The 72089-nt window shown below is 42.1% G+C and overlaps 1 protein-coding gene and 5 pseudogenes across 1 annotated transcript; all 6 read right to left on the bottom strand.

The window, feature by feature from the left end:
• Positions 1–22379: 22379 nt before the first annotated feature.
• LOC147439323 (cystinosin homolog) lies at positions 22380–26527 on the bottom strand. The gene is made up of 8 exons (XM_086485185.1): positions 26226–26527; positions 25866–25998; positions 25681–25770; positions 23919–24043; positions 23798–23840; positions 23585–23702; positions 22922–22971; positions 22380–22843 (listed from the first exon to the last, which is right to left on the bottom strand). The coding sequence occupies exons 1-8, from the start codon at positions 26369–26371 to the stop codon at positions 22709–22711; spliced, it is 840 nt and encodes a 279-aa protein (XP_086341311.1). The 5' UTR covers positions 26372–26527; the 3' UTR covers positions 22380–22708.
• A 16640-nt stretch (positions 26528–43167) lies between these two features.
• Positions 43168–43856, bottom strand: LOC147439322 (L-gulonolactone oxidase 3-like; annotated as a pseudogene).
• A 395-nt stretch (positions 43857–44251) lies between these two features.
• On the bottom strand, positions 44252–44940 carry LOC147439321 (L-gulonolactone oxidase 3-like; annotated as a pseudogene).
• A 401-nt stretch (positions 44941–45341) lies between these two features.
• Positions 45342–46030, bottom strand: LOC147439320 (L-gulonolactone oxidase 3-like; annotated as a pseudogene).
• A 397-nt stretch (positions 46031–46427) lies between these two features.
• On the bottom strand, positions 46428–47116 carry LOC147439319 (L-gulonolactone oxidase 3-like; annotated as a pseudogene).
• Positions 47117–47515: 399 nt separating this feature from the next.
• LOC147439318 (L-gulonolactone oxidase 3-like) lies at positions 47516–48204 on the bottom strand (annotated as a pseudogene).
• Between the last annotated feature and the right edge of the window lie 23885 nt (positions 48205–72089).

Genomic DNA, 72089 nt, shown 5'->3' with positions numbered 1-72089 from the left:
GCCAAGTCCTGGTATAATGCATTGCCTCAGGCTACCAAGAATGCATGGGATGTGTTAAGGGATGCTTTTGTAAAGAGGTTTGGTGGAGGCACAACCTCGGAGAAGCTATGGCAGCTACTTACAGAATTAAAGCAAGGAGATCTGTTGGAGTATGCCACCTACGAGTCCAAATTTGTGGACTTATGGAGAGATGGGTTGCCTCACTGGAGGAAGGCGAAGGAGCGCCTAATTTCCTAAAGAAGGACCGTTTCATTGTTGGTCTATGGTCGCTGCTTAGAGAGAAGGTGAAGGGAAGGTTTCCTGCAACATATGAGTTGGCAGTCGAAGTAGTCCGCCTTAAAGACAAGAATCTGCGTATGCAAGCAAGAGTAAACGAGTCAGAGGAAACAACCTCGGCCCGACCAACCCTAGTGACTGCAACAGCCAACCATAGAGTCCAACCGCAGCAGGCATCAGAAGAGCAACAAGGCCTGTTGAGTCGCATCACCATCCAACTAGAGAGTTTATCTGTGCATCAGGTGCAGCAAGGGCATGCACCTGGCAGGAATCGAGAACAAGGAAGAGGACAATGAAGGCAGAACCAAGAGTACCATTGTTACAACTGCGGGGAAGATGGCCATGGAATGTACTACTGCCCACATCCAAGGAGGCATAATTTCACTCTAGGAGGGAGACAGAATCAAATCTCTCCACCAAGGGCAAGACCACCGCCACCTAGGCAACCAATCCCACCTATTCAAATCCCACCACCAGTGGTGCAACCACAGCTATCCACACCAATACAACGCCAGTCACCAATGCAACCACAGCCACAATCACCACTTACAATCATCCTACGCCCACCACCAATTGGTACCTGCACACCAAGTATCATTGGTCTTGCAGAAAAGGTCAAGATGAGTGTAACAGAAGAAGGATCAAGTAAGAAGACTATTCAAAGAACTGAAGCAGTGGAACAAGAGGTTAAAGAATCAAAAGATGCTACCCAGGTGGGGGAGGTAAGTCAAGAAAATTGTGTTACAAATGTGAGTACATCTTTGACCTTGGATGAAATAGGCACCAAAGCAATCAATCGACAGCGTTGGGCAGTAAGGGTAAGAAGGTGTAAAGTGTTGATTAGGCCTCGTCAGAGTAAGAGGAATGCAAAGGGCATGAAAGATACAAGAGAAGACGAAGACTAGCCTGCTAGCAAGGCTTTGCAGAAGATGGACAACATATCAAGCAAAGGGGAGGGCTTTGAAAATAAAAGCCTATGCACCAGCATGGACCCAGGACAGTGTAGCAAGCTAAAGGAATCTTGCATCAAGGCAGTTTCACTAGAGGACCATGACAAAGGGGTAAGTATGACTGAAGGTTTGGAGTTGGATATTGCTCCAGAGGCTTGGCAGTCGAGCAAGACTTTATTGTGTAGTGTTATAGACTTAGAGATGGGTAATGCCTGTAGTCTACTGAAGGGTGTTATAAACTTGGAGATGGGTAATGCCTCCAATTTATGTGAGGGTGTTCAGAGTAAGTTTGATGATCAATATGTTGCCAACCTTTTAAGGATGTTCCAAACTCCTCCACAACACAGCATTGTGATTGCATGGGATGCATCAGACCTATGGCTATGGCTAGCCGCTATAACATATAGAGATAAGATCAGCATGGAGATAAAAGCTAAGGAGCCATGGATAGACAAAGGGCTGATAGAATGCAAGAATGAAGGCCTCATTCCCAATTTGGTACAGTATTTTACAAATAGTGCATCCTCTCTTTGGAGAAAGGTAAGTGGATTACGCTTGTATTTAAGCCGCAAGGTAGGTGTCTTGCTATTAGCATCAGAAAAGGAAGCTGACATGTTTGAGCACACCCAAAAGAAGCATGATATGCTTGCAATTTTTTCCAGTCATGGCAGTAAGCAGGATTCTGAAGACAACTTGATCTCACCACACCAACAAGGCGGCCATATATGGTGGATTCTTAGTACACTCTTGGGAATCATAATTTTCAGTTATGTCTTGCAGGAGCCAAGATGCTCATTTTCCCTCTCGCTACTGGTGGTTACAAATTTGGTCCAATTTGGCATGCAAATTTTATTGTTCGGACACTGCAGACAATGATCCTATTTTTCCCTTGGGATCCAGGAGGACACTGGCACAGAGTTCTGGAAGCCATGGGCTTCCCGTTTAATCAACCGACACTATTCCAAGGAACAGGCTATCATCTGGACCTGTTACAGATTCATGAATATCCTAGAAATCTCACCAATGGCCAAATGGAATGGCTAGTTCTGAAGGCAACTCGATATCGGCTCCTATGAACAGAGGAAGAAGCAAAGGAAGGGCTAGAAGCATGAATTCCTCTAGCCAAAGGGAGAGGGCTAATGATGGCCGATTTTTGAAAATCAAAGAAAACAAAAACTTATTTTTCCTCTGATGGGGCCTTGGCGACACTGTTGGAAGGCTCAGAAACGCGCCTGATCAATCCTCACGACACCTCTACAGGCATGGCACACCCCCCCCCCCCCTTCGATTGGTCAGCCTTATCACCCTCATGCCCCCGCTTGTCTATACCCCAGCCTAGCCGGCCGCCTCCGGTTTCAGATACCCCTTCTCTCTCTCCCTGTAGTTATTTCTCCGGCGGGCATTGAATGAAATATCCCCCCCCCCCCCCCCCCCCCCTTATTGGCCACCCTCGGCCAAGCGCAAGCCTCGAGCACTCATCCCGACCCCCTCTCTCGCTTTCCCTCTTCCGCTCCCTCCGTGTCAAGCCGCATGTGAACTCCCGCTCTCCCGTATTCTTAATCACACCCCCGCCACCCTCTCATTCCCCCTCCCTTGGCCCGCCTATATTCTCCCCCCCCCCTCTCTTCCCCACCCGCTCGCCTCACCCTCCCCTCGGCCTCATTACCCCTCCCCTCCCCCCCCCCCCCCCCCCATGGTGGGCACCTGCCATAGAGCCCCCCTCTCTCTCCTATCCATGCCACCTCATCCCCTTCTCTCTCTCTCGTTCTTCTCATCCCAAAGGCGCAGCGCAAGGAGCCGGAGCCCACTCTCCCTCCACACCACACACTCACTCACCCTCACCCTCTCACACCCTCATCCTCTCCCTCACTTACCACCCCCAATCCCCTCTCCCTCTCTCGCGCTCTGTTTCGGCTCCACCCTACCCGCAATCCCTCTCTCTCCCTCTCAGCCTCAAGAAGGCGCAGCGCAGAGCTCTTCTCTCTCTCTCTCAATACACACCACACACACACACACACACACACACACACACTACCTCCCTCCACCCCCCATCTTTGTGTAGCTGTCGCTGGCCGCCAACACAAAAAAAAATATATAAAAAATTATATAATATATACATTATATAGATAAACCCCCGTTCGCACCGCACCCTTGCGCACACATAAAAATACACACACACACTCACGCATACGCACCCACACCTATATATACACACACACCCATCCACATGCACATACATACACACACATGCATATACGCACATAAATACAAGGAAAAAAAACAAAGGATTCCACGACTACAACGACAACGAAAAAGAAGGAGGACCCAAAGCACATGCCGCCAACAACAAAAAAGAGAAATGCGCCGAAGGCATGCCTCGGCCGACTCCGAAAAGAAGTACGCTCGAAACCGACACACCGGCAACACACAACAACGACGCCAATTTTAGTAATTTACAAGTTATTTTCATCATTTCTTCAGTTTTCACCCAAGCCATTGTAAAATCCCACTTTGTAAATTTTCTCTTTCTAGGTGATGGTCACAAAGGCCCACCTAGAGATTCTCATCTTTTAATAACCTCCCAAAACAAAGCAAGGGTCAACCACACCGGGCCCACCACTTGCTTTGTCTCCCCGATTAAGCTTACCCTAATCACACTGGGATTACCATAATCCAAGTAGCCAACACCTAAAAATTGACACTGAGAGGTCACTATCGGGGGGGGGGCAGTTCATGAGAAGTCGGTACTTGGTAGAGTGTAGTGGGAAGAGTTGACACTATCACCATCTCGGGGAGGGGGCTTGTGTGTTGGGTTTGCCTTGGGAATTGCACCATGCGAAGGGAGCCACGCCCATCTCTCTACTCCAATGGTCGATGCACACACGTATACACGCTCTTGGCAGAAAGCTTCACAATCATTGAGTCGTCTTAGAGAGCGCACCAAGTAGGTTGCACCATCTTTTCTCCCTACCTCTCTACCACCATGGCGTGCCATTTGTAAATATTGCAGAAATAATTCTCCCTCACACCCCCAAGGATTTTCATCATTTGCAAATCTCTCTCTCTCTCTCTCTCTCTCTCTCTCTCTCTCTCTCTCTCTCTCTCTCTCTCTCTCTCTCTCTCTCTCTCTCTCCGTGTGTAAGTTTGCGGTGTTCATATCATCGTGGTTTTGTGTCCTAGCCACTCAAAGCTAGGTGGTGCCCCCTGTTTGCTTTACCGTGACAGGCTTGAGGCGCACCATTCGGCCCCCAACATTTTAGAGGCCGTCGGGGTTCGGGGTTCGCTTTGCTCCCGTTAGCATAACAACTCTAATAGCAGCTATCCTTGCAGCAAGATCTGCAACATCCTCTACATCGCTTGCATCCTCAAAACCAGGACGTACATCAATGCCCTGCACAATATTCCAGATGCCTTTTGACACAAGAACATGTTGCATCGTGTAAGCCCACATAAGGTAATTGTCCCCATTCAATCTGCCCTCAGCAGAAAAAACATCTTGAACACATCTGTGTTGTTGTCAGCCATGGTAAATGCTGCACCTGATGTGAAAACTGCCCAAAAAGAGGAGAAACAAAGTGGGAACAACACCTGCTATATAGCACAAGCCGTAGAAGATTGTAAGGTACCTGTTATGCATAAAACGACACTGATAGAAATTCTACACAAAATGACGAAATAGCCTGTACAGCACTGCCTATAGTGAAAACGGAGGCCGAAATGACCCGAATCAAAAATCTGAGCAGACTCAGCTTACCCAAAATATTTGTCGGCCTGCGAATGCTCGTCAAAGCTCACAAAAACTGAAGAAAGTGAGCAGGTGTGTATTAGAGATGCTGGCGACTGAGCCCGGGAGGACGAAACCTGCTCTGATACCAATTGTTGGAATTAGGGTTGCAGAAAAACACACGCAGCTTGGAGAAGATGAAGGAATCTTAAGGCACACAATACAGAGTGTGTTTAGTGTGTAATGGAAAGATAGATGGCCCTAGAGTGATGGGCGTATATACAATGCACAGGGGGGGAAAACCTCCTAAAGAGGGAAAAAATGCCCCGGCAGTCCTAGTGTGTTCACACACATCACTACCACATGTATATGGTAACAGCTATGTCATGTAGCTATGCACTTCCAAAAATCGGCTCGGTCAATGGTGGGCTAGCCTTCGTGGCAATATTGAAGCCGCAAAGACATGGAAAACTCTACGGGTTTCCATCATGAAGCAATTCCTTGCAACAAACGATGCAAAGGACAAAGTGCTTACCGAATGCTGGAGTTAGAAGCTTCCTCTCCCATGAGTCTATCCACAAATATGTGGACAAGTTTTGGGATTTATATCTCAAGTCTATTGTCTTTCAAAAAATAGACTTCACCGAGAAAAAGCGGCAATTTTGTGCGGGATTACCAAAGAGATGGCCGAGTATGTCCACTGTCAACAACCTGGTTCTATCACCGAAGTAATCCACCACCCCATGGTTGCTTCGCGCATCAATTTCCAAAAAGGCGCTAGACGGAATGTCAAGCCCATGGAAAATAAAGACAAAAGTGATGCCAAGAGGAAAACCAATGCCCAAAATTATTATCAAGGCTATTCCAACAATAACAACAATCAGTCCAAGGAGAAGGGAGTTTACAAAGGTAAATATAAACTCTCTCCTAAAGGGCTAAACGCTTTTCATGAGGACCACAAATGTCTTAATTGTGGGGAGCAAGGCCATGGTTATCGTTCTTGCCCCAAGAGAATTGCCCGCAATGAGACTCCTAGAGCCTCTATGTTTGAAACTCCAAAAGAGGACATTCATTGCAAAGGATTTCTCCTTTCCTATGCTTGGGGAAGATGGAAGATGATGATGCCTTTTTTTTGTTTGCCCTGGTTCAACTCACAACTTCATATCCACAGAGTTGACCACTAAGCTAGGCATACAAGGCCACAAGGTGGGAGATGCATTGAAAGCCAATGGAGCTATCAAGGGACAAGACGTCTCAATTATTGCTTAATTGGAAAATTAAGGCTTCATGTCCAAATCTATGTGGTTAAAAAGGATTTCTTAATCTCCCCTCTCAAACATAAGAATGTTATCGTTGGGGCACCATGGTTTACCCGCATGGCTTCCAACATGAAGTTCCTTGAAAGGAGAATCTACTTCACCTACAGGGAAAAGAGCATGTACATAGATGCTAAGGAGTCAGGGAACACCATATGCTTGTAATAAAGGGAATCAAGAGGAACTAGAGTTGTCTACTTTCCTAAATGGATCCCAAGATGTTTTCATTGATGACATCCCTAGTGAACTATCTCTAAAATGAGGAGATGATGACCATGCAATTGAGCTCCTATCAGGAATCTCACTGCCTAACAAGCCTTCTTATCGAGTTTCACAAGCTCAACAAGAGGAGATCATGAGGCACGTGTGTGAATTGGTGAAAAAAGGGATAGTGAGGTCTAGATCCTCTCCATTTTTCTTTTACTGCAAAACAAAGACGACACATATCACAAGTGTGTTGACTATAGAGTACTAAATAAGATTACTATCAAAAAAAGATTTCCCGTGCCGCGGATAGAAGATCTATTTGATAATTTACAAGTTTTGGCCTGACAAATGCTCCAGACGCATTCAAACTCATGATGGACAAAAGTCTTCAGGCCATTCAAATTCTCTTGAGGAGTACAAGCGACACCTCCAGGTAATCTTTCAAGTTGTGAAAAAGAATAAGCTTTTTATTAATCAAAAGAAAAGTGAATTTTTCCTACAAGAGATTCAATACTTAGGTCACATTATCTCTAAAGATGGCACCCGTGTGGATGCAACAAAGTTAGAGGTAATAAAAAGATGGCCTAATTCAAGGAATCTACAAGAGGTATGAAGCTTCATAGGTATGTGTGCATACTATGGATGCTTCATAAAAAATTTCTCGCTAATAGCAGGTCTATTACATGACTTAACAAAAAAGAACGTTAATTATTCATGGAGTGCAAAAGTGCAAGAAGCTTCTGATGAAGCTTAAGGAGAATCTTATCTCTCAATGTGGGCTCACACTACTAGATCTCGCAAAGCCATTTGAGGTCCAATGTGATGCTTGTGGTAATTGCCTTGGAGCTATTTTTCTTCAAGAAGGGCATGCCATAGCATATGAGAGTCAAAGACTCAACTCCGATAAGTGAGTATTGGGCAAATACAAAAAATAGATACTAGCTATTCTATATGCCCTAAAGACGTGGAAACTCTATCTCTTGGGGACTCCATTCATTCTACAAATGAATCACAAAGCCTCAAGAACTTCATGATGCAAACCAAGCTCTCCGACAAACAAATAAGGGCAAAGAGGGATTCCATAGTCTACTCTTCGAGGAGTAGAAATTTATTTATGTTGGTCTATCATGAAAAATAAACATACAAGAATATGTTTCAAAATGTGTGGTATACCAAAAGTTGAAATTTGATCGAGGAAAGCAACTTGGATTGTTTCAATAGAAAGGATTAACAAGAAAACACACTCTATGCCTGTCAAAAAGACTATTAAGACACATCAAATGGCAACCCTCTTCAGATCTCAAATTTTCAAGCATCATGGCCTTCCAACATCCATAGTGTCGGACAAAGATCCTAGAATGACCAGTAATTTCTAGAAGAGTCTCTTTGAGAATCTAGGAAGTAGATTATAATTCTCTTTTGGCCTATTATCCATGAACGGATGACCAAAGTGGAATAAGTAATCTAACGATTCTTGATCTACTAAAATCCTATGTCATGGAAGTGGATCAACGTTCTCAATGAGAGAAAAACCTATCTCTTATAGAGTATGCGTACAATTACTACTTAAAGTACATGGGAAGATCTTCGCTACCAATGAATATAGTCGAGACTCACAAGAATCTTTTCCATAGATTAAAGAGGTTATATCCATCTCAAAGCAAAGGCAAAAAGGGCTACTGCTAATAAGCACAGAAGAGCCTATTGAATCATGCTAAAGTTTCTCAAGGCTCATCTAAGGCATACTACGGGCAAGCATCCTTCGGGCCACCAAGAGTATTATGCTAAACTAGCAAAAAGATACTTTGGTCCTTTTTAAAATTCTTAAGCCAGTCGATGAGATGGCTTATCAATTGAATTTGCCCAACCATTGGCTCATGCACCATGTTTTCCATGAGAGCCTATGTAAGCGCCATCAAAAGAAGCAATAGTTGCAAACCCTCCAAAAATCGGAGATCAACTACTTCAATCTGAATCCATTCTATGACATGAAGACAAGGTATTAAGAAACGGTAAGATTATCTGCTGACGATATCTTATTAAATTTAAGAATTATTCTTTTAAAGATGCTAGATGGATGCAAAGAACCTAGCTTAAGGATAATATGAACCTTGTCAATGCTTACAATGATGCCTTAAAATAAGCATGAAAATTCGTTTTTGTCTTATAAGACTAGTTCTCTTTTCATTGTGCACAAATTTAAGAAGTATGCATGCTTAGGACCATGTTTGTGGTGACGACGTCTCCCAAACACCAAGTAGAACTTGTCACTCTATTTTGGAAGTATGATATGGACTAAAGAGTAGACATGCTTGCGGCAGCTACGTCTCCCAATGTAAGGTGCAACGGAATGAATGTTGAACTTTGCTCAAGTGAGTGCTCCGAACTGTGCTCAAGGTTCCTTTGTTCTTATGGAAGGGAGAGCCTTCCGTTCTTAATGAGAGAGTGCAATGGACACAAACAAAGTGAATGGACACTGTGCGTGAAAGTGTATGAGACTGAGAGATAGAGAGAGAAGAGAATACGACACCAGAGACATTGTAAAACCCTCCTCCAAGGGCCCCACTCTCAATGGAGACAGTGGTCTACTATTGATTGCACAATCTAGTACAAGATGCTAATGCAAATCTAAATGGGTCTATGTCGATGTCGACGGTGTGGACGACAAGGATGAGACTATGGCTGAAATCTGAATGCTTGGGATGCTTCTTGTCGCTCAATTTGCTGATGCAAAATGCTGATTTTCTGAGGCTGAAAACACTGGTTTTTTGAGGCTGAAAACACTGGTTTTCTGAATCTGAAAATGCTAGTTTATTGAAGTTGAAAAGCTGGTTTCTTGAAGCTGAAAATGTTGGTGTACTGAAGCTGAAAATGCTAGTTTTCTGAAGCTAAAAACACTAGTCTACTGAAGCTGAAAATGTTGGTTTTCTGAAGCTGAAATGTTGGTATCATGAAGCTGAAATGTTGGTATCATGAAGCTGAAAACGCTGGTTTTTTGAGGCTGGAAATATTGGTTTTCTGACGATAAGGCTGATGCTGAAAACGCTAGGATGTTGGAGTCTACGGCGATGATGTTATTGCTGAAAATGGTAGGGTGTTGGAGGTCTTCCTTGGAGGAAAAACGCCACCAGGGGGGAAAGGTCCTGCTTGAGAGAGAGGGGGGGAACCTGCTGCCTATGGCCTGTGTTCTCCTTGCTCTTCTACCAAATAGTGCTAGCCTAGGTTTGCTTATATATCTACTCAGTTTTCAACAAAATTCACTTAAAATAATAAGTAAAAAATGTCAAAAATAGAGAAAATAGGTTTAATGCACTAGAAAATTCCCCTGAAGGATTTTGATGGGAATGCTTATGATCATTATGTGTGTAACCGGAGGATATGCATCTAATCTAAGTGTGTGGGCATGCACGGTCTGCAAACAGACTCACAAAAGTGCCAGAACACTCCTAAATCTGAACTGACTGAACCCTTGGCGTGTTGTAGCTTGTCCACAGAAACATAGGGTTGGATGTGTCACATGACATCCCCTTATTTTCAAAGTGAGGTATTGGTACCGAACTGTATGGCATCAAGGGAGATCGCCAATAGCATCCGGAATCCTGGAAGGGACTCTTCGCCGACCCACTCTGATGTGTGGGTCATGCGGTACTTGAACTTCATAAAGGTCTGCAACGCTTGCTTCTTTGGGCCGCTCCAAAAGCAACACAAAGTCTTTTGTGGCTCCTTCAATGCTTCAACTTCATCTAGAGTCATGCTTCTTTCTTCTTCAAGAATCTCCATGGCTGAAAATTCCCGAAACCACTCCTAACACAAAAACATGAACATACCTATAATTCCATGTAAAGTGACTGGAAAAACTCTTGTCTTCCTAAAAGACTGTGCATGCAATGTAGATGAACAAATAGATGGAGTGCCAAACCGTTCACCACACACACGCAAACCATGAGATCAAATCTTTCTTTGCGGATCTAAAGCAATCAACTGCAATTCACAACGGAAATGCCCATGCTTGGTGCTCATACTTTCTTGTGTTCTTTCTACAAATGTGTCATGCCAAAGAAGAGACATGGAATGTGACGTTCTTGAATGCATACTTTTCATCTTTTCATGAACAATCCGCATACATTCGCGCTCATTCATGAGTGAAACGTGCTCAACGTACAATATGTCATGCCTAGGAAAAGGGATCACATAAAGACGCTAACGAGAATACAGGAAACGATCACGAATGAAACACTCAAAAAATGTGTACTGACAAATCATTCGAACACATAGTACTTCCTGTAAGGGTTCTGTGGACCTAGGCTCGAGAGCCAAGATCGGTTCTTTGGGATTGATCGAATCTGCAATGAGGTTAGCTTCGCTAGAAAAAGTGTCCACTAACTCATCCTTCTTGTGAACAATCACATCTTCTTCATGCAACTCATCGTGCTTGTGAGAAATCACATCTTGATCATGCTTATTATAATCATGCAAATTCTGTGTGTCATGCTTTGGAGAAGAAGAGACTGAGAGAGTCTCCTTTTCCCGAACCTCTTGCATCTCTGCCTACACTTGAGAAAAGAGTCGCAACAACTCTTGCATGTGTCGTGCTTGCTCATGCTCACGCTCTATGGCTACCTTTCTTTCTGCTTCTCTTTCTGCTTTTCTTTCTGCGTGTCTGCGATTAAATTCTTCTGTTCTTTCTACTCTTCTTGCTTTGCGTTCTAACTTCCTGTCCATAAACATCTGCTAAACTCCTCCATAGGAGTTAGTGCAATCCTTGGCGTAGATGGGGAAGGGGGAGGGTCGGAAAAACCTCCTGGTGGGGAAAATTCTTCTTTGCCTCTCTCATGCTCATCACCTCCAAGAGAAGTATCCATTCCACTTTGAGTGATGACCATCCACTGAAGTCTTGGGTTCTTGTGGGTTCTTGTGGTCTTGGGTTCTTAAGTTCACAAGGTACTTGGGTTCTTGGGGGTCTTGGTTCTTGGGTTCTTGCGTTATTGAAGTTCTTGCGGGTCTTGAGGTTCTTGAGGTTCTTCTTTCGCTTGCAATCTGTGTTAGAGAAGGATCTTCTCTTCAGCTGAGTTACGCTCTTTTCCGTGTGCGCACCCCTTGGCGGCCTTGCGCTCACACCAAGGTTTCTTTTTCCCACCTCACGTGGATTGGCCAGCCGCTAAGTGCACGGCCCGCTCTCAATGAGTGAAAAGAGGCACAAGGGGATATTGGACAAGCCCTTCTTTCTTGGGATTCCTGTCACTCTTCAAAAACACGACTAGGAATCGACACGCCCATGTGAACTTGGGTTCGTGCGACCGCAACAAGTAAAAAAACTCTTGTGATTCTTGTGGTTCTTTCCTTGAGTGATACAGAACACTGCCAAAGCTCTGATACCAATGTAAGGTGCAATGGAATGAATGTTGAACTTTGCTCAAGATGAGTGCTCCGGACTGTGCTCAAGGTTCCTTTGTTCTTATGGAAGGGAGAGACTTCCGTTCTTAACGAGAGAGTGCAATGGACACAAACAAAGTGAATGGACACTGTGCGTGAAAGTGTATGAGACTGAGAGATAGAGAGAAGAGAATATGACACCAGAGACATTGTAAAAACCTCCTCCAAGGGCCCACTCTTGATGGTCAGAGTGGTCTACTATTGATTGCACAATCTGGTACAAGATGCTGATGCAAATCTAAATGGGGCTATTTCGATGTGGACGGTGTGGATGACGACGATGAGACTATGGCTGAAAACTGAATGCTTGGGATGCTTCGCTGAATTTTCTCAGGCTGAAAACGCTGGTTCTTTGAGGCTGAAAACACTACTTTTTTGAAGCTGAAAACCATGGTCTACATAAGCTAAAAACGTTGGTTTTTTGAAGCTGAAAACGGTGGTCTATTGAAGCTAAAAACTCTGGTTTTCTGAAGCTGAAAACACTTGTCTACTGAAGCTAAAAACGCTGATTTTTTGAAGCTAAAATGTTGGTATGTTGAAACTGAAAGCACTGGTTTTTTGACGATGAGGTTGATGCTGAAAACGCTAGGGTGCTGGAGTCTATGGCAATGATGCTATAACTGAAAACGGTAGGGTACTGGAGGTCTTGCTTGGAGGAAAAACACCACCAAGGGGAAAGGTCCTGCTTGAGAGAGAGAGAGAGGGAACCTACTGCCTATGGCCTGTGTTCTCCTTGCTCTTCTGCCAAATAGTGCTAGCCTAGGTTTGCTTATATATTATCTTACCCAAATTGCCCTACTTAGTTCCCTACAAAAGTCTAAAATAATAAGTGAAAAATATCAAAAATAGGACAAAAAAGGTTTAATGCACTGGAAAATTCCCCTGAACGATTCTGATGGATTCTGATGGGAATGCTTATGATCATGTTGTGTGCAACCGCAGGATATGCATCTACTCTAAGTGCCTGGGAGCATGGACGGTCTGCAAACAGACTCACAAAAGTGCCAGAACACTCCTAAAACTGGACTGACTAAACCCTTGTCGTGCTGTAGCTTGTCCACGGACACATAGGGTTGGATGTGTCACGTGACACCCAAGCACCAAATGGATCAGTCATCCATCTTGGAATGATGTCAAAGGGTAAAAGGGGATTCTCTACCCGCTAAGTAGCATGGACTAATGACTAGAGTTTATCTTCTCTACCTCATAGTTGAGGACGACTATGACTTCAAGAGAGAGGTAATAACATAAAATATAATATCTAGCTTACCCATATGATTTTCTCATATTAAACTAATCATTTAATGTGGGAGAATAAGCAGGAACAAGAATTAGAATTGAGACATGTGCTTCTAGATCTATCTCAGCAGGGGACCAAAAGGAGAGATGGTCTACCAAAGAGCAAGGTGCAATAAGTGCTTCTAGACTTATCTCAACAGGAGACCAAGAGGAGAGATGGTTACATCTCAATACGGGTCCAAAAGGAGGTAGTCTATCAAAGAGAAACGTGCATCTAATGGAGCTTAAAAGACTTTAGGGTTAGCTTCATGAAAGACCTCCAATAGTTAGTGTTAAAAGTACTTTGACCTTATGCAAGCTAGGGCTGAGCTTGAGGTGGGAATCCAACCTAAGCTTGAGATGCTTGTCGTGCTTGATGACTAAGGTGCGTGCTTGATAACTAAGGTGCCTGAGGTGCTTGTTGTGCTTGATGACTAAGGTGCTTGAGGTTCTTGTCATGCTTGATGACTAAGGTACTTGAGATGCTTGTCATACTTGATGAGGAAGGTGCTTGAGAAGCTTTCCATGCATGGGAGGAAAGGTGCTTGAGTCAAAAAGAGACCCTACAAACTCAATGAGGAAGGTGCTTGAGAAGCTCTCCATGCATGGGGGGGTAAGGTGCTTGAGTCAAAAAGAGACCCTACAAACTTAATGAGTAAGGTGCTTGAGAAGCTTCCCGGTGCATGAAAGTCCCAAAGCTAGGGAATTCTTTGACTTAACCTTCCACTCCCCTTTTTTCTCAAAGGGCACATGAGACACATGTCAGACTCTCCCTATGCTTAACCACATGGTGTGCTTGAATGTTATTGGTTGGGCTAAAGAGGGTCCAATGAGCTTCTAGGTACATCCAACAAATATCTAGATATTTTCAAGCTCTCTCTCTCTAAGGGATAAGGAGGACACTTGTCAAAAAACTACCCATGTACTTGAATGCATGTTGCATGTGATTGGCTAGGGGTAGAGGGGTCCAATGAGCTTGAAACATGTGTAAAAGCTACAACTCACCCCAAGCAAGCAAGGGGGGTGATGGGGAGATATACACCACACACACACTCATTTTGTGGATGATTCTTACTTGATGAAAGTTGAGAAACTCCACATCCTTCTCCAAGCTTGTGAAAAGTGAGAGCCTACACCAACACTCTCGGCTATGGGATGCAAATCCAACCAAGATCCATGCTTCAATGCTTAAGCTTGCCATCTTCTCCATCTTCATTAATATGCTATTATGTATGCTAGCAAGAAGAGTGATGATAAGTGAGGAACTATTTCTTTCTCCTATGGAATGTTTCTTCTTCCTCTTCCCTATCCTCATCCCCGCTAGCTCTCTCCACCGTCGAAGCCTTGGGACTAAGGCTTGGGATAGTTAATTCTTTCTACAAATATTATGTTATGCTTGTGATGCATGAAGCTTTCCATCTTCATCGCATCACCTAAGTCACAAGGAACACAAATATTGTATTATACCAAGTCTCTCTTGATGGGAGAAATTATAATACAAATGCCTATTGGAGGGGCGACTGGCTCCGTATGAATCCAGTCCTCAACTGTTGTCATGTTCTCTAATCTCTCTCTCTTGCAAAAGTATTGTTCATGCCAAGTTAACTAAGTACCATGTTTATGTTGCTACCATCAATTAAGTTCACCCGCTATGCTCACAAAGTAAACTCACAAAAGTGCTTCACCTAATTTCCTAATTCTGCTACTCTCAAAGTTCATAGGCCATTTTCATTACAAAATACAATTGAGCTTGGGCCAATGCCAATGGGGCAAATAGCTCACACAATATGGATGAAATATGCCAGATACAATCACAAATTGGAGAAGAGGCTTTGCTCAAAGGAGAAACTTACACAACCAAAAGAACAAAAAGACAGTGAGAAATTTGGGAAAATGGACAGCACCATTGCAGCCGGAACAGCCCAAAACCCTAGCCTACAATATCAAAGTGCTCAAATCCGACCTCGGATGAGCAGTTTATGGCCAAAACAAGTTCCAAAACAGCAAAAACTCAGTTGTGGTTGTTTCTCCTCTTCTCTCCACACTTTGCTGATTTTTTTCTCAGGTTTTTCAGTGCCCACACTTCACTTTATCCCTTGGGCACCTTTGGCCTTTTGATTGACCTCAAAACGGACCCCGAACAAGCCAAAAAATGGCCATGTACTGCATTTTTGTCACCCTTCTACATCCATCCGCACTTGTGGTACTCAACTTTTTCCAATAATGCATCCCGCAATCACGTGAAGTGGCCCCCAAATATAGTCTTCATGATGACCTTTCTGCATAATTCATCACAAGAAAACACTCCCATTGTGTCCTCGTTTACCACGTGCAAGTATTGACCCCATTCGACCTCCTGATGCCACCGGATGTCACTTGATGCACCTGCTTATGTCATGTCATCGGCCCGTTGATAGATTTCTCGAGAAGTTTTACGCTCTACCAACTCCTCATTATTATAGAAAAAACACACTGGTACTGGTGATAATGAAAATCGATGTACTATGTACACGTTGTCCTACATGTACACATGTGGGCCCCACGTAACCACCTGGCTTTGGAAAATGGGTAATTCTTTATTTGATGCACCATGCATGTATATGTACATATGCGCAATCACTTCTTCCAAAAAACTCCTAGCAGCGCATAGTACCATCTTTCTTTTCTACCAATAGAGTTGGCAATGCCCAAGGCAAAGTGCTAGCTCTAATGAAACCACGGGAAAGGTAGTCAGTCAATTCACGCTCAACCTCCTTGGCCTCACTAGATCTCCTACGATAAGATGGTTTACTCATCAGATGTTGCACATTGCGTGTAGGGGGTAAACCTAGCTTTAAATCACTTGAGAATACATCACTATACTCTGTGAGTAAGTGAGTCAGCTTTTTCCGTGCAAAAGGAGAAAGTAAACTAGAGTTATGCTGAGATGGAAAATCTTGTAATTCCTTTAATGTTTATTTTACAATAGTTGCATGTTGCTCAACATAATTAGAATTGAGAGCACTTTGCTCTTTAGAATTGTTAGCACTTTGCTTTTCATTAAAATTCATTGCACTTTGCATAGCATAACTAGAATCCACAGCACTTTGCTCTTGGAATTCACAAGACTTGGAGACAAGCAGTAACACAAAAAGACTTCATCTATTAAATCTGCTTTCTGTAAAATAGAAAGCTCGGTTGTACATATAAGAGGTGTAGATGGTATATTTTTCTCACCAAGCAATAGCACATGTCCATAAAGGATAAGAAGTTGTGTTCGTTAACTAGTGTGCAATGTGTTTCATAAACCATGCAGCTACTCCCGTCCTAAAACTACATCAACACGGTCCATGTTCATAACTTGAAAGTCAAGGGTCATCGTATGATCTTGAACAATAAGTTCAAACCCTTGAACTACCATGTCACATACTTCTTTATTATTTTCAGACATTTGTTCTACCACGTACTTGTGGGAGCAGGGAGTCTGTGTAAGCTTCAATTTCTTGACTATCTTATAGTTCAAGAATTTATGAGTTGCACCATCATCCACTAAAATACGAACACGTTCTCCATTAGTAGTGTCATGCATGCAAATCAACTCATGGGAGCCAAAGGTGGGTTGCCACATTGAAGCAAGCACACAATATTTGTGCTTTTCTTCCATATGAAGAACCTCTACAACACAATATTTAGGAGATGAATCTAATGTGAGGCGTTGCACCGTGTGCATGGCCTTTTCTTTGCCTTGCAAAAGAGGAAAATCCTTCTTGTTATGCTGGTCCAAAAGACATTTGAAACACAAATTGTGTTTCTTTGCACGCTTAAAATCGGCAGTGCTGCGAGATTCACGTGGAGTATCTCGTGATTTCTTAGGCTTCTTAGCCTCTTGAGGGTGCGGAGAGGTAGATTGTCTCTTGTTCCTCTTGGAATGTATAGGAGATCTACATCGCCATTGGCTCTTAGCTGAATAGCTCTTAGAAAAAGTATTCTTAGAGCAGGGAACATTTCCCTTCCTCTCTTGGTCATCATCATACGTCTAGGCATGAGTGATGGGCAAAGTTTTTGGATGTTGGATATTGACATGAAGATAATAGTCTTTGTCAAGATCCCTATAGAAACTCCGTATCTTTTAGAATTCATCTAGACCTTTTAGTTTTAATATGATTTCTCGATACTTAGAAAGTTATTGAGTGAAAGAGAGACTAGACATGCGGCATGCATCCCATGCTAACCAATTCTTATTTTCTTTATTATAGTCCAAAAACTCTTTGGAGAAAGAAGCTTGAACGTAGTCCAAGACTAAGGACGATCATCTATTGAAAATGTCAAGAGATAGACTTGTTTCCACATTTGTCTTAATATCTGAGGTGTGTCTCAGCCTATGAATATCACTCCATTTGTGTAGTAAGAACGTATTGACTGCATCCTTGTTATGATCATGCTCTTCAACGTGAAACTCAAGAATGGTGATATTCTTAAGTAATGCATTGCTACCTTCTGCATCTTCTGAGGAACTTGCCTCATGGACTCCTTGAGTCGTGCGAAGCGTGGGTTCCTTAAACCATCTGTGAATTCAAAAATTTCATAAGTAGCTCAGTAAGGTTTGTAACATCTGCATTTAATGCAAAGAGGTTGCGTTCAAGTACCCTTTGGCAATTTTTCAAAGACATGAAAGCAACCATATTTACAAGGCCATTATCTCCTAAACCATCATCGTCGTGCATATTAGTGTCGGCAACGTCCGTGGTTGTCGAATTTTGATATGCATGCTCAAAATCAAAAGTGTATGTTTGTGGGATATCCTTGCCGGCCATGGTAAACACACGCTAACGTAGAGAGAGAAAAAAAACATCAACTTGTACCTTGTAAAGCTTGAAGTCGTTGTGTTTTTTATGTTCGATGACTTTTGCGAAGCATGCAATCCTCGCCTTGCAAAATTTGTAGCGCTTCACGTCTTGTTCTTCGTAAGAACACCTTCGTTGATTCTTCACAAAAACTCATCATTTTTGTAAAGGCTTTTGTTCACTTGTTGAAAAAAAACTTACCTTTCTCTAAGGAGTGAAAAGAAAGGGTGAAACTACTTCTCTGAAGCTTTTAGCTTTCCTTTCCTTCTAGCTTTCTTTGTCAACTCAAGTATGCTACCTTTCCTTGTTTATACAACAAGTCTCAATAGTTTGGATGGTACGGAGTTAAGGTTCACAACCCTCCTTCATGCAAGGGTTTAGAGCGCCTTCCTATGCGCATAGCCAATGGCGCCAATAGAGCCTCAGTGCCTAGAGTTGTCGGTCGAGTTTGCATTGATTGTCCGCCTTAGATGGCGGTTGTTGCTCGTTGTCTGTTCTCGTGTACACATGATTTGCATGCCTTCTCTTTTGTTGCGCTTTGGGCTGTCGTCTTCCCCGCCTATTGCCTGTCGATCTTGGGAGAGGAGATGTGTGTTGCACGCACATGCAACCCGCTTTTTCCCTGTCTCAAAATAGTTCAGATACCATTGAAAGAAGGAGAGTAATGCAGTGTGTTAGTCTCCACCCAACCATGCTAACAAGCTATCTTATAGCCTCTCCCTAGCGTATACATTGTTTGGTCTTGGACGGCTGTTGTTGCTCGCTATATGTTCTCTTGTGCGCCGCACACTGTGTCTACCTTCTCTTTTGCTGCATTGTGTGCCGTCGTCTTCCCCGCCTGTTGCACCTGCAGATCATGGGAGAGGAGATGTGCGTCGCATGCACATGCAACCTGTTTTTTCCCTTTTTCGAAATAGCTCAAATGCCACCGAAAGGAGGAAAGTAATGCAGTGTGCTAGTCTCCACCCAACCATGCTACCTTGTAGCCTCTCCCTAGCGTACACACTATCTGACCATGTTGGTGGCTTGCCCGTAGGACCCGTGTCCTTACATAAATTTACAATTTGTGCTTGCAATTATCTTTCAAAGAATTTTTTAATCTCTCTAGTCATATATAAAGAGCTATTAATGCCAATGGGTAGTCTGGACGGATGATGCGCGCGCGCACACACACACACACACATGCGCGCAAACAAACAATTTTAGAGAACTTGTCAATCCTCCTTGGAAACAAGTACCTCAATTGAGTGAGCACTTTGGGGTTGTCTTATTTTGAATGTGGTTATGAGTTGCCACTAAAGCTCAAATGCTGCTAGCCTCATTGGTTTTGGGCTGCTCTTGAATGCTTCGGGGCCATTCTTCATCTTAGAGCCCTGAATAAAAGAGTACTCTACAATACTATTCATGCCATAGTTTTTTCCAAACCATGTGGAAACAATACCATGTGTTGTCAAACGTATAAAAAACAAGTATCTGATATCACATTCCATAATCCACTGGCAAGTTCAATAGCTTCTAGCTTAGTGTAATGTTCTTTTGGCTTGGATAGTCGAGGATTTGATACTAGATAGGGCAAGCTTCTATGTAGTTATTACAATCTATTATTGGTTTTTCTTTGTCATGCCCATCGTATGAAGTCTTCCATAGGTTTTATCTATGAGTTTAGGTGAATATGGAATGGCTAGAGTACTTTATGTTTTTGTTTGAAGTAGGCTAGGGTCACTTATGGTTCAGCCGAGGGAAACGTATGGGAAAAAACTATGCTATTCACACTGTTTACATGTTGTAAAGGGGGTATATAGAGGTAGCTTGGCAGCAGTTTCTTTCTCATAGAGGTAGCTTGATAGCAGTTTCTTTCTCATCTTTCGAATCCAACATAACATAAAGTGAGAAAGAATGAGAGGCAAAACTTTATTCACACTTGAAGACAATACTTTTCCAAGGTTGCTTGAGAAGTTGTCTAATGGTCGTGAAAACATGGCAGGAATCAAGATGGGTGTTAATCACTAAGAACATATGGTGCCCTCTTCTACCTCTTGAGATGAAGATGTTTCTATGGAAGATGCTTTGGGGGGCCTTACCTACCGGTGTCAAGATTCATGCCAGAGGTATTGGTTTTGATAGATGCTCGCATTGCAGAACATCCAAAGAGGACCCTCCTCACTTATTTGAGGAGTGCCCGATTAATTAATGGCATGGCACGAAAGATTCGCAGATAGAAGATTGGTTTCTTCAAGAACTAATGTTTTTTAAGAACCATGCCCTGCTTACCGGCACTCAAGTCGTTAGATTCTATTACTTCAAACACGTGTGGAATTGTCGAGTGTTCGAGAACGCCCTGGAAATTGCTAGATTCTCTGAGATAATACAAAAAAAACCAAGAAAGCGTTTGTCGCCATAGGGAGCGAAATCAACGGGTAGTAATAAGAACCACCACTCTAAACGTTTCAAGATTTTCAAGGTTTCACCCTTGCCTTTCACGTTGACCATGACTAGGCATAATCATGATTAATTCTAGCTAATCCGCTTCAAACACGCTTAAAAACTAAGCACTTACTTAAGGATTAGTGCCAAGACAACTTGAATAAGGCTGTTACAGAAACATTGCCCGTGTCAATATCACAAAACCAATGGAAATGTAGTAGGTAGTGCAAGACCTACTTAAAGTTCGGAATAAGTGCAAGCAAGGCCCAGGCATATAGCTGCTACAATCCCTGCTCCACCTGACATTGCTATTGCAGCCTTTGAAACTCTTTGGCTGCCTCTCTGTCAAACAATGAATGGAACTTTCTTACTGACAGGTATCTTAATAACTTCAATCAAACCACATGGCATTGAGAAAAGAGCGATCCATACTGCATTCAGACGTATATGTACACGCTAGTCCAGACACATTATTACTTTGCACATTGTTATGTGATTACATGGAACATTACATTGCCCATTGCAAAAACAAGAGCCCAGACACAACTTCGAGGATAGTTAACAGGACCACAATTCCATTTCTGCTCCTATTCTCTTGTTTTGGTTAGTGATCATTGGCACTTCTGTATTTTAATGAAGTGAATAATTACTCGATAGCATGACGTGTGATCCACTATTTGACTCTGACTCTTCAAAACGAAGTATACAATAATCAGTTTGCATTCAGTCAAAAATAAACATAAAGTGTGAAATTCCGTTTTCACAGATGGGGTTAATCACAGTGTTCCCAAGTTATAATTTTTCCCTAAATCTATAAAGGCATTGCTTGCTGATTGAAGCAAGCCAAGTGTATTGGTTGTTTGCAAGAAATGGCAAACAATCAGCATATCCAAGTGCATTGCAAACAGACATGCACCTTCAAGCAGCACCTGTACAACCAAAAGAGACCTCTGGTGACATCACCCTCATGCTCTAGAAAGCAACTCTATTGGCTTGCAACCTATAAATATATGTGTTATCCAAAAGTTAAATGCGTTTAAGGACCTCGGGGTATATTGCTGTGGTATGCTAAGTTGCCAGCAAAGGAATTGTTGCAAATGGGGTGTTTGATATGGCATGGGGGCAAGACTTCCTCAGAGGTCACCAATCCCAATGTTGTTTCTGCACATGCGCGCTTTAAGTGCAAGGTTCCCACAACTTGGTCTAGCCATCCAAATCCAAAAACCTCAAGGTGTTAGGGATCTCCAGTTCAACGAATTTATGCAAGCTTTATAGCTAGGCACCACTGATAGTTCAGAAGTGGGCTTATGCCAACAATGTTGTCACAGCTCGGGTATTGGACACCAATTTCATTCTCGCTATCATGTATCAAGAAACAAGGTTGGGCATGTTCATATTTGGGCCACTGAACATACGAAAATACTCTAGTAGTGCAAAGGATCGGAGTAAGATGCAAGTGCTCGGATATTATTTGGTAAGAAAGAATCCAAGTCATGAGAACGGCATAAATGGAGAATGCTACATCACTTGGGAGCGATGTAAGTGCAGAAAACACTTTTACCCCCCTAGAAGTGCTTGGTTGGAGCACCACTACTAACTGCAACATGAGGTGACTCTTGAGATCTAGGGACGGACCCCTATTTGTGTCAAGAGGGGGTACAACTAGTTGTAGGGTGGTTCTAACTTTGACCGACAGCAGCAAGGAGCTAGTCTATCCAATCTCATGGGGCTGTGTGTGTGTGTGTGCACGCGTGCGCGCACATGCACGCACAACACACATATAGATATAGGGATTCTAGTTGAAGCATATATTCTATACAAGTAGGCCATCTACAAAATGTAGAGGTGAAGTTGTTATTATGAATCCAACTGTGCAGTGCAATTTGTGCTTGTTTACACATTGAAAAACAGAGCAATTAGAGAGAGAGAGAGAGAGAGAGAGAGAGGGTTTGTAGAACCAATTCACTCAAAGAATTTCCCCGTCGCTCCAAACATATCTGAAGCGCTGTTAATGCCAGCAGTCTTGGATGATGTATACACAAACAACTTGCCAATCCTTTCAGGCAGCAAGTACCTCAATTGAGTGGGCACTTGGGGGTTGCCTTAGGACATTGTGAATGTGGTTATGAGCTGCGATTAAAGCTTAAATGCTGCTAGCCCTCATTGGTTATGGGCTGCTCTTGAATGCTTGGGGGCTGCTCTTTGTATTAGAGCCCCAGGATGAAAAGAATACTATACAATACTATTCACAATGTTTACATGCCCTTAAAGGGGTCTCTATACAGGTAGCTTATTAGCTTCCGCTTTCTCATCTTCCAAATCCAACGCAACGTATGATGGACCTGAGCCCTTCGAATCATGGTATAGAATATAATGTTGCACAGTAAATAGAAGATCGAACACGATGACAATCTGTACCAAGAGCACGATGATTTAAAAGTGTGAGAATATAAATTGAAAAAGAATGAGAGAAGCAAATGCTTTACTTACACTCGACAAAAGTATTTTTCCAAGGTTCCCTGAGAAGTTGTCTAATGATCCTGAAAATAAATCAAACTGAAGGTCTGAGAGTCTGGAAAGATAATCAAACTCTCTGTACTTAAAGAGGAGGCAAATCATGAGACGGCTTCTTCTCTCACTGCAGGTTCTTGCGCACTTTCCTCAAAAACTCCTGGTCTACCCATCAAACCCTAATCTAAAACCAGCCCGTGATTTGAACCAGAAACGGAGAGATCTGTTACTGTCGTATTGAACACTTTTTGAACAGAAGAACAGAAGAGGGTGAAAAACGCGAATTATTGCTACACAGGACGCTAATCGCAGGCTGCAGAGCAAGGCTTCTGCCTCTCAAAAGGTCAGCAGTTGTGGTATGGCATGTGAGCGGTTCTTCAAACCGCAAACAAACTTGGGACAATGAGAGCATTTTAAAAATCTTCTATTTCCAAAGAGAAGCCTAAAAGCGGCACAACTGATGTCTAGCAAATGGAATTCAGCATAATTGTGATTGTCCACACACGGCATAAGGCTCAAATCGATACGTCATTGCCTGTTTGCAAGCCTAGGGGGCATTTACCAAGCCTTATAGAAATTGTAGATGCAACTCACTTCTTTTGGCATCAAGAAAGAAACAAGCTTAAAACATAAAAATTTGACCTTGATCAATCGATTGTACAGCCATTTGGAAGAAATTACCGACCCCTCCTGACATATCAAAGAGGACATTTCCAATACTCCACCCAAATGTGCTTTTCCTTTCATAGTTCAACCACACCTGGAGTGAATTAAGATAACATATGGGACCGGTAGTCTTCCGTTCACAACTCTAGCTTATCCATCTCAAACACACACAAAATGCGAAGCACTTACTTGAGGCATGTACTTGATGAGTGCCAAGACAACTTGAATAAGGCTGTTACAAAACCATTATCCATGTCAGTACCACAAAACCCATGAAAATGTGATTCCAATAGAGTAGTTCAAGACCTACTTAAAGTTTGAAATAAGCCAGAGCCATCTGCCTTGGGGCCAAGCAAGGCCCAGGCATATAGCTGCTACAATCCATGCTCCACCTGAGATTGCTATTGCAGCCTTTGAGACTCCTTGGCTGCCTCTCTGTCAAACGAGGGTTTTTCCTTACTGACAAGTGCCTTAATAACTTCAACCGAAAAGAACAAACACCACAAGATGCACATTGAATGTCAATCGGTACTGCATTCAGAAGTACATGCAAATTCTAGACACATTATTACTTTGCACATTGTTAACTGATTACATGGAACGTTACATTACCCCTTACAAAAACAAGAGCCTAGACACAGCTTTGAGGATAGTAAATGGAGATTATTCATCCAAACCATTTGTCACAAGCCTATTATGATTGTTCGAGACATTTTCAAGACACCCTAAGAAATTCCTCTGGCACCCCAGTCCCCCCTTGCACAAAGTATTTGCAAGCATCCACTGGCCATCAACATCAATACTGGCCACCACAAATACATTTCGGCTCTTTCTTCTCTTGTTTTGGTTAATCATCATCAGCAATTCTGACAATACTTTAATGACGTGAATGATTGTAAGAGCAAAGATGAAAAGTCAGATAGGCCAGCTCAATAGCATGATGTGTGATCCATTATTGATTCTGATGCTTCAAAACAAAGTCCGGAATGAAATCAGTTTGCATCCAGTCAAAAACAAATATGAAGTGCAGAACTCCCTCTTCATAGATGGGATTAATCAGGGTGTTTCCCGGTTCTAATTCGCCCCTGAATTCATGTTCCTCCCAAAAAGGCATTGCTTGGTGATTGAAGAAAGGGTATTGGTCATTTGCAAGAAATGGTAAAAAATCAGCATCTACAACAGCATTGCAAACATGCACCTTGAAGCAGCACCTAGGTCTTCGTAGAGAGAGGTATAGGAGAATGTTGGAAAAAGACATATGTGCAACCAAAAGAGAGCAAACCTAAATGTCGCTGTTTACAATAGTCAAACAAAAAGCTGTCAAGCAGCTCAGTTCGGAGTCAGTAATGTTGCTTGCTCATGCACCTGAACAACCCAAAGATTCATCGCCATTTAGAAAATAGAACTATCATATGTTCAATCATCATTTTATGTAAACAAATTATGTAAGATACCTTTTGTGACGTGCAACTCTATACGGTCACAACATGTAAGTTTAGGTATTATTCAAGGGTAAAATGCGTTTCAGGGCCTCAGGAACTATATTGCAGATGCAATGTATCATCACTCCATCTTCCTGTTTGCTAAGTTGCAGGCAACACAGATCTTTGCTAAGGAGGTGTTTGATATGGAATGGGGGAAAGGCTTCAAGGAAGGTTCCTCATCCCAGTGTTGCTTCTGCACAAGCGTGCTTAAGTGCAAGGATTCCACAACTTTGTCTAGCCATCCATACCCCAAAACCTTAAAGTGTTAGGGACTTCGCCAATTTATGCAAGCCTTAGAGCTAGGCACCCCTTACAGTTCACATGTGGGCTTATGCCAATAGTGTTGTCACAGCTGGGATACTTGACTCCAATTTCCTTCTCACTATCATTTATTAGGAAACACAATGGGCATGTTTGTATTTGTCCCACTGGACATTCAAGTATAAGTATCACAAATGCTCGAAAACCACCCACCGTTCAAGGTAAACACGTAAAAGCTACAACATAGTGTGCAAATACTCTATAAGTGCAAAGGATCAGAACGAGATACATGTGTTTCACTGCTTGGGACATTGAGGTACAACTAACCTCGTAGATTATTATTTGGTAAGCAAGAAGCCAAGTCATGAGGACTGCATGAATGGAGAATGCCACATCACTCGGAGCAACAGGAATTAGCTGTGATTGAGGAAAACACACCAGTTATACCAAGGTAAAAGCATACGTGCAACAAGATGATACAGTACAAACGACAAGCTAAAAACTTGTCTTACCTCAGAGAAGCCATACTTAACATGATATTGGTATTGAATGACAGGGCTGAAGTACATGGAAGCATTGTATATCAGATAACAGGAGTGCTTGGTCGAGTTCAGCAGGATATAATCAAAGTTCAAGCCTACAACACTACGGAACACAAAATAAGCAGGTTAATAGACAAAATCAAGAGATTCAAAAGCAATCAGAAGGCAACTCCAACAACCCCAATCTGGGATCATGGAGAAGATAAGCAGATCTCAAGTCCTAGCGGAAAGAAAATGCCAATCAAGAGATAAAATAAGTCCAAACTCAGGGAAAACCAAACAACCCACATCTGAGAACATGGAAAAATTGAAATGGTGAGAAGAACCCACCTTTTTCTGGTGAAGTTGAGGACGATCTGAGGGTAGAAGCTACAGGACCATGCGGCGAAGGCGAACCAGCCCAATGCTTGGTAGAGCAACTGTAGATAAAGAGAGTTCCACTCTGCCCCAACTGCTCCTGCGGAAAGTTCCCCCATTACGACGTGTTGTCCTCGGATCAGCAAGAATTTGAGGCGTTGCTGGTATGACAAGGGGAGAGACAAGCAGACATGGCATCAGAGGCTGGGGGCCTCATCCTCGTCTTCAGCAGAAGGAAAGTTGAAAAATGCACTGAGCCGAATGATTTGCAAAACTTTAGAGTGAATCTTTTTTTTTTTTCTTTAACTTAATGAATCGATTCTTTGGGAGATTCCTTTTCAGCCCCAATGTCCCCACTTCTCAAAAAGCTCACTTGCTGAGAATCCTAGGCCAGGCTATGGACATTCCTTCGGCATGGGTCACATACACAAGTGCCATGATTATTTCGTAGGGAATGGCTAGATTCAATCACACTCGTGTAGTAAATTACCATTGAATATGCTCCAATGGTAAATATGTACTTGTATTTCGTGTTTAAAAAATTGATTTCAAAACGCATGTATAATTTTTTCGTCCAAACCTTGCCAGAAAGGATAACTAAAAGTCAAAAGAAGTCCGTAACAAATAAAAAATTCACAGGCATAATTTATGATCAATGCATTACGTGCTCTCATGCTTGAGCCCCAAAAAAGAAATTTATAAGCATGAGAGCACGTAACGCATTGATCATAAATTTCTTAATCTATGCCTATAAAATTTATGATTATTGCATTACATGCTCTCATGCTTGAGCTCCAAAAAAAGAAAAAACCATGCATAAGTATGATGGGCAGGTGGCATCGTCCTTACCTAATTATTATTAACCATAGGGAACGTGCCCTTCCTTTGTATACGTGTTTCCTCCTCTAGTGTTGAATGGATACAATATGCTTCTCCTTCGGTGTTGGAAGGGTCATGTTTGCTTCTCTTCCAGGACAAGAGGGTCCTTTATTTTTGGATTTGCAATGCATTTGAAGGAGCTTTTTACCTCCTTATTATTTGGAGGTAATACCTTCAAGTTTTAAGAAATAGTCACATCATGGTCCAACATGCAATCTCAAGTATGCATCATGCATGAAAAGGTTCACTCACTTTTGGTTCTACGCAACCAGTTGTTTTCTTCTTTGCATATGGTCAAAACAAAAAAGAGCTCCTTGTGAAATGTAGGTCGTCCATATAAATTTCTAAGAATATCCGCAAGTATTCTTTGCAGGTGTGCGTCATTAACCTTTGGAATGTGGCAGGTGCATTGGTTAAGTCGAAAGGCATTACTCTATAAGCATAAATTCCCCATTTCGTGGTGAATTCCGTTTTGTATTGGTCTTCTACCGTGATAGCCAATTAGTTGTATCCTGAGAATCCATCTAAAAATGAGTAGGCTTGTTTGCCAGCCACTTGTTTTACCACATGTTCCGTGATTGGTAAGGGACAATTATCCCTTATTGTTGCAGCATTCACTTTTTTGAGATTCGCACGTACATGCAGCTTTCCATTTTTCTTGAGGAAAACCACAATGGGTGACACCCAATCAGTGTGTTCAATCTCATAAACGAATTCTGTCTCCTTGAGCTTATCAAGCTCCTCTTTAATCTCTTTGGAAAATGTGTCATTATAGGTATAGGGATGTTGTCTAGAGGGTTTGGCATCAGGCTTCAAGGGAATTGTGTGTTGACAGATTGATGGATCCACCCCCTTGAGGTCTTTATATGACCATGCAAAAACATCTCTATACTCCTTGAAAAGTTGGATGAGTAGCTCCTCTTCTTCTATTCTCAAATCCATTTCTTTGCCTCGTATCTTAAAGACAATCCCATCACATTTATCTAGTTGCACTCCCTATTTAAATTGAAACACATGCTTTGAGGATGCATGGATTTTCACGATGCTTTCCATGATGCCCTCTTGCCACATTTGTTCAAAACCGCCAAGAGCTTCATGGCCTTGCACAAACCCCTTCAATTGCAATTTTTTACTTTCACCCTCTCTTTGTTTGTCCTTATCACACTTGTCGTAATCGGCAGAAAGGAATATGCTCTGTGTTTTCACTAAGCTCATGTTATCTTCACATTCCATATGGAAGTACCATCTAGTATAACGTTTATTGCATGCTTTAAATCTCCATTGGCCCATGTGTTAGGGCGGAACTAGGCAAAAGTGAGAGGGTAGCCTTGAAGGGGTCAACCACCGTCTTTATAGATGTGAAGGTGTCACTATCAAGTACAGCATTGTCTACGGAGATCACAAGAGGTCTTGCACCTATGAGAGTCGGAGTAAGAGAGCAAACTTCTTTGACCAAACAAGAAGTTTGTTTGCTCTTTTACGTGGTAGCTCTCACCAAACAATGATCGTAGCTTCAAATCCTAATGTCTTCTATTCAAGCTCAGACCATGCAGCTATATTCGTCATCAAGTAGCCATACTCACTCTATCATGGATGCTTGAGAGTCAGTCGTTGCCTGCATCATCGTCTATGTCATCGCCTACATCATCGCTAGAGGGCTCTAGAAGAATCTAGAAGGATCTAGAAGATTCTAGAAGTTCTAAAAGTGTCAAGGAGATTCTAGAAGTTTCTAGAAGCATGGAGAAGATTTCATAAGAATCTAGAAGTTTCTGGAAAGCTCTAGAAAGATGAAGAAGGATCTAGAAGATCAAGAAGAACCTAGAAATTCCTAACCTCTTCAAGTAACCTCCTCAAGCACTAGTATAAATAGGGGTCTTGGGCCACAAGCCCCTCAATCTTGCCAACACCATTTGTGAGCCTCCTATGAGGAAATCCCTCTTCTAGTTCTTATGTTCAAGTCTTGTCCTTGCAATCAAGACTTCTCTTGTACTCAAGTCATGTAATCCAAGTCTTGTATCTAACTCTCTTAATAAAGTACTAAGTCTTGTAATCAATATTAAACTTATCATCAAATCCAAGTTCTTGTACATTGTGAGCACCTCCTCTTGCTCTCTTCTAGCTCTATACGCGCTCATAACAGTTTGGCAAGACTACCATCTCTTAATCTTCTCAAGCCATCATGGAGCCGACGATGGAAGATGTCATCAACGCATTGCAAAGCATCCAAGCTCAGTTACAAGAACTTCGCGAGAGTAACGCTCAACTTCAAGCAAGGCAAGCCCTAATCTTGGGACCAGCGTTGCAAAATCTTCAACGTCAAATTCAAGAGCTTCAAGAGACAAGCACACATCAAGGACAAGCTGCAAGATCTAGCTATTCTCAACAACATAAGAAGGAGCCGAAGGTTAGCATGCCCGAAAAATTTGATGGGACTAGATCAAAGTTTAGAGGTTTTCTCCAACAAGTGCGTCTCTTCATTCAAATGCAACGAGAGCGTTATCCAGATGATGCCTCTCAAGTAGGCCTTATTGTGACCCTCCTCTCGGGTACAGCTCTCTCTTGGTTTGCTCCCTTACTTGAAAAAGAATCTCCTCTTCTTCATGACCTTGAAGCTTTTGTGCGGGAGTTCTCTACAACCTTTGGGGATACTGATAGAGCAAGGGTTGCTAAAACCAAACTTAAAAATCTCCGCCAAGTATGAAGACCTGCATCCGTCTATGCATCCGAATTTCAACAGCTCACTTGTGATCTGACTTGGCATGAGGAATATTTCATTAGCCAATTTCGATGGGGATTAAAGGATGACGTAAAAGATCTTTTATTGACTATGCCAAAGGTTCACACACTAAGCGAGTTCATCTCTCAAGAAATAGAATGTGATAATCGACTATTTGAGAGGAGACAAGAGAGGCGTCTTGGGGCACCATTGCGACCCCAAACAGAAGTGACACATAATGGCTACACACCTCAACAGGGCCATGAATTAAGCATTGAGCCCATGCAAATTGATTCAGCACGGTTTCAATCTCTCTCAGCCCAGGAGAAGCAAAGACGACGCATTAATGGCTTATGTATGTATTGCGGAGAGCAGGGGCACATAGTTCAACATTGTCCAAGGAAGAGAAGGATGAAGGTTCATGAGCAAAAACAGGTCTCTTTCTTCCCGTTGATTCCACTTCAAGTTTTATGCTACCAGTCAAGATCCATATGCCGGGTAGGCACATGGATTGTGAAGCATTACTAGATTCAAGCGCAACAGCGTGCTTCATGGATACAGAATTTGCAAAAGAACAAGGCATACCACTTATGGAGAAGTCTAATCCAGCAACTGTAGAAGTAATTGATGGTTGTCCCCTCGCTTCAAGGGATGTCACACATATGAAACTCGCCCCATAGAAGTAACATTGCAGGAGCATGTTTCAAGGATAGCGTTCAATATTATACAAAGCCCGAGCAGTCCAATTGTTATTGGGCTACCATGGCTTGAATGACATAATCATGACATCGATTAGAGGGCTCAGAGAATTGAACCACAAAAAGTCCAAAAGAAGAAGGGAAGGCATAATAGGCCTATATATATTGGAGCCAAGGTCTTCATGCGTGCAGCCAAAAAGTATCCAACTTTTCTGATATTTGAAACACCAACCGACACGTCGACAACAAAAATCATGGAGGCATTTCCACGTCAATATCAAGATTACAATGATGTTTTTGAGAAGAAGAATGCAGACCTCTTACCGGAGCATGGACCCTATGATTGTGCTATAGAGCTTCAGGAGGGAACCCAACCCCCTTTTGGCCCAATATACAAGCTATCTCAAGATGAATTGGTAGAATTACAAAAAAATATTGATGAGAATCTTGCTAAGGGGTTCATACGGCATTCAAAGTCCCCAGCAGGAGCTCCAATACTTTTTGTAAAAAAGAAGGACGGAACTCTCCGGATGTGCGTGGATTATAGGGGCCTAAACAAGATCATCGTCAAGAATCGCTATCCCCTTCCCTTGATCCGAGAGCTTCTTGAGCGCCTTGGCAAGGCAAGAATATTTACAAAAATAGATCTTCGTGGTGCTTACAACCTAGTTAGAATCAAAGAAGGTGATGAATGGAAGACAGCCTTTCGGACAAGGTATGGCCACTTTGAATATACTGTCATGCAATTTGGTCTCACAAATGCCCCATTTGTTTTTCAACATTTAATGAACGATATCTTTCGGGAGTATTTGGATTATTTTGTGGTAATATATTTAAATGATATCTTGATATTTTCCAAGGATCAAGAAGAGCATGAGCACCATGTACGATTAGTGCTTGAAAATCATGCATCAGGGTTATATGCAAAGTTGGAGAAGTGCTCTTTTCATCAATCTAAGGTGGAAATTTTTCTTTATGTAATTTCTGAAAAGGGAATCTCCATGGATCCAAAGAAGGTTCAAACCATCCTTGATTGGGAGACACCCACCTCTGTAAGAGATGTTAAATGTTTCCTCGGATTTGGAAATTTTTATCGTATCTTTATACAATGATACTCCAAGGTGGTTACAACACTCACAAGGTTGACACGCCATAATAAGTTTGTCTGGGACTCAGAGGCCGCGAAAGTTCAGACTCTCAAGCAAGCTTTCACGACCGCACCCATTCTAATTCATGTAGATCCTACAAATCCTTTCATCCTAGAAACAGACACTTCAGATTTTACCCTTGGCGCTATTCTATCCCAAGTAGGAGATGATGGTCGAGTACATCCAGTGGCTTTTCATTCCCGCAAGTTCTCAGCTGTAGAAATCAATTATGAAATCCATGACAAAGAGCTCTTAGCAATCATCGACTCCTTCGACACTTGGCGTCACCTACTTGAAGGAGATCCTCATAAGATCACTATCTATACAGATCACAAGAATTTGGAATACTTCATGACATCCCGCATCTTGAATTTTCGCAAAGCCAGGTGGAGTGGTATCCTATCAAGTTTTGATTTTCTTATCTCTGATAGACCTGGTCGTCAACAAGCTAAGCCAGATGCCTTATCAAGAAGATCCTACCTTGCACCTAGAGAAGGCGACGCAGCATTTGATCAACAAGAGTCAGTGATTTTGAAACCTGAGCAGCTTAAGCTAAATGCCACCATGAGCCAAGCTCCTGAAGATTCTACTTTTCTTTCTAAGGTGAAGACGCAAATTGCCAAAGACCCACTTGCTCAGAATATTAGACAGCAACTACAAGGACAAGAGGTTAATGAGGACTTTCAAGAAATTGATGGACTAATTTACTATAAGGGTCTTCTCTATATTCAACCAGGATCAACACGCTTGGAGGTACTTCAACAATAGCATGATCTTCCATCAGCAGGGAATTTTGGGGTTAACAAGACAATTGAGCTTCTCTCCCGTGATTTTTGTTGGCCTCAAATGTGGAAGCTTGTCAAGGAGTATGTAGGCACTTGTGACACGTGCAATAGATCAAAGGCCCCTCGTCATCGTCCTCATGGGTTACTCCATCCCTTGTCCATTCCAACCAAACCATGGTCATCCATTGTTACAAAATTGACATTTTATTATTTATTGCAGCTGACAGGTGGAAAAGACTAGACCCAGCTTGGCCTATCCGAATGGATTTGTATAGGATGTACATTTTATTATTCAAGTGCTCTTTTATGAGCTTTGGCAATTTATGACCGGCCGGCCAGTTTGTACTCACAATTGACCATTTAAGAAATCTATTAAACAAATACGTGCAAGAGGGAAATGGTCACTCTTGCACGGGGGGAGATTGCACCCAGTGTCTGTGTTCTTCTTCTCACCTCTCCTCTCTTCTCTCTCGTCGTGCCGGCGTAGCAATCCGCTCTAGGAGGTGCGCCTGCACATGCTTTCTCGTTATATCACGCTCTCGCTCTCTCTCTGTTTGAGTACGGTTTGATTATATGCTCACAGGCTTTGTCAGGTATGCATATTTGCGGTGTTTTGTTGTTTCTATCATGCTATTTCGAGGTATTTTGCAGGGACGCTACGTCTTCCGCTTGTAGCAGTGGTATCAGAGCACAAGGAGATGGTCTTGCATACTGTGGAGAACATCATTTATTAAAGCTAAGTGTTGCAGCGTTTATTTTTTCCTTCTCTAATGTTATGTCTTAACTTTGAAATTAAATGCTCATGCTTGATTTGTATATGTTTGAATACCAACTCATAGATAGATATAACTAATTAATAGAGAGATTAAACGCCTTATAAAGAGTGAATGATATCTTAATTATTAGGATCCATTTGTGTGCAATTGATTGCATTGCGAGTAATGTATACATGAATGGTCATGCTCGGACTGAACAAAGGGAGAGTTTGGTACGAATGAGAAGATAGTATAGGAGAAGAAGAAGCAGAAGAAGAAAGTAGGAATAGATATGTCACTCGACGGTTGTTTACCATAATTCGATGAAAGCATGAAGAAGAAAAAGAAGGAAAGGGATCACATTAGCACGACAGTCGGAACCACCTCCAAGAGGTTTTCTTTTATAAAATATAATTAATTAATTAAAAACAATAAAATTACAATACAATCTAACAGCAAGGCATCCAATGCTGGCACTCATCATCGTGCAAGCAAAGCTCAGCAATGTAGGCAGCTTGTGGGAACACCAGCAACTAAATGTCGTTGACACACCTGGCGGACGTGGTGCAAGCTTTTTGGTGGAGGTTGTATCTTCTGCCTTTGCGGGAGAACGGCTTCTTGAGCACCATTGGCTTGTAAATACAGCTCTTGATAAGGAGATGCAACGTATACATGCCCTTTCACTTACAAAAACCTTAACGCCACAGCAATGGCAAGAAGAATCTGCGCAAAGACGGAAAGCTCTAAGGGGTCAACTGGCTGCGCCGCCTCTCGCATGCATTTTCTGCCTACCACCGGCTCAACCACCAGTGTTGGGTCCTCTCTCTCCCCTGAGTCTCCCTTGGTCCCGCCTCTTCAGCCGCCATGCAGCCCTCCTCAACTTTGCGGCAATCATTTTCTCTCAGCCAACTATTACCACACACTCGCACACCTACCATCTCACTCTCAGTCTGCAAGACTTGCATGCATTTTCGCCTCAGCATGACCACCAATAGCAACGCTGGACCTTCCTAGCCACACCTAATCAGGGTGCATGCAACCCTATAAATTCTTTCTCACTACGCCGCCATGCGGTCCTGATTACCACCTCACGTTTCTCTCTCTTCACCAGTCGTGAAATAGCCTACCAGCTACACACACACACCCACAAAAGGGCATACAGGCGGCTACCTGACTTACAATAGAACGCATGCTAAGCAGCTAGAAAAATGGAGGGGTGTGGTTTCCTGGTCTGCATGGCGTCACCCACCCACCAACCAGTGGCGCACACTCACTCGACATGTAGCCAGCTCGCAACCGGTTGTTCCCAACTACCTGCAGATGACGCGGCTGACCTCACATCAATGACCTTGATATTGCGCCTACATGCAATAAGGAACGGACCTCGACAGTTGCAAGTAGGTCTCCTTTGCCTACACCATGCGTGCACGCATCGTTAACATATGCTCTGTGTACCATCCTCCGCTCAACATCCACCACTGGCCAGTAATGGTTTGCTGCTACCCCTTGCATGGCGCGATGGCAACCACTATAGAAAAAGGAAAAAAAAAGGAGCGGTTGCCATTGACACCTACCAAAGTGTCATCTCTCTCTCTCCCTCCTCTCTTGTCTGTAGCCCACACCGTGCAGAGGGCGGTTGCCCACTCTATCAGCCCTCTCTCTCGTGTTGTGGCAAACAACCCTCTCTGGATCCCTCCTCACCCTTATGCTACCCTATATCCTGATCGTGCTCTCCGTGCATGCTTTGCCTGTGCCCTCGAGACTCCTCCTTCATCCTGCGCTTCATTGACACCATGGAGGTCATATGCGCATTCGTTGCAGCGTTGACGCCCTAGAAGAAACAGGGGAAAAGCTCACAACAGGTCGCCACGGAACTGTTTTGTTGTCGGTTGCAGGTTGAGCACATGAAGCTCGTAACGTAGCTCTCTTTTCTTAGAATTTTATCTGAAGATGATTCCATGCATTTTTTCTTTTCTTCAAAAATGTGTAACACCTATTGGGATCGATCATGCACCTGCGAATTCCCATGTATTATTTGCACCTGGGAATTGAAATTCCGATGTCGAAACCTCAGAAGATGAACAATTGAGATTAGCTGCCTTCCTACCCTCGACTGTCACGGTTTCTATCATATAGCTCTGCAAAAATCCGGCATTTGTTGCATGTAAGACATGCCTGCAAGCTTGAAAAGTCTTTATGTGTTGGAGTGGGAGGAGACAAGGTGGTTGCCTTAAAATTTCTTCCACCTCTGGATGGTGTACAGATTCTATTCCTTGTGTCTTGGCTCCCCCCTCTCGAACCTCAATTTCTAAGGGATTCTGCATCTTACACCGACAATATGGCTTTGTCTTCACCCCACGAACCACACGGCGTCCTTGACACCCTCCAGTCATTGCAAGATGAGCTCACACAACGTCGACGAGACTACGACGCCTGGAAAACCGCTTTCGAAAGATTTGCCTTCGACTTTTGGGTGTGTAGGCCTCTGTCCACGCCTTAAACTCTACTTTAATGGGCCTCACCGAACACCTCCTCGGACGACCCTTCTCCAATGACACCAAGAAACTTTGGCGCGACCCTCCTAGCACTACTTTCCCCGCTCCTATACAATAGACATGTGTTTTTTGTTTTCTTAATTCTTATTTTGTAATAAGCCTATCCAGGCTCCCTTTGGCCCTCCTAGTTTCATAGATCTCTATGTAGCCTACCTTATTTTTATGGATATCGTAACAGCTCTGTCGGCTCCCATATGCCGGGATTCATAACTAGTCTTTTGGTTTGTTTTAAGTTGTCAACACTTCTCGTAGCACACGTAATCTAGCATGGTTTTTTTTTTGTTTTTTTTGTCATACGAACACCACATTATTACTCACAATTTTGTCTACATAATTTTGATTAGCACAAGTTAGTATAAAATTTGATCTGCTCATATCTACAAATAATCCTACTGCTGCCATGCTACCTTGCTCTGTGACCACTTTGTCCAAATTCATCCAATTACAGCTACGCTATACCACATGATTTTTTTCGTGTTTCCGTCCATCAATTTAGGTTATCCAATGTCATGCGTTCAGTAGTGGGTGTTGCCTTTTGAAAACGCCTCATAAAATATTTCATTTCATTTTTCTCTATGGCTCTCTCAACCTTAATGACTTTGCCGGTCAATACACCTCTCGTATAGGTGAACTCCAAAGTCTGCCGTGAAGTTTGCTTCTTTCAATACCGCGTCTCTGAATTATCGAATTCAATGATCTCCCTCTCTAAATATCCCCCATTGTTTCCTCTTCTCAAGAAACTCTCCTAGTGTCTGTTCACTTCTAGCTAGCACAAACAACCTAAGGCATCTCTAATCATGCTATCTCCTCACTCTCATCAATAGTCTAAAATCACTCTCTAAATAGACAATAAAGGTGGCTTCATATCTCATAGTATACTAGACGATGCCATAATGTGATATAGCTTTATCTTGGTACATGTATCCTAGTCTGTACTCGTATCTTTGTCCCTTTACCCCCCCACCACCCTTAATTACATTGCCAATACACCCCATCAACAGCTACAATCTGGCCAGATAATACTATATCCACAAATCTAACTAAAGCACTATGAGGAACAAAAACAAATAATACAACTTTGGGATGGGTAAAAACACAAATTTACGCAGTAATTGTTTTCGAAAACAATGGATTATATCACACTATCTGTAGAGACTTTATTCTACTGAAGATTTTTATGGTATTCTGTCGGTATGTAGCACAATATTTTTAAACACCTTTGCGATTCCTAGCAATGCTATTAGCATATATTTTATATTCAGTTGGTTAATGCTAGCACACATTAGTACAAAATGTTCTATGCTCATACTCCTACTACTAGCTTGCTCGATAACCACTTTTTGCAACTTCATCTAATTACGACCAGGCTCTATTGCATGCTCTTTCTCAGATTCCTTGTATCAATCAACATTGTCAAATATCCTGCATTCTTAATTAGGGACTTAAAATTTGTTAGACTTCTCAAACTGTGAAGATTTTTTGGGTTTTCTCCTTTCGAATAGCTCACTGTTACATTTTACTAGTTGCTGTACATTAGCGCTACTCCGCACCATTAGTTTAGTTCGTTTACCACAATTTTATGGAAATAGACGTATCTGTCTTGCTTGACTGTAATCAAATGATTTTTATCATGATCTTCACTTGTTACGTTTCTCTAACTCATTTAAGGATTCACAAAAACCTATGCAGGCCATAATGCGAGGACGTCAGATAAGTAATCTCTTTACTTTAGTTTGCAAACTCGTACTATCAATTATCACCAAGATAATTGGGTCGAGCTCCTACCACTAGCAAAATTCTCCTATAATAACAGTTTTCATGTCTCCACACATCACACTTCATTCTTTGCTGATTATGGTCAACATCCCAAACAGATATCCACAGACACTATCAAGTCAAGAATCTAGCTGCTATTCATCTTACACAACAATTATCTGCAATTCACAAAGAACTTACAATTCATATCAAAGAAGGTCAATCCAAGTATAAGGAAAGTGCAGATCTCCATCGATGCAACATCCAAAATACAAAGAAGGGGATAAAGTGTGGCTCCTCCGACGTGATCTGCATTCATCTCGTCCCTGTCAAAAGCTTGATTATCGAAGTCTTGGCCCGTTTAAAATTATCTGTCAAGTCAATCCAGTCACCTATCGACTCCGATTGCCCTCATTCATGAAAATCCATCCGGTCTTTCATGTCTCAGTCCTAGAACCTTGTCACACATCTAAGATCCCAGGAAGAGCCCTACAACCACCTCCTCCGGTTGAGATTCAAGGACATGACGAATATGAGGTCAAGAAAGTCTTAGATTCTCGAGTTTCGCGTGGCAGGTTACAGTACTTGGTGCATTGGAAAGGCTATGATGTTAGTGAACGAATCTGGGAACCAGCACACAATCTACAGTATGCATCTCTCAAAGTCCAAGAGTTCCATCAACAACATCCATGGAAGCCCAAATCAAGGAACACCACTGCTCCTCGTGGAACTCGTTGCTAGAGGAGGGGGTAATGTCATGGATGCTTGAGAGTCAGTCGCTGCTTGCATCATTGCCTACATCATCGCTAGAAGGCTCTAGAAGAATCTAGAAGATTCTAGAAGTTCTAAAAGTGTCAAGGAGATTCTAGAAGCATGGAGAAGATTTCGGAAGAATCTAGAAGTTTTTGGAAAGCTCTAGAAAGATGAAGAAGGATCTAGAAGGTTCTAGAAGGATCAAGAACCTAGAAAGTCCTAACCTCCTCAAGCACTAGTATAAATAGGGGTCTTGGGCCACAAGCCCCTTAGTCTTGCCAACACCAGGTGTGAGCCTCCTATAAGAAAATCCCTCTTCTAGTTCTTATGTTTAAGTCTTGTCCTTGCAATCAAGCCTTCTCTTGTACTCAAGTCATGTAATCCAAGTCTTGTATCTAGCTCTCTTAATAAAGTACTAAGTCTTGTAATCAATATTAAGCTTAACATCAAATCCAAGTTCTTGTACATTGTGAGCGCCTCCTCTTGCGCTCATAACACACTCGGATAATGATATTTTTCAACCGCTTCGAATGATGTGGCGCTCGCAATTACTCTTTAAAAAAACTGAAATCTTCCATATTGACGGCATCTAAGGGAGCCACGAACACACTAGGGTAAAGGGGCCAATAAAAAACCACCCCCCAAAGAAAGGACAATGACATCCCCAATAATAAGACAAAGCTGAACCAACTTTGTGCAATTCAAAAGAATGCTCAACGTTCATTTTATTTGAAATGCAACCTTTTCATTGGGCAATGGATGACTTTAACCCTTGTTGGCACCCATGTCTCTTTTCTGGGGTTGGTGTGTCTTCTTTTTCACACCCATTTTTGTTACACAGGAATGCATAAATGGATTAATAACTTTCGGCTTCGATCATCAAAAAAGTTGAGATCAATTTTTTCGTAAAGCTCTCGACGAAGCGAATCAAATGAGCTACTGATTGGTTATAATTGGGCTCGGAGATCGGAGATGTAGGCTCCCTCTCTTAGGTGGCCTTAAGTTGGAGGTTTTACCCTAGGGTAGAGGAACCAATTTAGAAGCACCCAACTTGGGCGAGCAATTGTCGCGGCTCTACTCCACCATTTTTGGACCCAAGATGTGCATCCGAAAGCTCCACGCAACAACAACCTCCAACAAAGACGCCATCTTCAACGGTGGTCGAACGACGCCATTTTGTGATTTGCGTGTAACAAAAAGCAAGGAAAAATGCAAAACTGACGGCGGCCTATTTAGAGGCACTGCTGCCAACGCAAATCACACGGTCGAAAGTCCTGCCAGGCTATGCTATCCACGGAAACACTCATGGGTTGCTGTCTCTTATCTCCCACTTATGGTAAAATAATCTAGGGGTAAACACGTCTCTAAAGAGGAGGCCGTCTCTTAACTCTACCCTAGTTTGCTCGAAATTTAACGTTGTGACACTCATAAGGCCACGATGCACTCCTTTCAACGGCCCTTCAATGCTACCGCCTATGAGGTATATACTATAAGAACGAACAACCCACTCTGCCCGTGCCTCAATTGGTCGCAGCATTGAGCCATGATTTTCTCCGCCTCAGCTTGCTACACCTGCAGTGGCTCCCCTCGGACCTCGTCCACCAAGCCCTGGCGGTTAGCCTAAATCATCATAGTTTGAGAGATCATGATCACTCCCGGTATCTAACAATAGAGTGTCTAGGTCGCAACGAGAGAGAGGTCGACGAGCTGTGGGGAAAGCTTGACCACATCTTGGCCTCGCCCTACTCGGGCTTAACCTGTTACTGGTGAAGTCCATGTAATCTGCATTGTCCCTGCAGCATCAGGCTCGCCAGCTTTTATAGTAGTCGTTGCTTTTGACAGAGATGTATTTTATTATTAGTCGCAACGTTGATTTTATATGGGTTTTTTTCTCATATGCCACGTGGAACAATGTGGTGCAAGTTTGTTAGATAATCATGGTAAATGATTTTGTATGGGTTTTTTCATATGCACGTGAAAAACGTGGTGCAAGTAGGCGCATGGTAAAATAACGCTGTTAGCCTAGATAATTATGGTAAAAAAAAGTGACATCCAACCACTAGTAGGTTCTACCCATTTCAAAAAAAGAAAGAGAGGGTGAATCAAAAACGATACCAGATTATACATTATCACTGAAAGGAATAAAACTGAAGAGAGGGAGAAGAGGCGAGCAAACAGAACGCGGAGACGGAGGCAGAGGTGGGTACAAAGCAGCAAGGTGAGGTGGGATGAAGTAGCAAGAGGCTGAGGCGCAGACTTTGTTGTTGTTTTTTTTCTATTCACATTGCCTGAGAATGCAACCGGACATGTTGCGCCATATGGTCAGGTTAGAGACGTGCAGTCTCTGTACGCTCAGGTCTAACTCTTTCCATGTTTTATTCTTTTAGAGAGATAATTATCACTCAGTTGGGGCATCGGAGTGGTGTACGGTGACCGCCCTACAAATCAACTTCTCTGTGAGGCTGTGTTCGATCCGTAGGCCAGACTCTTTTAGAATATGAATCCTTTAACTAATTCAACTAAGGTTGGGAGCGACGATATCGTTGGGGGTGGAAGCATCTGGCTAATGAATGAATAAAAAACGAAACGAGGAGACCCAATCGTAGAATGTATTTATGTTGAGCTTTTTTTTCTTGGTGAAAATGATGTTGTTTCTATTGTATATGCTGTGTTTACGTGAGCCTGTTGAGACTTGAGATGAGTGGCCCCGTTGGTCAAAAATAAAAATGACCATGCTATTATGGGAGTAATCAGTTGAGCTCTTGAGACCAATTTGGAACAGTTAGATAAAGCTTGTCAATTGGGCACGTTACAAAGGAAAGCCCCCCTCCCCCCCCCCCCCAACACACCCCACAAAGTGCGGTGAATTTATATTAGAAAGAAGCAAAGCTTTTTGGACTACATTAAGTAGTCCTTAATAAAGCGTTGAATTTTGGGTGCATCTCTGGACCATTGGGTAAAGCTTGCAATTAGTGCCACATGGCAAGCTAATGATAATAAACTTCTTTCAAAAGATTTTGCCTTTGTGAGAGGGTGTTGATATTTGTGTACCTCTCTCTTTAAAAAGGAACACTGAGTATTGTGTCAATTGCTATTTTTTATGCTTTTGAAATATATTGTAAACAAAATAGTTCATTGTTACATTTTTTGCCAAAAAGGCCGTAGGAGAGTGGTAGAGAAGACGTACAATTTTTCTTTGCATCTCTGACCATCCAATGGTCACCATCACCTTAACTTTGATTGTTGACATTTCAATTCATTTCAAGCAAAACTTAATTTAATAGTTGATTGTTCACATCATGACTTGCTTAATAAGATATGAAGAATATTTAGTTGAACTACGGATATGCAATGTTAAACGCTATTTGACACACACACACACACACATATATATATATATATATATATATATATGAGAGAGAAAGAACCTTACAAATGTGTTGGCAATCACACCCTTTAAGTTTTCTTTGTAATGAAGTCTTACTATACTCATTTGAACATTTTCATTATAAAAGTGCATGTGCATCTCTCTCTCTCTCTCTCTCTCTCTCTCTCTCTCTCCATTAACATGTCAAATGTGTTCTAATAATTGTTCAATTTATTATAACAAAAAATATTACCTTCTTGAAGCCATCTGTAGTCGTCACCTTGTTTTTCCAAAATAACATAATACGTTATTGTGACACTATATAATTTAAAATATTAGTGTCACTTTCTATTTTTCTCCATCAACAAAGAAGCCTCTTATTATGAATTTCTTCTCGATAGCCTTATGTAGGCCAAAATGAATTTTCACCTTGTTTGTCTTGCAATTCCTTATTTTACAATGTGTTGAGAGATATGTCACAGTTTTTTTTTTCCTTAGAGGGGCATTGAGCACTAGGTCTCACACTCTTTAGCATCCTCTTCTATAGGCCATTCCCATGCAACCCCACCCCCCCTTTTCCACTTAGTTTAGCTTTGATTCAACTATTACACAAGCATCTTTGGTGATTCTTTTAAAAAGAAATGAAAGAAACGTTTTGGGCACCTACTAGACTATTGTGACATTTCACAATGTGTAGGACCATTTATTTCATGATATGTAGGCCCTTTTAAGAGATAAGTCACATTTGTTTTCATGTTCATGATGTGTAGAGTGTTCCAAAAGAACATTTTTCCAAACAAATAGAAAAAATGGGCTTTTGAAATTTACGGGTTTTTCTCCAAAATTTTATAGTTTTTTCTAAAAATTATAACAACTAGGAAAAATTTTATAGTTTTTTCAAATTGTAATTTTTTATTTTACAAGTAGAAACCAAAAGCTAGCATGTGCATTGTAACTGTTTATAGGTTTTGTGTGAACACTGGTGTGTAGGCTTTTTGAGAGATACTAGTGTGTGGCATGCCCGTTGTTGCGGCTAAGAAAGCATGGCCATTGTGTCCCCCTCCCACCCCCCAATATTCGTAGGTGTGCGATTGTACGTATGCACACAAGTGGAGAGGGTGGATTGTAGTCCTTGTAATCACTCCACAAAGATGAACATTCTCTCTCTCTCTCTCTCTCTCTCTCTCTCTCTCTCGATTTTTCAATGTTCAAACGATCCATCACGATAGTGATGGATCATCTAAACATTGGTTCGAATAGAAATGTGGCCTCGTAAGCATAATGAAACCAACTTTGAAAGAATATAAAGAAACGAAGAATTGAAATTGTACTACACAGAACATTTAAAAATTTCACGATTTCACGACTTAGGGAAAAGGCTAAATGTTATGATTTTTTGTATGCAAGATCTATATGTAGTATAAAGCACTTCAAAATCTAAAAGCTATTAATATGGAATGTCACCTAAAAGACATACCAAAATAATGATTTGCACTCTAAATGGTTAATGGTTATATCGTGGCAATACTCCCAAAACTCCCAATGGCACTTTAGCGTCATTAAGCTCTGCATCTACCTCTATAAGATCAAGAATCTTGGCATAGCCCTTTGATTCTATCATAGGCACAACCAGTCTCAAGCCAATGCCATAATCATGTACCATTCCACCTCTTACTTTAAAGGAGCTTCCATGAGTCCCCGTGCTAATTAAGCCAGCAATGCTCACAGCCTCCCATAATGGCGCAGTACAAAGAGAAAGTACATATAAGGCAACACCATGAAGGGACTATCGAGTGCCCACTCCGCTGTCAAGGGAGACGGTCATTCGCTTCTTGTCGGCAATCAGCTGATGGTTGTAGTTCCTAGTACCGAGATAAGGAGCCTTTGGTTGCCACTGAGGCATATCTATTTGGGTGAACTGGTAGTAAACTTCGAGATGAACTTGATCTTTTCTTTCGTCCTTGCCATCTCCTCGACAATCTCTGATTCGGAGGTATGATAAACAATTTGACATGTTGTGCAAGGGAAGCTATTGGGCCACTTGCCAGAGGCGTTGTAGGTTTTGCAAGTGAGGGAGTCATAAAGTATAGAGTCAAGAGGAGGGCGAGCCTAGGCGATATTGTGTTGTAAAATGAGTATAATGGTTGTGAAGACGATAGCACGAACTATGTTGAGAAGTAGACAATGCTCCATGTCTGAATCTCTGCCCTACTCCTTCGCCACATTACCTAAAGTGAACTCTCTCTCTCTCTCTCTCTCTCTCTCTCTCTCTCTCTCTCGATTTTTCAATGTTCAAACGATCCATCACGATAGTGATGGATCATCTAAACATTGGTTCGAATAGAAATGTGGCCTCGTAAGCATAATGAAACCAACTTTGAAAGAATATAAAGAAACGAAGAATTGAAATTGTACTACACAGAACATTTAAAAATTTCACGATTTCACGACTTAGGGAAAAGGCTAAATGTTATGATTTTTTGTATGCAAGATCTATATGTAGTATAAAGCACTTCAAAATCTAAAAGCTATTAATATGGAATGTCACCTAAAAGACATACCAAAATAATGATTTGCACTCTAAATGGTTAATGGTTATATCGTGGCAATACTCCCAAAACTCCCAATGGCACTTTAGCGTCATTAAGCTCTGCATCTACCTCTATAAGATCAAGAATCTTGGCATAGCCCTTTGATTCTATCATAGGCACAACCAGTCTCAAGCCAATGCCATAATCATGTACCATTCCACCTCTTACTTTAAAGGAGCTTCCATGAGTCCCCGTGCTAATTAAGCCAGCAATGCTCACAGCCTCCCATAATGGCGCAGTACAAAGAGAAAGTACATATAAGGCAACACCATGAAGGGACTATCGAGTGCCCACTCCGCTGTCAAGGGAGACGGTCATTCGCTTCTTGTCGGCAATCAGCTGATGGTTGTAGTTCCTAGTACCGAGATAAGGAGCCTTTGGTTGCCACTGAGGCATATCTATTTGGGTGAACTGGTAGTAAACTTCGAGATGAACTTGATCTTTTCTTTCGTCCTTGCCATCTCCTCGACAATCTCTGATTCGGAGGTATGATAAACAATTTGACATGTTGTGCAAGGGAAGCTATTGGGCCACTTGCCAGAGGCGTTGTAGGTTTTGCAAGTGAGGGAGTCATAAAGTATAGAGTCAAGAGGAGGGCGAGCCTAGGCGATATTGTGTTGTAAAATGAGTATAATGGTTGTGAAGACGATAGCACGAACTATGTTGAGAAGTAGACAATGCTCCATGTCTGAATCTCTGCCCTACTCCTTCGCCACATTACCTAAAGTGAACTCTCTCTCTCTCTCTCTCTCTCTCTCTCTCTCTCTCTCTCTCTCTCGATTTTTCAATGTTCAAACGATCCATCACGATAGTGATGGATCATCTAAACATTGGTTCGAATAGAAATGTGGCCTCGTAAGCATAATGAAACCAACTTTGAAAGAATATAAAGAAACGAAGAATTGAAATTGTACTACACAGAACATTTAAAAATTTCACGATTTCACGACTTAGGGAAAAGGCTAAATGTTATGATTTTTTGTATGCAAGATCTATATGTAGTATAAAGCACTTCAAAATCTAAAAGCTATTAATATGGAATGTCACCTAAAAGACATACCAAAATAATGATTTGCACTCTAAATGGTTAATGGTTATATCGTGGCAATACTCCCAAAACTCCCAATGGCACTTTAGCGTCATTAAGCTCTGCATCTACCTCTATAAGATCAAGAATCTTGGCATAGCCCTTTGATTCTATCATAGGCACAACCAGTCTCAAGCCAATGCCATAATCATGTACCATTCCACCTCTTACTTTAAAGGAGCTTCCATGAGTCCCCGTGCTAATTAAGCCAGCAATGCTCACAGCCTCCCATAATGGCGCAGTACAAAGAGAAAGTACATATAAGGCAACACCATGAAGGGACTATCGAGTGCCCACTCCGCTGTCAAGGGAGACGGTCATTCGCTTCTTGTCGGCAATCAGCTGATGGTTGTAGTTCCTAGTACCGAGATAAGGAGCCTTTGGTTGCCACTGAGGCATATCTATTTGGGTGAACTGGTAGTAAACTTCGAGATGAACTTGATCTTTTCTTTCGTCCTTGCCATCTCCTCGACAATCTCTGATTCGGAGGTATGATAAACAATTTGACATGTTGTGCAAGGGAAGCTATTGGGCCACTTGCCAGAGGCGTTGTAGGTTTTGCAAGTGAGGGAGTCATAAAGTATAGAGTCAAGAGGAGGGCGAGCCTAGGCGATATTGTGTTGTAAAATGAGTATAATGGTTGTGAAGACGATAGCACGAACTATGTTGAGAAGTAGACAATGCTCCATGTCTGAATCTCTGCCCTACTCCTTCGCCACATTACCTAAAGTGAACTCTCTCTCTCTCTCTCTCTCTCTCTCTCTCTCTCTCTCTCTCGATTTTTCAATGTTCAAACGATCCATCACGATAGTGATGGATCATCTAAACATTGGTTCGAATAGAAATGTGGCCTCGTAAGCATAATGAAACCAACTTTGAAAGAATATAAAGAAACGAAGAATTGAAATTGTACTACACAGAACATTTAAAAATTTCACGATTTCACGACTTAGGGAAAAGGCTAAATGTTATGATTTTTTGTATGCAAGATCTATATGTAGTATAAAGCACTTCAAAATCTAAAAGCTATTAATATGGAATGTCACCTAAAAGACATACCAAAATAATGATTTGCACTCTAAATGGTTAATGGTTATATCGTGGCAATACTCCCAAAACTCCCAATGGCACTTTAGCGTCATTAAGCTCTGCATCTACCTCTATAAGATCAAGAATCTTGGCATAGCCCTTTGATTCTATCATAGGCACAACCAGTCTCAAGCCAATGCCATAATCATGTACCATTCCACCTCTTACTTTAAAGGAGCTTCCATGAGTCCCCGTGCTAATTAAGCCAGCAATGCTCACAGCCTCCCATAATGGCGCAGTACAAAGAGAAAGTACATATAAGGCAACACCATGAAGGGACTATCGAGTGCCCACTCCGCTGTCAAGGGAGACGGTCATTCGCTTCTTGTCGGCAATCAGCTGATGGTTGTAGTTCCTAGTACCGAGATAAGGAGCCTTTGGTTGCCACTGAGGCATATCTATTTGGGTGAACTGGTAGTAAACTTCGAGATGAACTTGATCTTTTCTTTCGTCCTTGCCATCTCCTCGACAATCTCTGATTCGGAGGTATGATAAACAATTTGACATGTTGTGCAAGGGAAGCTATTGGGCCACTTGCCAGAGGCGTTGTAGGTTTTGCAAGTGAGGGAGTCATAAAGTATAGAGTCAAGAGGAGGGCGAGCCTAGGCGATATTGTGTTGTAAAATGAGTATAATGGTTGTGAAGACGATAGCACGAACTATGTTGAGAAGTAGACAATGCTCCATGTCTGAATCTCTGCCCTACTCCTTCGCCACATTACCTAAAGTGAACTCTCTCTCTCTCTCTCTCTCTCTCTCTCTCTCTCTCTCTCTCTCGATTTTTCAATGTTCAAACGATCCATCACGATAGTGATGGATCATCTAAACATTGGTTCGAATAGAAATGTGGCCTCGTAAGCATAATGAAACCAACTTTGAAAGAATATAAAGAAACGAAGAATTGAAATTGTACTACACAGAACATTTAAAAATTTCACGATTTCACGACTTAGGGAAAAGGCTAAATGTTATGATTTTTTGTATGCAAGATCTATATGTAGTATAAAGCACTTCAAAATCTAAAAGCTATTAATATGGAATGTCACCTAAAAGACATACCAAAATAATGATTTGCACTCTAAATGGTTAATGGTTATATCGTGGCAATACTCCCAAAACTCCCAATGGCACTTTAGCGTCATTAAGCTCTGCATCTACCTCTATAAGATCAAGAATCTTGGCATAGCCCTTTGATTCTATCATAGGCACAACCAGTCTCAAGCCAATGCCATAATCATGTACCATTCCACCTCTTACTTTAAAGGAGCTTCCATGAGTCCCCGTGCTAATTAAGCCAGCAATGCTCACAGCCTCCCATAATGGCGCAGTACAAAGAGAAAGTACATATAAGGCAACACCATGAAGGGACTATCGAGTGCCCACTCCGCTGTCAAGGGAGACGGTCATTCGCTTCTTGTCGGCAATCAGCTGATGGTTGTAGTTCCTAGTACCGAGATAAGGAGCCTTTGGTTGCCACTGAGGCATATCTATTTGGGTGAACTGGTAGTAAACTTCGAGATGAACTTGATCTTTTCTTTCGTCCTTGCCATCTCCTCGACAATCTCTGATTCGGAGGTATGATAAACAATTTGACATGTTGTGCAAGGGAAGCTATTGGGCCACTTGCCAGAGGCGTTGTAGGTTTTGCAAGTGAGGGAGTCATAAAGTATAGAGTCAAGAGGAGGGCGAGCCTAGGCGATATTGTGTTGTAAAATGAGTATAATGGTTGTGAAGACGATAGCACGAACTATGTTGAGAAGTAGACAATGCTCCATGTTTGAATCTCTGCCCTACTCCTTCGCCACATTACCTAAAGTGAACTCTCTCTCTCTCTCTCTCTCTCTCTCTCTCTCTCTCTCTCTCTCTCTCTCTCTCTCTCTCTCTCTCTATGTGTGTGTGTGTGTACACGCGCGCATCTGTCGCACGTGTTAAAGCAAGGGACTTGCCGTACATTGTGTGCGAGCCGCAAATGGCTGCAAGTACACAACCAAATTAATTTGGCAAGTTCAAGAGAGCAAGGGTGTGTCACTCACCACCTTACGCTCGCCTTTGTGCAGGATTCCTAGCTGCAAAGAAGAGGGAGCTATCGCTGTGTCGTGCTCAACCGCCTCGCCACTGCCGTGTCGTCGCAATGCTCGATCACTCTATCTCTCTCTCTCTCTCTCTCTCTCTCTCTCACGAATACACATACACACAAGGAGATGATAAAGAAGATGGAGATGGAGCAAAGAGCACTCTTCAATTGCACACATGAGAGAATGAGTGATTTTTAGGTTTAGGTGACTTTTATATGAGCTAGTCCATTCACACTTGGGTGCCCATGCTTAGCCAACTAACCCTTGAATGTTCCAGTTAGAGTGCGTCGCTCATCGACGATCACTCTTACCCTTTTCCTATTGGACCGACAAGCCCGGCCCATAACTACTAGAAGTGGATGCCGGTGGTTAACATGCCCCCCTTCCTGATGTAGATTCCGTCCTCGGAATATGGATCCACAATAGGAGTACTTGTAGAGCAGAAGAAAAACAACATTGTGAAAGCTCAAAGGCAACATGTGCAGGCGTGCAATAAGTGAGATGCATACATGATATTTTAGGAAATGCCCAAAAAAATTTCATGAAGTAAAACATTGCCAACTAGAACAAGGATAGTACCTGAATAAAATGCAATTGAGTTAAGGTCTATTAGGTTGACTCTAAGAGAAGTACACAAGAGCTATGGGGCTAAAGGAAGTACTAGATTGACCAACGTTAATTAAAATATGTCGACCAAAGAGTAGTTAACCCTAGGGATGTTCATCGGGGTCTGCTATTTGCTTTCTCTTTTCTCTTTTTTTTTTTTTCATAGTTGCTACAAGTAGCTAGGGGACTTGTGGTCTCAAATACCAACAGCCAGCTGGGAGACTCGAGGTCTTAAATACCAGCTTAAGCATAAATTAGCCAGGAGACTCGAGATCTCGAATACCAGCTTAATACATGGACTTCCACAACACAAGTCACATATAGGTGAAATAAGCTAGAGAGAACTATATCCTCATAGCCTAAAACATTACTAAAGTTACTACAATTAATAGACTATTTAAGAATTAAAATCAGTAATTAAGTGGCTTAGTTTAGCCTAAGGTCCTGATACCTACTTAAAGCCAACTAATAGACCAAACTCAAAGAGAAGAACAAGGTACTAGAAGTTTGAAAATATTATAGCATCTAAATTGACAATGTCACAACTTCATAAATTTTATGCATTGTTAGAAACTCAAATGACAAGATGCAAACATGTAACTGTGGAAAGCATAGATAAAAGGAAGTAGTACACCTGATATAATGGATAACATCCATTGTCATTGTACTTCAAAGGCATCCTTATGTAGTCACAAACTACACAATAGTCACCACCAAACATCCACCTTCCAGACGCACATCGATGGGAAAAAAGAACTTTGTTAATCACTAAACTCTAAAACAAAAACACTCCTATCATACTAATCCTACCTACCCTCCATCACTCGAGTGATGAGGATCAAAGTAAGTGGAGGTTGGAGAGCTCGGTCGGTAGCTCTAAGGCTAAATTGCCATCCTCATCATCAAGATAGGTGTAATCCTCTTCGATAAGGCCGTGTGTCTCGTCTATCCAATCACAATTATCGTCCTTGTCCTCTTACGTGCAGAATAGTATTAGGAATGCCACGAGGCGTGCATACTCAGCCTGGGCAAAAGGGTAAACTTGGGCAATTGGGAAAACTTCCTAGATAGAATAGGGATCCGTCGTAGGTGGACCAACCACTCTAATTCCTAACATTTCTCTCACAAGCGAGTGTTTCAACCGAATCCCATTCACCTCAAAGGAAATATGAGGATAACATAAATGCATTACTTGGGACAGGTAAAAAGAATATTCGTAAGAATCAGCCATATCTGTGAACACAAATAGAGGATGGTTAGGTGTTTGATGACATAGGTTTCTGTTTCAATGTACCTGATGTGACATGTGTAGGTCTGGGTCAATGATTTTGACTAGTATTGTGCACACTCGTTTGCTAATTACTCTTTCTCTTTACTATTTTTTTATTTTTATTTTTGTTTTATACTAGGGTGGTTAGTTACTATATATCTATATATACACAATCCCTAAAAGCGGAAAGCTCAAGGGTCACGGAAAGAAGGGTAAGAGGGAAATAATTCAATAGGCTAATGTGAATGAAGACTCCCCCCTTCCATGGGTAGATCATACTTTAAAAGGATGTCATCACCTTTTGGAACCATTTATTCCAATTGGTAATAGATGAAAATTTTAGCCAATAGTTCTCTATTACCTTGGGTGCTTCATCGAATTGCAAGGGTGGTAAGGTACTCTCCAATGAATGAACTTGAAGTAGTGCATCAAGTAATAATTGAACAATGGGAGGTGTTGAATCTTTTGTATCTTCATGGAGGCTGCCTATGGTAGGTGGAGGTTGTGTAGAAGCTTTTACCTCTATGGATGCATTACATGAGGAGCTAGAAGCTTCATGGAACTCCCCCTTTCGTGAGCTAAGCCAAATAGATTGTCTTTGCCATGGAACCCAAACCAGCTCTGGAATAGGCGTGTAGCATTATGTGATCTTTCCCTTTCCATGGTCTTCCATCGGCTTTGGAATCACAAGATTTGACTCACATGGTTTTACAGTGGATAAGGAAGGACACGATTTATGTTTAGGTACCCAAATTCGATCATTTCCATCATAGTAGCCTTGGGCTTCTAATAGTTGTTTGGGAATCCAACATGATTTGGTTTTCACCTTCTTAACCTGAGTGGACTCCTTCCTTCGAGGTTTCCTTTGTGAATTAACTTGAACCATGGGGGGTCCGACATTTATACCTTGGAGACCCATTGATATGTACCCTTGGTCAAATCACGTGGAGCCTTTGATGTAGCACTGTCTATCGTCATAGCCATGGAAATTGAAGCTTTAGAGGGTTGTGCTACTGGCAAGGATGTTTTGACTTTTTGGATTGGCAATATTTTGTTGTTTTTTGTGTTATGAAGAGGTGAGATTTCAGGTGTTATTCCTTGAGTCGTAGGGCCATGAGTTGGTTTTTGCGTCCTGATACTCCCGATCTCCCAATCGATATTACATTTGAATGCAGACATCCATTTGCACCCCAGGTTTATATTACCCTCCATAGTACAAACATGCATGACCAAAAATCTTTGAACCACGGTTCCATTGACATAAATAATAGGAGTGTGTAGGATTCCAAAAACAGTGTTCTTCTTCTTATTGACACCCTTGACTTGGATGGTGCTTGTGGATAGGGGAGTTTTTCCTAGCTGACACCAAACTCCATAGGATAACAAATTATGTTGAGCTCTTGTATTTAATAATGCATTATATAGTACTCTCCCATAGAGGTTATTTAGTTCAAGTGGATATCATAGAGGTGGCTCAAATTCCAATGAATCATCATGAGTGTTCAAAAAATGCTTCCGTGATTCCCAAATTAGCCTCTCATTGGCGTCTAAGATTTTGTTTTCTTTCTCGAGCCTCAACTCTTGCTTGGATATTTTTAAGCTATGCCTATTCGTTGGCTGCTTTCTTTTTATGGATGGCTTGTAACTCTTCCTCGCTTAGAGGATCATAGTACCTTTTGAATTTAATCCCATTGAGAAATCCAATGGTTTCAACTCCATCTAGATCTCCACACGAATGGTACCTTGCGGGGTAATTTCACACACTCGATATGGTCCTTTTCCCGCATATTTCAACTTTTTCTTTTCATTACGCACTCCATACATACACCATTTTTTGTTCCCTCATGAAAGGACATCCTAAGATCATCTCAGATGCCATAGTGTGCTTGGAGAAATCCATAACAATGAAGGTATTTTTTATTTTATGCCCAAAGATCTTGATCTTGAGATCTTCTAGCATCCCAATAGGTTTAACAATAGACCCATTGGCCATCTTTAATACTATGGTTGTGGTCTCAAGGTGAGGTCTTCCCATAGTTTCACATCAATTTTTAGTCACAATTCTAATCCCAGCGCCACCATCAAGGATTCTCTTCACAGTTAATCCCTTGGTAGTGGTTGGTGTGGTTGCATTGGATGGGGATTTAACATTTGAGAGTTTTTCATTTCTAGTTCTTTTGCCACTTTCATCAAACTTTTAAGTTTTTTTAAAAGAACATGTGTCATAGCATAAATTATCTATTTAATGTAATTTTCAATCATCATAAGACTCCATATATTTGTGGTTGACGGAGAGAGAAAGTATAAATTCTAGAGAGATAGTATCTATGAGCGTTACCAATGAAAGAAGAGATTATAAACCCTAGAGAGAGAGAATGACTTCTCTTCTTAAATCTTTAGAGAGACAAAGTAAAATTCTAGAGTTGTAGATCACTATGAACACCAATTCAAAGTTTTATAACTTCCAACTAATCAAATAGACCCGAAACCCTGACTACATTGGTAAGCTATCAAAATTCCGACAGCATAACGGCGTGAAAATGCAAACAAAAAAAAATCCGCATTCCACAACTCATGCCATCAAAGTCAAATATGTTCGTAGCGCATGCCATCAAAGTTGAATATGGTCGCAGTGCATGCCACCAGAGTCAAATAAGTCCACAACATATGCATCCGATAAAGTCTGTAATCTCGATCTGCCTAGGTGCTGGTTTTAGATCCCTTTGTGTATCTTCTACCAAACTCCTTAATTGCTTGATTCGCTCGATCTCCTCTGTAGGGTTTGGATGAGTTCCTATCTTCTTCTTGGATCGTGGCCATTGTGGCTCATGAAGATCTTCCTTGTTGGTTTCTTTATTAGTGGTCGTTTTGGTCTCCATAGTTTCACCTAAATGAGAATCCTCTTCAGCGTCAAGCGTCGTTCATATATACGGGGTCGTCACCAGTCCCTATGTTGGTCTTTGAACTGGGATCTGCTGACTTCACTACTTTTTGCGATCTCTTCCTTTGTGTTTTCTTCTTCTTCTGAGATTGGGCAATTGATGACGTGTCTCTTTCTTTAAGAATATAATTTTGTTTTTGGAGCATCGATCATGTGAGTACATTTACTGGTGCCACATGTGTACTTTTTTGTGATGGCTCCTTGATAACCTCAATCAGGTTTAATGGCGTGATCTTCGGTGCATTTGGATTGTTCGGACATTGGGCAATCAAATGATCTATGCCATATCGATTATGCATCAATATCGGCATTGTAGACATGCTCCACACTCATAGCATTGAAGAGGTGGTCTCTTGGCAGTGTAATTGATATTTTGGCCTCTTGCAGCAAGAGCAGCTACTTGATAGACAGGTTTGAATTGTCCCCAATAGTCCTCCATTTAGTATTGTGGACTTTCTTCAAGCGCATCAATCCCATAGGCAATATTAGTGTCTATATCTTCCTCACAGCCTTCCAAACCAGCAACAGATGACTCATAACTGTTGGAATTAGGGTTGCAGAGAAACACACACAGCTTGGAGAAGACGAAGGAAGCTCAAGGCACACAATAGAGAGTGTGTTACTTAGTGTGCAATGGAAAGATAGATAGCCCTAGAGTGATGGGCGTATATACAATGCACGGGGGAAAAAACCTCCTAAAGAGGGAAAAAATGCCCCGGCAGTCCTAGTGTGTTCACACACATCACTACCACATGTATATGGTAACAAATCCCCCCTGGAGTGATGCGGTGAACGAGAGCTGGCACATGAGTAAAGGGAAGTGCCATGCCCTGAGGACAGGATCAGTCCACAAAGGGGAGTAAGCCCAAAGCTTTGCGGAAAGCTTCAAGCTTCTCACGAGACAATGCCTTTGTGAAAAGATCTGCAAGGTTGTCCTGTGTTGGCACATAAGCCAAGCTGATCTCTCCTGCTGAGAGCCTCTCCCTGACATAGTGGTAATGCACCTCAATGTGCTTTGTGCGAGCAACTGCCAATGCGCTCTGACTGTCAGTGTAGATAGTGTTGGCAGTGTCCTGTCCAACACCCAAGTCAGCCATAAGGCGTCTGAGCCATACACACTCAACCGTAGCTGTGAAGACTGCCCTGTACTCAGCCTCACAACTCGAAGTGGCCACAGTAGGTTGCTTCTTGCTCAACCATGATATACATGAACTGCCAAGCATGAAACAAAAACCACTTGTGGACACTCGCGTGTCAAAACAACCAGCCCAATCTGAGTCCGAAAAAGCATGTAAGTCTGGCGGCAATGATCCCCCCTTGGGATAAAACAAGCCAAGATGTAAAGTGCCACTAAGGTAGCGGAAAATCCTCTTGACAGCCTGCCAATGCTTAGACCCTGGGCTATGCATAAATCTGCTGACCTGCGAGACTGCAAACTGAATATCTGGCCTCGTGTTGCATACATAAATGAGGCAGCCAACAGAAGTTTGGTAAAGAGTGACATCAGCAGGATCGCCAGCATCATGTAGACTCAACTTCAAACCTGTTTCCATGGGAGTGGCAATAGGTTTGCAATCCTCAAGTCCAAACTTACATAGCAATGTCTCTATGTAACTTTTCTGACACAAGGCAATACCACCATCACACTGCTTAAACTGTATACCCAAGTAATGATGCAACAGCCCCAAATCTTTCATCTTGAAAGTAGCATTCAAATCAGCCTTAAATTGAGCAATATGTCTCTCATTTGGTCCAGTGATCAGCAAATCATCAACATAAAGAACCACAATGAGAAATACATCATCCTCACGCTTTACATACAATGTGCTTTCTGTTGGACTGTTACGAAAGCCTCGTTTAACCAAATGAGTGTCAGCTTTCTCATACCAAGCACGAGGAGATTGCTTCAACCCATACAAAGCCTTCTTACATTTGCACACTTTGTCCTCTTGTCCTTTTATGACAAAACCGCGAGGCTGCGTTACATAAACTTCCTCAAATATGTCACCATTCAAGAAAGCAGTAACAATGTCTGATTGATGTACATCCCAACCAAAATGAGCTGCCAATGCACATAGAAAACGCACAGTAGTCATACGACAAGTGGGAGCAAAAGTCTCTTCATAATCTATGCCTTTTTGTTGTGCATAACCCTTTGCAACAAGTCGAGCCTTATGGCGATCGATCTCACCATCCGGCTTGCGTTTCAACTTGTAAACCCACTTCGTACCAATGGCCTTTTTGCCAGGAGGCAAATCACATAAAGTCCATGTGTCATTCTCTATAAGTGCATCATATTCTGATTTCATGGCAGCAGTCCAATTTTCTGAATTCTGTGCTTCATCAAAAGACAGAGGCTCCTCAACATCATGTAAACTAGACACAGCCAAAGCATAACAATCTGATGCATAAGATGCATGGCGAGAGCCTGAACGAGTACGACTAGATAAAGGTGCATCCAATTTACTGTCACGCAAAGTGTGCACCAGCCATTTTGGCATACCTCTAGCCTGCTCATTTTCAGCCCTTTCCTCATCAAGTACATCATGTACATCTGCATCAGTAATAGGCTGTTCTAAAACATTTTCAGAAACCCCCATAGGCTGTACATTTGCCTCATTGGAACTTACATTCGTATTTCCACCACTGAAAAGAGGCAACAAAGTGTCATAAATGTCCTGTGAGCTTACATTACTGTCTCTAGTACATGACAGCAAGGGTTGAACAGAATCTTCCACAAACACTACATCCCGTGAAACCAAAATACGTTTTGTTTGCGGATGATACAACCTGTAACCTTTGCTTTCAGCACTATAACCAACAAAAATACATTTGACAGCCTTATCATCCAATTTTCTGCGCTGCACTTGTGGCACCAAAGCATATGCCAAACAGCCAAAAACACGCATGTGCTCAATAGAAGGTTTTCTATCATGCCATGCTTCATATGGAGTAATAGACTGCAAAGCTTTCGTAGGACACCTGTTAAGTACATAAGTGGCACACATGATGGCCTCAAGCCAAAAAGAATGCGGCAAAGCTTGACTTTTGACCATACATCGTGCCATTTCCGTTAGTGACCTGTTTTTCCTCTCAGCAACACCATTTTGCTGAGGTGTATAAGGCACTGTACATTGGTGTTTTATCCCACGACTAGCCAGAAATGCATTAAATTCATGAGACATATACTCCCCCCCTCGATCGGAACGGAGGGTGCCCATAGTACATTTTGAGACATTTTCAGCCATAGCCAAAAATTGTTTGAAGCACATAAAAACTTCGGACTTCGCTTTAAGCGGAAATACCCACGCATGCCTGGAGTAATCATCAATGAAAGTCACGAAGTACAGGTAATTGCCCAAGGACGGAGTTTGCATGGGCCCACAAACGTCACTATGCACAAGCTGCAACCTGCATGTGGCCCTAACTGAACCATCCTTTGGAAACTTAGAACGCTGCATTTTACCCAGAATACAGCCTTCACAAACATGTTTGATAGGTGCTTCAAGAGGCGGCAAAGAAGCAACCATATCAGATTTCTGCAAACGCAGCAAACTGGCAAAATTCAGATGACCAAAACGTGCATGCCAAAGTTTTGCATCTGAAATAGCCCTTGAATCTGCAACAGCATTTGCAAAATTTTGTCCACACTTGTCATACAAAGTGAGCTTATACAGCCCACGGCACAAAAGCCCAGATGCAACAATTTCATCACCAAAACTGAGATCATGAACTGTACATCTGTCATCCACAAATTTGACTACAAGTCCAAGTCTAGCAAGTGCGGATACAGACAAGAGATTCTTCTTGATCCCAGGTACATAAAGTGCATGAACAAGTGTGAAGGAACTGCCATTAGCAGTAGTGAGCACAATCTTTCCAACTCCCTGAACTGGATAAGAGGCGTTGTTGGCACAAGTGACTGAATTCCCATGAGGGACAGACTCGAGAGAGGTAAACAATTCACGATGTGAGGTAATGTGCTTTGTAGCACCACTGTCGAAATACCACACATGTGAATCTGCAGCAACTGACAAGCATGCATCATGGACAGCAGGATTGTAAGTGCACTCTGCGCTAAAAGCCCATTCTGCATCAACATCAGCATCACAATCTCCTTTCACAGAAGACTCAACAATGGCTGCATTTGTAGTGGAACCAGCATTTGCAGTGGAACCACCCTCTTTCTTCTTAGCCTCTTTGGCCTTCAACTTAGGACACGACTTGATCAAGTGATCATTGGCTTTACAATAATGGCAACGCATCTTCTTTTTGCCCTTATCACCAGAATTGCCAGACGAAGTGCTGCCAACAGAAGCATTAGGAACAGAATTTTTGCCACTCGCAGCAGAACCATAAGAAGTGGCTGCATTACTGTTACCACCCTTTCTTTGAGAAGCAATAAAAGCCTGTTCAACTGCACGCTGCCTAGTCCTGTTTTTTCTAGAAAGTGACTCTTGCAACAGCAATGTGCATAATGCATCAAACTTGACAACTTCAGGATTTCCTTGGGTCATCAGTCTCCAAGTACTAGCAAAAGTCTGGTAGGAATCTGGTAAGGCATCAAGAACAGTCTGCACAAGGGAACTGTCAGAAATGACTTCACCTGCAGAAATGAGTTGCTCATTGATATCCTTGACACTAGCAAGGAAAGTGTCCATATCATCTTCCTCATGCATAATCTTCGACTCTAGCTCTTTACGCAGCAAAGCAATTTTAGCCTCATTGCGGCTTGCATAAAGACCTGCTAGAATATCCCAAGCCTGTTTTGCAGATTTTGCTGAACGGATGTGAGGAATAATGGTGCGCTTCACAGACAACGCAATCAATGCATGAGCCTGCGCATCCTTAACATCCCAACGAGCTTGTTCTGCTGTAGGCAAAACAACTCTAACAGCTGCAATCCTTGCAGCAAGACCTGCAACATCCTCAATATCGCCTACATCTTCAGAACCAGGACGTACATCAATGCCCTGCACAATGTTCCAGACACCTTTTGACACAAGAACGTGTTGCATCATATAAGCCCACATAGGGTAGTTGTCCCCATCCAACCTGTCCTCAGCAGCAAACATCTTGAACACATCTGTGTTGTTGTTGTCAGCCATGGTAAATGCTGCACCTGATGTGAAAACTGCCCGAAAATAGGAGAAATGGAGCGGGAACAACTTGTGCTATATAGCACAAACCGTAGAAGACTATAAGGCACCTGTTATGCAAAAAACGGCACTGACAGAAAATCTGCACAAAATGACGAAATAACCTGTGCAGTACTGCCCGTAGTGGAAACGGAGGCCGAAATGAGCCCAAATCAAAATTCTGAGCAGACCAAGCTCTTCGAGCTGTCCCAAAATATTTGTCGACCTGCGAACGCTCGCCAAAGCTCACTGAAATCGGAGAAAGTGAGCAGGCGTGTGCTGGAGCAGCTGGCGACTAAGCCCGGGAGGACGTGACCTGCTCTGATACCAATTGTTGGAATTAGGGTTGCAGAGAAACACACACAGCTTGGAGAAGATGAAGGAAGCTCAAGGCACACAATAGAGAGTGTGTTACTTAGTGTGCAATGGAAAGATAGATAGCCCTAGAGTGATGGGCGTATATACAATGCACGGGGGAAAAAACCTCCTAAAGAGGGAAAAAATGCCCCGGCAGTCCTAGTGTGTTCACACACATCACTACCACATGTATATGGTAACAATAACCCACTTGATTCATAGAATTGATTCTCAGATGTGGTGGTTGCGGTCCTAGCACTGGAGGTGGTAAGGGTGTTGTTTGAACAACATTTTGGCCCCTAGGGACCATGTGTTGTGACGTTTGTTCAAGAGGTGGGGCCGGCATCAATGTGGGCACTCGAGGTGTGTCTGTCCATCCTAAGGTTGGTCTATTGGCCATCGTGCGCTTAAATACTATGCAATCCTTAGCTTGATGACCATACCTCCCACAGGCATTGCAATTCCCATTGAATTTTATGCTAAAAGTAGGGCATTCACTGGTACTATGCGGACCATAGCATACTGAGCACCATTGTTGCTCCCTTCTTGGATACATATGATTGTTTTGTGGAGCATGATTGTCTCTAAGACTCTCTTGGATGGCCTTGGTGAGATCTGCTAAAGTCATCTCAGATATCTTTGGCTCCTTAGCAATAGGCTTTAGGGTCCTTGGCTGACAACACTGACCTTGGATTTGTTTTCCTCTGTCCCTCGCCTTGGATTCAATTCAATACCCTTGTCGATGGCCTTGATGATTTTGATTATGGATCCAGCCTCTTGTTCTCTCTCTCTCTCTCTCTCTCTCTCTCTCTCTCTCTCTCTCTCTCTCTCTCACACACACACACACACACACACACACACACACACACACACACACACACACACACACACACACACACACACATCTACATGGACATCGATATTTTTTTTACGACCCACCTAATACAAGAGGATGGGTTGGGGCCATGGCTCCTAATCTGATCAAGCACATATAACATAGAGTTATATTATCTTATACTAGAAGTTGCTCAAAGACTTTATATACCTATTACACATTCTATCCTGGTGAATAGATTGAGACGTTTAGGTCTACAATATGGTCAACATTGTGTATATCCTATTAGATCTAGAACTTGACCTTCTTGCTTGCACTTAATATTCTATACAATACATGATTTCCATCTACAGCTAAGTACGGATTGGTAGGTACGCATCAGATGATGCACCTACTTAGTATGTTTAACATTTGACTGGTTGTGGGCTCTATTATGTCTTTTGATGATAATCTATTGTTTTTTTGGTAAAATTGGTCAGAACCGATGACAAAATGATGGCAATGTTCATGCTCAACTAATAGTTAATAAAATTTGTTTTATACATAATGATACCTACCCATAGCCCTCGCCTCTCACATCGGACTTTGCTACTCTTTAGGTGTGATAATCCCTAGCTCTTTGAATAGTAGGTTCACCTCACATGTTTTAATTGATTTCTTTTCCGTCTTGATAAGCATCCAATGATTGCAACTCTAAAGAAAGTCACACATACCCACATACACCCACACACGCTCGCTTTTAAGCAAGTCATGCTCCCAATTAATAATGATCTCAAGCATTTGTTGTTGCCAACTTTTTGACCTACTGGATATCCCACCCACCCACATGCTGGCTTATTTATTATGTAAGCTATCTTCCTCCTAGCCCTTTTCATATAAACCCCTAAATTTGTCTCGCAACTTGTAACCTCGGATAGCCCTTGCTTTGTTTTTGTCAGCTTCTTCTTCCATGCGACCTGCAACCTCAAAGATGCTTCCTTTATGTAGTCAGCACTCTTGGTATTGAATGCTCTAGCCTATGGCCCTTCTCTTCAAAGTTCTCCCTTGCTCACGGCCTAGATCTCCTCCATGGTCAGCCCTTGGTGGCCCTTCAACTCTTTCACCCTGCTCACAACCTTGTGCACACTACGTTCTCTTCTATCTCTTTTTGAGCCAGCCCCTCGGCTCCTCATTTGATAGATAACGACATCCCCTTGTTGTTCATCAACTCCACAATCTCTGGCGAGTCTCCAGTAAACCCCCTTTGTTGCTCTTGGACAAATCCTTGTTGGGCATCGACCATGTTCCTTAACACACACACACACACACACACAAAGGTTCATATGCAATTGACGGAAGTGGAAAACACTACCTATTTGGAGGATTGTGAATAGAGACACTTTTTTAACCTACGCTTCGGCGACGATACTGTGCAAAGAAATGAGCATATTATTCTTCAGGTAGGTACATCATACCTACTCAGTACATGTGTGATTGAATGATATCTGGGCTTCTTGCATGATATTCTTGATTCTCAATTCTGATCTCCTGTTAGTAAACTGCTGGTCTATGGCTTTCTACATACAGTCTTTCAAGCCGTTCACCATATGAATTCCTACCTCCTGTGATGATCTCTCAAGAGATATGTCAAAAAATGGTAAAATATGATATTGAGTAGAAGTCCTACTCCCAGTTGAAGATTTATGGTGGGATATTCTAAAAGTGACCTCATTTGCCAGTCTTTGGAATTACAGATGAGCTAATCTTTGAGATTTTCAATCTTAGCTATACTTTGGCTTTGAGTTGTACCCATATTGCCTCTGAGAAATATGTATCCAAAGACACACATACACATATCTGTAGGTGTGTGTATGTGCACCAGCAAGGAGGGTGTACTTTAGTTCTTGTAATCACTCCAGGAAGATGGATTCCCTCTCTCTCTTTCTTATTAGATCTTGAGGTCAAGCTATCTATTTGGATCATTCTTATGACAATAAAAATTATCTTCTTCTTCCTCCCTCCCTCCCTCCCTCCCCTTATGTCCTCTCTCTCTCTCTCTCTCTCTCTCTCTCTCTCTCTCTCTCTCTCTCTCTCTCTTGCGCACAACTCTCTCTCGTGCATGCACACACACACACACACACAAAGTTTTGAGTTCAATACTTGTCCGGTACATCTTTAATATCTCTCTCAGTGAATAAGAAAAGGAAACTCCAATAACCTTTGAGTGCAGCACATTGGTTATTACAGCTCCCTCTTAAATACCAAGTCTTAAGTTCAAGACTTGTCAGATAGAGCTTTTAGTTCTCTTGATGTGTTCCTATGACATTAAAATTTCTCTCTCTCTCTCTCTCTCTCTCTCTCTCTCTCTCTCTCTCTCTCTCTCTCTACATTATGATGCATGGAAGCAACGAGAGCTTAAATTTCCTGAAGATCTTTAAGATGAAGTAATATAACCTCTTTCCTTCTCTCTCTCTCTCTCTCTCTCTCTCTCTCTCTCTCTCTCTCTCTCTCTCTCTCTCTCTCTCTCTCACACACACACACACACACACACACACACACACACACACACACCGGTGTCTTACGTGAGGGTTTACTAGATTTTTAAAAGGTGTGCTCCTCCTCTCTTGGCATATCATATCCTTGGGGTGGTGAGAGTGCGCATGTATGTATTGGGAATTCAACTCTTCTACATCCATTATGCCCGTCCATTTTGGGACTGTTTAATGCATTTTTACCATCAATATTACAAATTCTAGGCTAGATTCCAAGCTTGCCTTGAAGGAGATCGAGAAAATTTTGCAAGTTTGAGTGTAAATTCCATCAATTCTTCAAATTTTGACCTGAAATCCAAAAAAGTTTTATTGTGCCTATATTTATTTTAGAATTTCTTTAATTAGAAATATATTTTTGACAAATAGCTATTAAACTCACTCTCTCTCTCTCTCTCTCTCTCTCTCTCTCTCTCTCTCACAGCCTCAGTAGGCTCATGTTATCTCACATTAGTTGTAGGTAGTGCCATCTTGACTCTGGGACCATTTGACTGTGGCTCTTTGCACAAAACTACAACGTGCATTGTGCACATCCTCAAGGCTGGAAGAACAATGATACATTAAGGTGTCAAGTGTGATGTTTTAGCTTAACATTATGTGGTGCGTGGAAGCTTCAAAAGTTTGGTATATTCTAAAGCTCAAGAGGCCAATGTATCAGTGACCTCTTAGAGATGTCATGGCTCGGCATGAACATGGCAAGAACTTAAATTTTTATGTGGTTTTCAATATAATTTACTCACCATTGTGACTTTTGAAAAAGAAATAGGGATAGGTGTGCATTTTGTGTACAAAGAAAAGGGGGAGTTCTTCTTGGCCTTCAAAATGCAAAGTTGAGCCACTATAAATATTATAAATATAGATGTAATACTAAGATTTTTGACTTAACATTGGCAGAATAGAACTTAGGTTTTTCATGTTTTAATCTTTTCCTGGTCTACCATTTTATACTTACCCTTCATTTGCATTTCAATGTTTCTTTGAGATGGACCAAAGTGTGACACGTGGAAGCACTATGCTTCCTTGAAAATTTTGACAATTTTAAGTTCCATAATATATAGTATAGAATAGATGTCACATTTGTTTTCATGTTGCTATATAGAGGGGCATTGAGCATTAGGTTTCACACACTCTTTAGGATCCTCTTCTGTAGGCCATTGTGACATTTCACCTTGTTTTTCCCATTAATTGGGGCGAGATATATTATTGAGAAAAAAGGGGACAAACTAAATTAAAGTTGTGGAGCATTGAATGAGCGTATACAACTTTAATTGAACAAAAACAGCCTTGTGCCCACCATACTTCCTTGAGCAATGAGGGGGTGAACAAGAGCTGAGCAACGCAGTGCATGAGTTGAGGAGAGTACTCTTGTTACTGTAGGGGTTGTGTGTTCTAGCTACGTTGTGGACTGCACTATGCTGGTGAGTAGATTCATCAACATCGAGGTTCTGACTGGGTCATTTGTCCCTCAGCTTGCTTCGTGTCCACGGTGGTTGGGCGGGGAGGTGATGTGGTGAAGTCTTGGTTGCTTGCACCCTTGGTGGCCAACAACGCGCTTTATTATTTGGTTGTGTAGCACGCTTTGCTCTTGTCCTAAGGCCGTGCAAGCACGCTTATTTTTGTTCTTCTTCTAAGAACGTTTATTAAATTTGCCTTGTAAGGGTCTATTTGGGGTGGGATTGTGCCGGGGAACTAGACCTTGGGCATTTAGGGGGAGGTTTTCACCAGAACCGATGCTAGCAAAGGTGGCTCCTCAGGGGTCACCCTTTGGTACTAAGAAGATTTTGAAGCCATCTGCCTTTGGCGTTTGCACCCTGACATCGGAGATTACCTTGAAGTCTGTTGTATACACTTGGTGGTGCTGTACTTTATGGGTCGGCGAATGTCTACCCAAGGTCTTTGGAACTGGTCGGCAATGGTGATGAATAGCAAAAATGAATTTTCCATTTCATTGTTGTTGGCAAAGGTTTCTATGTGGCGGAGTGTCTATCCAAACACATAGTACATGATCTGGTAATCAAAGGTAGTTTTTGAGGGGCTTCTTATTTTGCCTACTCTATGCCATGGACGCATGAGTTTTATTCACATGAAGAGTTTATGAACTTTTTCCCAGTGTCAGTCACAGTCAAAAACCCTCCTCTCTAGAGTCGAGGACATTTGGACGTTATTGCTAATTTGATAGGCCAAGTACTTTTTATTCCGAAGATGCAGTGTGTTAGCTCAGGCTTGGATGTTAAGGTGTGCATCCTATGGGATATGAGCAAGCTCATTCCCAAATACTTGGATCTACATATGGGAGACTTTGGTGCCTTCTGGGAAGAGGTGGCCTTTGCTTCATTTCCCAACGCCTGCTATAAATGTCATTGAATTGGGCACTATGCTAGGAACATCCCATGGCAGAAAATACACGCGGTCTGGTGGTCAGGACTACCTGGAGGAGGGTGTTTAGGGATACCAAGCTAGATTTGAGTTCAGACAAGCTTGCAAAGCCCTCCGGAGACAGAGATCTGAACCAAGGTGAGGAGAAACCTGAGGAACCAAAGATTGGGTGCTTGACTTTTGAGATGCAACAGAAACCAGAGCAACCAGAGTCTGGGTGTTCGACTGTTGGGATGCAAGAGAAATTAGAGCCGCATGTCGGTCTTGTCGAGGGGTATCAGATGACGAATGAATCCATTTATGATGATAGTAACACGGATGGATTATATAACCAAAGCTAGACATGACCTTGTTAGGCATATTGTAAGAGTCTCGGGTGCTACGACCCAAGAGATCAAACTCTTAAAACGAAAGATGAAAATAAAGTGATATTCACTACTTCTCTCTTTGACACTAAGATCCGCTCGACAGGCTTGGTGGCCAAGGAGTGTGATGTGGCAGAGTTATCTCCTTGGTGGAAACCCCAAGCTTGCTTAAGTTTACTCTTTGTTATGGTAGTATGGTGATAGGGTGGCGCCCTGTATCAGTTGATGTATCGATTGTTGTTTACATCCAGATGATGCCATGGCTTGGGGGAGCATGGTTCCTATATAACTTTCTCCACTCACTATTGTTAGTTTGGTTTTGTTTTTTAAGATGCGGTCAGCTCATGTGGTAAGGCCCATTGCTAGGTAAAACTCCAAGGGGATGAGCCTAAGTTCTTCTAGTAGGACACACCTTTAAAGAAATGTCCTTTTGGTTGAGATGTCAAGTTCCAAATGAAGTGCTTACTAGGATGTGGCCATGTTTCAATGTGTTACCATATACATGTGTTAGTGACCATCGAGCCATTTTTTTCCTCACTAGGAGGTTTTTCCCCCCATGCATTGTATATATGCCCATCACTTTAGAAGTATCTTATCTTTCCATTGCACACTAAGTAATACACTCTCTCTTGTGTGCCTTGAGCTTCCTTCATCTTCTCCAAGCTATGTGTGTTTTTTTGCAACCCTAATTCCAACAATTGGTATCATAGCAGGCTGCGTCCTCCCGAGCTTAGTCGCCAACAGTTCCAGCACACGCCTGCTCACTTTCTCTGATTTTTGTGAGCTTTGACAAGCGTTAGTAGGTCGAAAAAACTTTGGGTGAGGTCACAGAGTTTGGTCTGCTCATATTTTTTACAAGCAGTGCTGCATAGGCAATTTTGTCATTTTGTGCAGAATTTTTGTCAGTGCCGTTTTCTACTATGGTTTGTGCTATACATCACATATTGGTCCTGCTTTGTTTCTCCTCTTTTCGAGCAATTTTCACATCAGGTGCAGGCATTTTCCATGGCTGACAACACAAATGTGTTCAAGATGTTTGCTGCTGAGGATACATTGGATGTGGACAATTACCATGTGTGGGCTTACATGATGCAACATTTCCTTGTGTCAAAGGGTGTTTGGAACATTGTGCAGGGCATTGATGTACGTCCTGGTTCTGTGGATACAGGCAATGTTGATGCTGTAGGTTTTGGTGCAAGGATTGCTACTATTAGAACTGTTTTTCCTATGGCTGAGCAAGCTCATTGCGATGTAAGAGATGCGTAGGCTCATGCATTGATCACATTTTCTATAAAGTGCACTATTACTGCTCACATTCATTCAAAAAAATCTACAAAACATGCTTGGGATATTCTGGCTGCTCTTTATGCAAGTCGCAATGAGGCAAAAATTGCAATGTTGCGTAAAGAGCTGGAGTCGAAGATTATGAATGAGGAAGATGAAATGGAAACTTTCCTTGTTGGTGTCAAGGATATAAATGAGCAACTTATTTCTGTAGGCGAAGTCATTTCTGACAGTTCCCTTGTGCAAACTATTCTTGATGCTTTACCAAATTCTTAGCACACTTTTGCTAGTACTTGGAGATTTATGACCCAAGGAAATCCTGAAGTTTTCAAGTTTGATGCATTATGCACAATGCTATTGTATGAGTCACTTTCCAAAAAAAATAGGGCTAAACAACGTGCAATTGAATAGGATTTTATTGTTGCTCAAATAATAGGTGGTAACAACAATGTAACCACTTCTCATGGTTCTTTTGCAAATGGAAAATTTTCTATTCCTAATGCTTCTACTGGTAGCACTTCGTCTAGGAATTCTGGTGATAAGGGCAAAAAGAAGATGGGTTGCCATTATTGTAAAGCTAATGGTCACTTGATCAAGCAATGTTTAAAATTAAAGGCAAAAGAGGATAAGAAGAAAGAGGCTGGATCAACTACAGGGTCCAATTCAAGTGCAGCTATTGTAGAGTCTTCTATGAAAGGAGATTGTGATGCTGATGTAGATGCAAAGTGGGATTTTAATGCAGAGTGTACTTATGACCTTGCTGTCCATGATGCATGCATGTCAATTGCTGCAGATTCACATGTGTGGTATTTTGACAGTGGTGCTACAAGCACATTACCTCAGATTGTGATTTGTTTACCTCTCTTGAAATTGTCCATCATGGGAATACCGTCACTTGTGCAAACAATACCTCTTATCTGGTTCAGGGAGTTGAAAAGATTGTGCTTACGACTACAAATGGTAGTTCTTTCACACTTCTTGATGCATTGTATGTACCTAGGATCAAGAAGAATCTTTTGTCTATATCTGCACTTGCTAGACTTGGACTTGTAGTCAAATTTGTGGATGACAGATGTACAGTACATGATCTCAGTTTCGGTGATGAAATTGCCGCATTTGGCATTTTATGTTGTGGGTTGTATAAGCTCACTTTGTATGATAAGTGTGGGAGAATTTTGCAAATGCAGTTGTGGATTCTAAGGTTATTTCAGATGAAAAACTTTGGCATGCATGTTTTGGGCATCAAAATTTTTCTAGTTTGTTGTGTTTGTAGAAATTTGATATGGTTGCTTCTTTGCCACCTCTTGAAGCACCTGTCAAACATGTTTGTGAAGGCTATATTTTGGGTAAGATGCAACATTCAAAGTCTCCAAAGGATGGATTAGTTAGGGCTACATGCAAGTTGCAGCTTGTGCATAGTGATGTTTGTGGGCCCATGCAAACTTCATCCTTGGGAAATTACCTGTACTTTGTGAATTTCATTGAAAATTACTCCAGGCATGCATGGGTATATCCTCTTAAAGGTAAGTCCAAAATGTTTATGTGCTTCAAGCAATTTCTAGCTATGGTTGAAAATGTCTCGAAATATACTATGGACACCCTCCGTTCCGATCGAGGGGGGCGTATATGTCTCATGAATTTAATGCATTTTTGGCTAGTCGTGGGATAAAACATCAATGTACAATGCCATATACACCTCAAAAAAATGGTGTTGGTGAGAGGAAAAATAGGTCATTTAAAGAAATGGCACGATGTATGGTCAAAAGTCAAGCTTTGCCGCATTCATTTGGCTTGAGACTATCATGTGTGCCACTTATGTACTTAACAAGTGGCCTATGAAAGCTTTGTGGTCTATGACTCCATATGAAGCATGTCATGATAGAAAGCCTTCTATTGAGAACATGTGTGTTTTTGGTTATTTAGCATATGCTTTGGTGCCACAAATGCACCACAGAAAATTGGATGACAAGGTTGTCAAATGTATTTTTGTTGGCTATAGTTCTTAAAGAAAAGGTTACAGGTTGTACCATCCACAAACAAAGTGTATCTTGGTTTCACAGGATGTTGTGTTTGTGGAAGATTTTGTTCAACCTTTGTTATCCTGTACTAGAGACAGTAATGTAAGCTCAGAGGACATTTAAGACACTTTGTTGCCTCTTTTGAGTGGTGGTGACAGGAGACGAAGAGAATGGGAGACACAGCTACTCTCCCTGAGCGCAAGGCGATGAAAGAAATGGAAAGGGAGGTCGGCAATAGTATTTTTTTATATAATAAAGACTTTTTGGAAACAAATGTAACAATGACTTATTTAGATTACAATATATTTCAAAAACATTAAAAACAAGTGAAAGGGTCACAACAGCTTTCAAAAACAATAAGGAAGTGATAAAATTGTCAGGTTAAATTAAATTGGTATCAGTGTTTGGGAAAGGATTGTCTCAGCTTAGTCTTGAGCTGATTGAAAATCGAGACTAGCTAGCTACAAACCATGGTAAACGGAAGAAAAATCGATGAAATATGTGAGAAAGTCATCCAAAAATTTTACAAATCTCAAAATCTCTACTAGTATTTCTGGTTTTTTCATTTGTGAGGAGGAAACTCGATCAGCAGCCGCTTAATAAAAGAGACATTCTCGAACTTTAACACTGATTGGAATCAAGTTATAAAATGCAAGAAATGTAAACCCATGTGAAGTTGTGAAATGAAAGGTGAAATGAAAAGAACTAATTAAGGTGTGTGTGTGTGTGTGTGTGTGTGTGTGTGTGTGTGTGTGTGTGTAGAATTTATGACAATTATGCAAGGTGAAGCTTCACTTTAGCATTCTAAAACAATATAATGTAAGAAAAGTAAAGACATGTTAGGATGTGGAATGAAAGGTAAGTCTCCATCGTGCACTGAAAACAATGAAAGTCTCCCTAACCCAACAGTACACTAAGAATTTCTATACTATATATGAAGCAGCTTAAACTTTTCAAGGAAGGAGAGGCCCTCCATGTGTCATTCACTGCTTCATTTCAAAGAAAACCTTAAAAAACACTTGATTTGAAATGCAAAAGTGAAAGGTAAGTACTGACATGGTAGAAACAAGGTGAGGACTCATGATGGCATGCATGCTTTCACAAAGCTCGTGGAGAGCCCCTTGCACTGCCTCTGGGTTCCCCTTACAATATTGGCCTCATTGGGTTCTTTCAGCAATTTTTGACCATAAAATTGGGGTAATAAGCAATACAATTCAAAGCTCGATCAGAGTGAGTGCCATAACCATGAATTGCTAATCATCAGTGGCTTCAACGATGATACTAGTCTCCATGCTCTCCAAGTGTTGTAAACGCCTAGTGAGCCTGGGATGCTAGGAGAATGTGAAAGCTTGGTGTAGCTCACTTGCCAATCCGCATTAGAGAGCCCGAGCTAGATCTAGGGGATCAGTGGGACTCATCTAGGTCTCTCATGAGGAGATCTCCTTGAGGATGCAATTCAAAGAGTTTGAGATCAGAAGCAGAGAGAGGGTGCACTCCTTGTGAGCGTTGATTTCTCTTTTTCAATGCCATCAAAATACCGTCATTTGCTAATGGCATGGATAGCATGTCGCTCGCACTCAGACAATCTTCCTGCTCTTGATCATGCCTCCTAGCCTTCTCTTGCAGCTGCTCGTGATTACCACCCACTAATCTTGCCTTAATCAAATGTAGGGCTGGCCGAGGCTCTGATAGCACAAGGAGTTAGGGGAGGTCTCTCATAGTGTTGTGCATTTGAGGAGGGCGAGTTGAGGGTGAGAAGCAAGAGAGGGGAGTGGCCGTGCTAGCAGAGAAAAAGAGGCTCAAAAACACCATGAGCTCGCAGGCAGCCCATGTAGGTCGAGCAGGGAGCCAGGCTCCACAAATGTGAAGGACGTCTCAAGCTAGTCAAAGAGCTGGCCGAAAATAATGAGAGGATGTCAAGCTTGTGGCGGATTCTAAAGCAGTCAAAGTGGGGCGCTTTTTTTCAGAGTAGCTGGAGGAGTAGCTGGAAGGAAGGCATGGAGAAAATATGGGGGCACGAAAGAGGGCAGGTAATCACATTGAGGAGGCTCAGAACCAACTAGCTTGTTTGCACAGACTCTCACCGCCCTTGACGTGCAACACACGGCTCTTAGCAGCCATCGCCAGCCTACCCCTGGCGCAGTTGTAGAGAGGACTGCGCCACCTAGCTAGTTGATTTCAACTGTCAACACCAATAAACATCCTGAGCTGGACTGTAGAAAATGCGAGGGTAGCGTCAACAGTAATTACGCAGACTCGCACAGTCGCACACGACTCTAAGACTCTAAGCACAATTTCGCACGTGGCTCCAAGCAAAATTTTGCACACGCACACCAAGTCAAGTCGTCCTTCAGCCCCTGCGGTGCAAAAGTGTTGGCCGTCCAATTGAACACCATCCGTCAAAGTACGCCCAAGCAAGCCCAACACTAAGGCCTTTCTTTAGCAGGCCAAAAAAGACACAAAGACTTATGAGTTTAGCAATGTACAGTCAAAATACTCTATCTACATTCATAATACTTAAGAGTCTTTGGGAGGCAGTGTTCGACTCAGCTGAATCTTTACAAGGGTTTCATCCGGTCTAGGTTGAGCTTGTGGGTCTGCCTAGCTGGTTGTGGGAAAATATCAAGATTCTTGCTAGCCAATTGGGCACTCCCTTTTTATACCTAGCAAGAGAGGGTTTGGCAAAACCTCAAACAGGGTTTGTATAGGCTGGGATGTGTCTAAAACGCCACCCAAGAGAATGGTTATCAATGTCGGAGTAGGGCTAGTTACTATTCCGCTAAACTTTGGAACATACTTTGGGGCATGTTTTGAATGCAACAACTTTGGACACTTCACCAAGGACTACCCCTTGAAGTCTAATGATACTGCAGCTTCGGCAGCACATGCCCCAGTAAAATGAATTCCCCGATGGAAGGGTAGAGAAGCAAGGAGGCAGTAACAAAGGGGTAAATGCAGAGAAGGATAAAGGAGGTATGGTTTGTGACAAAATGGATATCAAGATGTAGGACAAGATTGCGGAGGAAATGATTCCCATACAACGAAGTTCTGAAGGTGCAGGCAATAATAATAGGATCAGTACTCCCGCTGCTACCCCCAAATTTATGACAGTGACAACGGGGAGGGCTGTCCAAGTCCCTGGTCTGAAAAGAGCCAGAAGAGTGAAGGCAGTGGCAAGAGACTCCAAAGTGCTCCAAGTCGTGAGAACACTTGAGGTGAAAGGATCTAATTCATCGTCCACCCCGTCGAAAGGAGGGGGGTTCACTCTCCCACTGCACAATCCATTTGCAACACTACAAGAAAAGAAATCCCCTGACTTGGAACCCCCGGATTCTCCTGTGACCAAGGAGAGGGAGGGGGGGAATGGTTCGTATGCTCAAGAATTTGTTCATATATCCCAATGAACCCCTCATTAATGATGGAGTCTCTCGCTATCCAATCTTGGAACGTAAAGGGGTTGAAAACCCGTAAGAAGAGTACCCTTTTCTGCGAGGAAGTAAAAAAGGAGAAGACAGTCAATTGTTGCGCCATCCAAGAACACCACTTAGATGCCCATAGCAAGAGAAAACAGGTGCTAGGAAAGAAACCGATATTCTATGGAGAAGGAAGTAACGGTTTCAGTGGCGTCCTCAGCATTGCGGATAGAGAATTGGAGCCGAAGTTGGTTCTTAACCACCCATCCGGTAGAATCTTGGGGATTAGAATCAGATGGGAAGGGCATCCCTTCACAATTGTGAATGTATACGGCCCTTGCAATGCAAAATAAAGAGCTAAAGTGTGGATGCATCTTAGAGATACTCCTATTGAAGGCGAGTGGTTGTTGGTTGGCGACTTCAATATGGTAGAAAAGAGCAGGGATAGAACAGG

This window comes from Adiantum capillus-veneris, chromosome 16, assembly GCF_014529385.1.
Source record: "Adiantum capillus-veneris isolate H3 chromosome 16, ASM1452938v2, whole genome shotgun sequence".
NCBI classification, from domain to species: domain Eukaryota; kingdom Viridiplantae; phylum Streptophyta; class Polypodiopsida; order Polypodiales; family Pteridaceae; genus Adiantum; species Adiantum capillus-veneris.
Note: the sequence above shows the minus strand (reverse complement) of the source record. Positions and strands in the feature narration are given on the sequence as shown.

Bases quoted from the DNA above. Each gene is read 5' to 3' on its own strand.
- LOC147439323 (XM_086485185.1), bottom strand. From the start codon at position 26,371: ATGGGGGAACTTTCCGCAGGAGCAGTTGGGGCAGAGTGGAACTCTCTT. The intron at 23,841-23,918 runs GTAGGTCTTGAA...GTTTTGTAACAG, and splicing joins TGGCTTATTTCAAACTTTAA to CCTTATTCAAGTTGTCTTGG. The intron at 22,972-23,584 runs GTCAAATTTTTA...ATTTATTTTCAG, and splicing joins TGTACAATCGATTGATCAAG to GATCATTAGACAACTTCTCA.